The sequence below is a fragment of the Arachis stenosperma genome, chromosome 8 (assembly GCF_014773155.1).
Source record: "Arachis stenosperma cultivar V10309 chromosome 8, arast.V10309.gnm1.PFL2, whole genome shotgun sequence".
Classification (NCBI taxonomy): Eukaryota; Viridiplantae; Streptophyta; class Magnoliopsida; order Fabales; family Fabaceae; genus Arachis; species Arachis stenosperma.
In genome coordinates this window covers 40,554,693-40,626,781 of record NC_080384.1, presented here as the reverse complement: position 1 = coordinate 40,626,781, position 72,089 = coordinate 40,554,693, and the positions used below count along the sequence as shown (strand labels likewise).

The 72,089-nt window shown below is 33.4% G+C and overlaps 4 protein-coding genes across 7 annotated transcripts; 1 reads left to right on the top strand and 3 right to left on the bottom strand.

Annotated features, from left to right (window-relative positions):
- Nucleotides 1-9,491: 9,491 nt before the first annotated feature.
- LOC130946583 (putative nuclear RNA export factor SDE5) lies at nt 9,492-15,328 on the bottom strand. Of its 3 annotated transcripts, XM_057875376.1 has the most exons (13): nt 15,255-15,328; nt 14,944-15,026; nt 13,934-14,485; nt 13,373-13,398; nt 12,737-12,814; nt 12,371-12,408; nt 12,047-12,261; nt 11,517-11,602; nt 11,248-11,304; nt 10,809-10,876; nt 10,602-10,705; nt 10,448-10,515; nt 9,492-9,771 (listed from the first exon to the last, which is right to left on the bottom strand). In XM_057875376.1, the coding sequence occupies exons 3-13, from the start codon at nt 14,457-14,459 to the stop codon at nt 9,652-9,654; spliced, it is 1,386 nt and encodes a 461-aa protein (XP_057731359.1). In that variant the 5' UTR covers nt 14,460-14,485; nt 14,944-15,026; nt 15,255-15,328; the 3' UTR covers nt 9,492-9,651. The 3 variants fall into 3 exon arrangements, with proteins under 3 accessions (XP_057731359.1, XP_057731360.1, XP_057731358.1); XM_057875377.1 differs by lacking the exons at nt 14,944-15,026; nt 15,255-15,328 and adding an exon at nt 14,848-14,886; XM_057875375.1 differs by lacking the exons at nt 14,944-15,026; nt 15,255-15,328 and having other exon boundaries at nt 13,934-14,734.
- Nucleotides 15,329-17,257: 1,929 nt separating this feature from the next.
- On the bottom strand, nt 17,258-24,468 carry LOC130943298 (MLO-like protein 11). 2 transcript variants are annotated; one of them, XM_057871109.1, is made up of 16 exons: nt 24,276-24,468; nt 23,170-24,110; nt 22,680-22,737; nt 22,330-22,565; nt 22,114-22,230; nt 21,861-21,921; nt 21,670-21,764; nt 21,106-21,180; nt 20,823-20,908; nt 20,451-20,500; nt 20,125-20,165; nt 19,855-20,025; nt 19,707-19,742; nt 19,349-19,416; nt 19,195-19,255; nt 17,258-18,282 (listed from the first exon to the last, which is right to left on the bottom strand). In XM_057871109.1, the coding sequence occupies exons 2-16, from the start codon at nt 23,293-23,295 to the stop codon at nt 17,884-17,886; spliced, it is 1,680 nt and encodes a 559-aa protein (XP_057727092.1). In that variant the 5' UTR covers nt 23,296-24,110; nt 24,276-24,468; the 3' UTR covers nt 17,258-17,883. The 2 variants fall into 2 exon arrangements, with proteins under 2 accessions (XP_057727092.1, XP_057727093.1); XM_057871110.1 differs by having other exon boundaries at nt 24,370-24,432.
- Nucleotides 24,469-29,539: 5,071 nt separating this feature from the next.
- LOC130944929 (nuclear/nucleolar GTPase 2) lies at nt 29,540-33,765 on the bottom strand. The gene is made up of 11 exons (XM_057873529.1): nt 33,424-33,765; nt 33,183-33,316; nt 32,897-33,026; nt 32,534-32,694; nt 32,053-32,154; nt 31,843-31,947; nt 31,553-31,681; nt 31,216-31,356; nt 30,971-31,071; nt 30,806-30,863; nt 29,540-30,463 (listed from the first exon to the last, which is right to left on the bottom strand). The coding sequence occupies exons 1-11, from the start codon at nt 33,659-33,661 to the stop codon at nt 30,077-30,079; spliced, it is 1,686 nt and encodes a 561-aa protein (XP_057729512.1). The 5' UTR covers nt 33,662-33,765; the 3' UTR covers nt 29,540-30,076.
- A 22,540-nt stretch (nt 33,766-56,305) lies between these two features.
- On the top strand, nt 56,306-61,818 carry LOC130944807 (sodium/calcium exchanger NCL1-like). The gene is made up of 9 exons (XM_057873341.1): nt 56,306-56,828; nt 57,511-57,702; nt 58,043-58,218; nt 58,502-58,647; nt 58,748-59,009; nt 59,249-59,397; nt 59,609-59,861; nt 60,287-60,568; nt 61,466-61,818. Exons 1-9 carry the CDS (start codon nt 56,378-56,380, stop codon nt 61,712-61,714), a joined length of 2,160 nt encoding a protein of 719 aa, XP_057729324.1. The 5' UTR covers nt 56,306-56,377; the 3' UTR covers nt 61,715-61,818.
- The last annotated feature ends 10,271 nt before the right edge of the window (nt 61,819-72,089 follow it).

Sequence of the window (72,089 nt, the reverse complement as noted above, 5' to 3'; positions counted from 1 at the left end):
CCTGAATTCCTCAAAAGTAGTGGCTCGTGCACAGTCCCACAACAAGCCTCTTAGCTCCAGATCTTTCCATTGCTTATTGAAATTTCTCCACAAATGCCATACACAAAAATGGTGATGCACATTGGGCATCACCTCCTATACAGCATTAATCAGGCCCTGCATCACAGAGTCAATGGAAATAATAATGAATTCAGCTACGATAGAGACAACAATTTAGAATACACTAAACTAGCATTATGACCCATAATTGCCCCTTGCTTTGTGTTTTCCTCCCCATAACAGCCCCTGCCTTTGTCTTTCCAGCACCATAAAAGTCCCTAACTTTTGTTATCGTGCAACTAAACTAGTCCTTGTCACGCCTCAATAGCATGTTACAGTAGCAAATTATATAATACAGTGCACCCAATGAAAAAAGGAAATGAAATCAAGAGGGATTAACAGTCACATACCTTTTGCATATTAGAAATAAAACACCAACCATGTGTCTTGTATTCTCCCAAGTCTGTGTGCAAGAGTTCAAGGAACCATCTCCAGTTGGCAGTGTTTTCAACTTCCACAATTGCCCATGCAATGACGTATATGTGATGGTTTGCATCCTGCGCAACAGTTGATAGAATCTGGCCTCCAAATACAGTTTTCAAGAAAGCACCATCAAGTCCAATGAGTGGATGACATCCTGCCCCGAATCCATTCTTACAGCCACTTAAACACACATACATCTTCTCAAATATCACCTCACCGTTTGACTGTGGAATGGTGCAAATTTGAACAGTCGAATCCGGGTTGGTCTTCAACAGTGTCTCCCCATAGTCCCTCACCATTGCATACTGCGCCTTTTCATCACCATATACAAGGTTTCTAGCATCAGATAGTGCCTTTGGGATCAAATTCCTATTCAATGACAGATCATACTTGGTCTTGAAGAAGGTGCTTGCATCACAGTGTCTGAAGTTGGTATACTTTCTCTCTTTCTTGACCAGCTTACTAGCAACCCAGTTCCAATTGGCTGCTCTATTCTTATCCTCCTTTGCACATGTATGGTCATCTCTGAAAGTCCTCACTTGCCAGCAAGTATCGTCTCGATATTTGGAAGCAAAAATAATCTAGCTGCATTCCTACACCTTGCAAACTGCCCTTAGCCTCTTCCTATCATTCTTATTGAATCGAATACGCCTTCCCTCCTGGATGGTGAACTCCCTAACAACCTCTTTAAAATTTCACTTCGTATTAAACTTCATTCCAACCTCTAAGTGAAGCTCCCCGAACCTAGCCCCCTCCCTAAAATCGGGAAACACCTCATCAGATTCAGTCTCCTCTTCTAATTCGTCTTCAGAATTGGTGGGGTCTTCATCTCCAATGAATTCCACGAGTTGGCACCATCAGAATCGGTCCCGGGATCGTATGCATCATAATCATCATTCCTGCTAGCTCCTACAAATCCAAGATCCACTTCAACATCAGAAACATCCTCCACAAAAGCGTCGTCATCAACACAAATCTTCTCTTTGCCCTTATTCTTGCCCTTACCCTTATCTTGTGAATCACTCTTATTTGTTGTTCTCTTCTTACCTTTCACCTTATGTGAAGGAACAGGATTCGCAGCACACGAATCCGGTGAGCTGTCTTCCCTTACTGGTTTATAGGGCTCATCTTCTGAACTCTCATGAGAATTAGAGGAGTCCTCATCAGAGGACAACAACATTACTGGCATCTTACTACTCTGCCCCCTTTTCTGACCCTTTGTGCCTCCTATCCAGTAGCAGACCTCAGGCAATACCTCCTGTTCACTTTTGTTTGATTTGGTTTTGGGGTGTTCTTGGCCTTTTTTTTTAGTTTTGGTTCAATGGGCACCTTAACTGAGGCTTTAACCCCCTACTCCCTAAGTCGAGTAACATTAATAGTAGGATTCTTTTCATCATTTGAGCTGGCACCATCATGTGGGACAGCTGCAGCATTTTCCTTTGCTTGCGTTCCAAGATCCCTTACTTGATCATCAACGTATACTATAACCTCATTCCCTTGTATCAGTTCAGGTGACGAAACCTCATGTTCAATGTAGATATCAACAAGCCCCTAATTCTGTGAACCCATCTGACACATCTCCCTTAGGTCTGCATCACTGTTTAACTTTCTCAATCCCTCCCCTATGCTCTTTTCAGGTACAAGCCACCAAACTTCCTTTATTGTGTCATAACCTAGCACCTTATAATAGTTTCTCAGGTAAAATATATCCAGCATGTCCACCTCAACATCACCCAAGAATTTTCTATTGTCAGGATAGTACCCAATCTTTCCATCAACACCCTTTTTGAAAGTTCCTCCATGATGAAACACAATGTCTATTACTTCATCCATCTGCAAGATACATAAACAAACAAATTAAACACATGCAACACTAACTTCTGACCATAACTAAACAACTGTATCATTAGAGGTAACATCCCCTGTTTGATACATAAAAAAACAGAGCAACCTAAACCCCATGCTAACATCGTAACCACAAAAAACCTAACAACATAGAAATCTCAACAAGACACCAAACAAAGATGAAATCACCTCAATCAACAACTTAAGTGAAGAGCTATCAATGAAAACCCAAACAAAAAAATTTAAACTTCAACTCCTCACTGTATTGCTAACCTTGTTGATGCTCACGATGATGATACCCTCTGGTTCACCAACTTCCTACGGTTGGCGTCCTTCTTTCTGCTGCCAATGAACTCAGAAAATCGCTAACGACGACATGCGCTACTGTGACCGCATTCTCCAGACGAAAGGGAGAAGAAACATTTGAAGAGAAGTAGAAGAAAGACTAACGAATGATCAACCCTTCCCCAAGAAACCTTTCACTTCCCCTCCATTACAATACGACACAGTTCCGATTCATTCACTCCATAGAAGCAAAACGACTTCGTTTGGGCATCCTACATGGAGGTGGCACCGCCAGCTCAGCACTCCGGCTGCTAAGTCATGCCAGAATTGGATAGAAGGGCCAGGATTTTGCACGGAACTCAAACTGAATGATACATTTAGAGCAATTGGAAACTGAGGGGCTACATTGGTGCACAGGCCCAATCTGGGGGACCATTTTGGGAATTTACTCGACACGATATTCTCCCATGGAGGAGATTGGTGATTGAAGATGAGTTTAGGATTCAAGGACGGCGAGAGAGAGACACCTGGGCCCCGCCCCCATTGACATCTCTACCCTACAGGGTGACAAAGAATCTTCATGGCACATATTGACTTATTTTGTTCAGCTAAAGAATTTAAAACCCTATTGGATCGTAGTCTCTGTTTAGTTGAATAGACTTGTTGACTAATTAAATCTGTACAAAATTACGGATATGTCTAAAACAATTATAATTATTATGATAAGAACAAACACATACATGCTCATTTATGACTTGGGGGTTAATTGAAGGAATCACCTTTTCTTACCTGTATAAATAGATCGTCAGACACAACAATAACAAAACATTCTTCTCTCTCTATACATTACAATAGATTCTCTCTTTCTCTATCTCTTAGTGTGTTTTAAGTATATATAATATTAGTAAATAAATTAATAATTTCTATTATATTGAGATAGTAATTGTGGTGAATATTACTACTAGAGTTATTTAATTATACTTCTTTATTTTATATTTACTAATTACTACCTCTTCCTTATTTATTTTACAACACGTTATCAGCACGAGAATCTGATCAAATTTTAGGAAGACTTAGGTAACAAATTTTCATTATGTCGAAACTCTCGTATCTTAAATTTAATGTTCTTGATGTTCTTGATATATCTAGAAACAACTACTTATCATGGATATTAGATGCTGAAATCCATCTTGATTCATTGGATCTTGGAGATACCATTAAAGCTGAAAATAATGCATCTCAGAAGGATAAAGCCAAAGCCATTATTTTTCTTCGTCGTCATCTTGACAAAGGATTGAAAAATGAATATCTCACATTAAAAGATCCTGCAGATCTTTGGAAAGACCTTGAAGAAAGGTACAATCATAAAAAAATGGTGATACTTTCTCAAGCTCGATATGAATGGACACACTTGCGTCTACAGGAGTTTAAATTAATAAATGAATATAATTCGACAATGTTTCGAATCACCTCACGAATAAAATTATGTGGGGAAAAGATATCCGATAATGATGTTAGAGAAAATTTTCTCAACCTTCCATGCCTCGAATGTGCTCCTACAGCAGCAGTATCGAGATAAAGGATTTAAAAAATATTCTGAGCTAATTTCTTGCCTTCTTGTTGCTAAATGCAACAATGAGTTGCTGTTAAAGAATCACGAAGCACGCCTAGCTGGCGCCGCCCCATTTCCTGAAGTAAATGCAGCAAATTACCCCAGAAGAGGTAAATGACAAGGTTTTAATAACAAGAAAAATTATGGAAAGAAACGAAATTATATTCAAAAGAGAGGATCTCATCAGAAGTGAGATAAAGAAAGAAATATTGGGCAAAATAAATCAATAGAGGATAAGTGTTTCCGTTATGGTGGAAATGGTCATTGATCGCGTACTTGTCGTACCCCAAGGCATCTAGTCGATCTTTATCAAGCATCTTTGAAAAAATACGACAAAGGGAAGGAAACGAATTTCGTTTCAAATGATGTTGCTGAAAACTCCACCACTCATTATGATGTATCTGATTTCTTTGAGGACCCTGAAGAAAATATTAGTCATTTGATCAATGATGGAATAGTTTAATATGTAGGATTGTTAAGTATCCATGTAAATAAATAATGTAAAGAACTTATTGTTAATTTTTATTTTCTATGTATTTAAGTTTCAAATATAATGTATATAAATAATGAAATATTAATGTTTATGAATTTGGAAATCATTAAATATGTCAAGTTTTAAAATAAAATTTTAGTATATGACATTATTTTTATGTACAGTGTTTTTTAGAAAAATAATTCCGATCAAGTATTCAATTTAACTGTGCATACTACTCATTTTATTATTATTATTTGTCTTTGAAAAAAATGACAAGGATATATAATGAAGATGTATGCTTTGTGGATAGTGCAAGTTCGCACACCATTCTCAAAAGTGATATATATTTTACCCATATTATACCAAAAGAAGAATATGTTAATACTATTATTGGCTTAAGCAATGTGATTGAAGGCTCCAGAAGAGCTATAATTTTGTTTCGCGGAGGAACAAAATTCATAATAAATAATGCACTATTGTCTACCAAATCTCTAAGAAAGTTGTTGATCTTTAAAGATATTCGGCGAAATGAATATCATATTGAGACCATTAATGAGGGAAATCATGAGTACTTATGTATCACAACCCATGATTCAAATAAAAAAATTATATTAGAAAAGTTGCCCTCACTTTCATCTGGGTTATATTATACTAAGATTAGTACAATTGAATCACATGCCACTATAAACCAAAAGTTTACTAGCCCAAATGAATTCATAACTTGACACGACCGATTGAGTCATCCGGGAACAACTATGATACAGAGAATTATTGAAAACTCCCATGGACATTCACTAAAGAACCAGAAGATTCTTAAATCTAGTTAATTTTGTTGTGTTGTATGTTTTCAAGTGAAGTTAATTTTAAGGCCATCACCAGCAAAGATTGGATTTGAATCCCCTGAATTCCTAGAAAGGATTCAAGGTGATATATGTGGACCTATTCATCTACCATGTGGATCTTTTGGATATTTTATGCTTCTAATAGACGCATCTTCGAGATGGTCACATGTGTACTTATTGTCTTCTTGCAACCTGGCGTTTGCAAGATTACTGGCTCAAATTATTCGATTAAAAACACAATTTCCAAAAAATCCAATCAAAGATATTCGTCTTGATAATGCTAGTGAATTTACTTCCCAAGCCTTTGATGCTTATTGTATGGCTAATGGAATAAGTGTTGAACATCCAATAGCTCATGTTCACATACAAAATGGGTTAGCAGAATCACTTATTAAATGCCTCCAATTAATTGCTAGACCCTTACTTATGAGAACAAATCTCCCAACCTCAACTTGGGGACATGCTATTTTACATGCCGCAATACTTATTCGATTGAGGCCAACGAGTTACTATCAGTTTTCTCCTATGCAATTAGCTTTTGGCCGGCAGCCAAATGCTTCTCATTTAAGAATATTTGGGTGTGCGATATATGTTCCCATTGCACCACCTAATCGCTCTAAAATGAGACTCCAAAGAAAATTGGGGATATATGTTGGATATGATTTTCCCTCTATGGTGAGGTATCTTGAGATACAAACGGGAGATGTATTTAAAGTCCGATTTGCGAATTGTCATTTTGATAAATCAAAATTTTCAACATGAAAGTGAGAGAATAAGCTTCCTGAAAAGGAACTTAATTGGAATGCATCATCCTTGATACATTTAGATCCTTGATCAGGGCAATGTGAACTAGAAGTTCAAAAGATTATACATTTACAAAGAATAGCAAATGAATTTCCTAATGTATTTTCCGATACAAAGAGGATAACCAAATCTTATATACTAGCGGAAAATGCCCAAATTCAAATTGATGTCCCAATTGGACAAATTGCCACCGAAGCAAATACACGCCAAAAGCGTGGCAAGCCTGTCGGTTCCAAAGACAAAAATCCTAAAAAAAAAGAGGTAAATACTATTCTTGTTGAAAAAGACATAGTAAAGACACCTGCAGTTGTCCAAAATTTTGATATAATTTTAACGCCAGAAGACGTTCAGGTACCTAAAAATTCTGAAAATGACGAGATCTCGATAAATTGTGTCTTTACAGGAGAGAAATGGGACCGGAATAAGACAATTGTCAATGAAATATTTGTGTATAATGTGGCATTAAATATCATGCATGAAAATAAGGATCTTGAGCCAAGATCAGTCGAAGAATGTCGACAAAGAAATGATTGGCCAAAATGGGAAGAAGCCATGAAGGCTGAGTTAGACTCACTTGCAAAACGTGAAGTCTTTGGACCTGTAGTCCGTACACCAGAAGATGTAAAACCTGTTGAATACCGATGGGTATTTGTGAAAAAACGAAATGAGAAAAATGAAGTTGTATGCTACAAAGCTCGACTTGTAGCACAAGATTTTTTACAGAGACCCAGTATAGATTATGAAAAAATGTATTCCCCTGTAGTGGATGCGATAACATTGCGTTATTTGGTCAGTTTATCTGCATATCATAAACTGCATATGCATTTAATGGATGTGGTAACAGCCTATTTATACGGCTCATTAGATCGGAATATCTATATGAAAATTCCTGAAGAACTAAAGATATCTAAACCATCCAATAAATATTCGCAAGGGTTATACTCAGTCAAATTGCAAAGATCTTTATACGGTCTAAAGCAATCTGGACGAATGTATTATAATCGTTTTAGTGAGTATCTAGCCAAAAATAGATTTAAGAATGATGATATCTGTCCATGTGTTTTCATAAAGAAATCTACATTTGGGTTCATTATAATTGCTGTATACGTTGATGATTTAAATATCATTGGAACTCCTGAAGAGATTCCAACAATTATAAAAACTCTAAAAGAAGAGTTTGAGATGAAAGATCTTGGAAAGACTAAATTTTGTCTCGACCTACAGATCGAGCATACAAAAAATAGGATCTTTATTCATCAAACAACATACACAGAAAAGATCTTGAAGAGATTTTATATGAATAAGTCACATCCATTAAGTACCCAAATAATCGTAAGGTCTTTGGATGTGGAAAAGGATCAATTCCATCCTAAAGAAGAAAATGAAGATATCCTTGGTCCTGAAGTACCATATCTTAGTGTCATTGGAGCGCTAATGTATGTTGCTAATAATACACGACCTGATATATCATTCGCTGTGAATTTACTAGCAAGATATAGTTCAACTCCAACCAAAAGACATTGGAGTGGAGTCAAACAAATCTTTCGATATCTTCATGGAATGGTTGATATAAGATTGTTTTATCCCTATGGATCCAAGTCACAATTAGTTGGCTATGTAGATGCTGGATACTTGTTTGATCCACATAAAAGGAGATCTCAAACAAGATACCTATTCATATATGGTGGTACATCTATATCATGGAGGTCCACAAAACAGACGATTGCAACAACATCCTCTAATCATGCTGAAATACTAGCGATACATGAAGCTAGTCGCGAGTGTTTTTGGCTGATGAGTTTGATCCAATATATTCTGTCATCATGTGGATTGATTGTTCAGAAGATAGCTCCAACTGTCCTGTTTGAAGATAATACAGCATGTATTGCTCAACTTAAAGATTGATACATCAAAGGTGATAGAACAAAGCATATTTCTCCCAAATTCTTCTTCACTCATAATCTTCAAAATCAAGGGACAATTGATGTCGAACAGATCCGCTCAAGTGACAATCTGGCAGATTTATTTACAAAGTCACTCTCAAAATCCTCATTTGAAAGATTGGTGCATGAGATTGGGATGCGCCGATTTCGAGACATCAACTGATGTCGACAAGAGGGGAAGATTGTACTCTTTTTTCTTTGGTCATGTTTTTTCCCATTAGATTTTTCTTGACAAGGTTTTTAATGAGGCAGTTCCGATCACAAAGGATTTTATACTCTTTTTTCTTCACTAAAGTTTTTCCCATTGGGTTTTTCTTTAGTAAGATTTTAACGAGGCATAATCCTAAATAGTCATCCAATGGGGAGTGTTGTGATAAGCACAAAGGATATGGATGCCCATTAATATCATGGGTGACTCAGTATTCATGTTACCAAGAAAGAATTTACATTTAATGAAGGTTGAAAATATGAACCCTATACATGTATAAATAAGAAGTATGATTCGAGACAATATACACAGCAATAATAAAACAAATATTCTCTCTCTTTCTTTCTTACTACAAAGCACTTTCTCTCTTCGTATACTACTAATATAATATTAATATATTATCTTTATAGTAGTATAATAGTATTGGTAAATACTAATAGTATTATTTTTCTATTTATACTTTATTTTATTACTTTTTCCTTAGTTATTTTACAACATAGAGTTGTTTTTGTTTTTTTATAACAAACCTATTTTTCAACTAGTTGACTCTAATTATCTACACTCCTAATCGATTTCCAAATAAAACTGTAAAGTTATTGGTTCTTTTTTCAAAAAGTTGGTAACATGCATAGAGAATTAATTTTTAATTAATTAATATTAGTTAATTTTTTATTTTTAATTTTTTTAATTTTTTTTAAGATTTAGTATTTAGAATTGAGTTTAGGATTTATAACTTCTATTATGTGTGAATTTCACAACTTTGATTCAAGAGTAATTAGACTTTCACTTTCTTAATTTACTATTTTTTTTTACTTTAGAAGATATTAATTTTAAGATTTAAGGTAAAATTTATAATAAAAAAATAATTTTAAAAAAGTTAGTTGATATTAGTTGAAAAATAATTAGTTATCAAGTTGAACTCTCTTATTTTTTGCATAGAATCTGGGTTCTCACATGTTCAAAAAAGTACATTACCTTGTCATGTTCATTGATTTGATTGTGCAAACACTTGCTGAATGTTTTAACAATAATCTGATATCATCGGTTACGAAAGACTACAATTTGATATCAATATACTTTTCAAGTTTTAAAGGACTAAGCTAAATTCACAAATATCAATTCTTTTGGGCAAAATTCAAGGTCTTACGATCAATCTCGTCCACTTTGAGGCGTAGGATCCTACCGTTGTCTTCCTCGGTCCATTGAATGGAATTCTTGCTCAGCTGCTTAATAATCTACAACATAAATTACGAATATCTTTAATTTTTAATCGATTGAGCAAAATGCTCCACAAAGCATTTTCGTCAAAAATGAAACAATTTTCAATATCTACCTCGTAAAAGAATTATTTAACTTGGTTTAGGAGGTTTAAAAATTCCTAAGATATACACGTATCATGCATGTATATGAGTTTATCATATGCATTTTAGGTTCCCTTACGGCATGATAGCACTATTATCGAACAGTTTAAAACTTATCAATATTAAAATGATGCTGCTTTATAAATTTATCAATGCCAATCAAATAATAGGCAAAAATTGATATATTAGTCCTCACATCACTTTAGAGACACTAAATTATAAATTATACTTAACTTTTTCAAAATTTTATGAAATTCACCTCAAGCAAATTATTTTTTTCCAAATTTATTTTTAGGAGAGTTTAATACTTAATTGTCAAACATTTTGTCTTACGCCTTTCAAAATATAAGAATATCAAATATAATGTTACTTGAACCTCAGGATGACAATGTATATTTTATAAGTTGAGTAATTTGAGATTAATTTCACCAAAATGTGTAGGAAGCTAAGAGTGATAAGTTCTTTCATTAAGCACAAATATTTTTTGAACTCCAAAAGTTCATGTCTACTTAGACACTTCTCAAATTGAGAAAATTTATCAAGTTCTTACCAGTTTTTTCCTTGTTCCTTTCTTATCTTCATCTCCTGTCCCAACTATGACTTTAAGGTACTTGATTGCTGGAAATGCCAAACAAGTACCAAGTCATGAAACCCCTTTGAAAATCAAATAACTTGGAAGGAAAGAGTTAGTTGCCTAAGCTTACAATGAATGCCAGAGAGAGTAGTCAAATGAAACTTGACAAGACGAAGGGCTTCCTTTGGTTCATGTTCGCTCAAGTCAAGAGGTATAGCATCATCATTGGATTCACTGCCATCAAAATTCAACAAATGCTTTTTTCTTTTTCAATGAGACACCAAAGTACGCATGATTTAAGACATCGCTTTTTTATTTACTTATTTTGGCTACTTACCTAGACTGAAGAAGCTTTTGTGCAGATTTTTCATCTGCTTCTCGAGCCATTCTGTTATAAAAGTGTCCCTGTACGTTAAAGAAGTTTGTAAACAATCGGAAATCAACAACAAATGCATGGATGATGAGTAAATATCATCTATGATACTGACATATAGCTCCAATGGCATATGAAAATAAAACCCAATTGCCTTGAGATAGCCACTAATAAAGTACCCATAGAACACAAACTAGACACCTTGAAAAAGAACAAGACAGTTTGAACATACATTCTGTATATAATTGCATCCTATAAACCTCTAAAGCGTGCTCTCAAACACACACAGTGACACAAGAAAGAATTGAATTATTAACAGGAGATATCCGAAAATACCATATTCAAAATAAAATGCAAGAAAAGGACAAAATAAAAACGAACAAATCACAAGATTCATATATACCTGTTCCATGAGTCTGTCTGCCCGTGCATAATCACCCTTAGCAAATGCATCAACAGCCTACAAAACAGCCGAGATAATTAACACTACTTACCAACCACATTTAGCATTTTCTGAAGAAAAGAAGGCCATGACATCTTCCTGTATGAAAACAGTGGCAACTGCTATCGCAACTATTGATCCTGGCAAGTCCACAAGTTCCATTACATACAAACATTTTTTACTTTTGTGTGTCCAGAAATATCAAGGAAAAGCAAAGGAAAGAATCTTACAGCACTGTAGTATTCTTTCATGGTAGCCCAATTTTCCCTCACTGCTCTACGCAGCACATTATAGCTATTCTCATCTTCGTCGCTCTCTGCATTTGAAGAAATGTGGCAAAGAGAATTAACAACAGAATAAATACATTTAAACAGAGTTCAGAAACAAGATTCAATGAATCAATACAGAAGAAAAGGATTTTGCATAGAAAGAGTCGTTCCTGTATTGCAGCAATGTTACAAAACCACAATGCTAACATGAGAAAGAGTAAGTTGACCTAAGATCTTGGTACAAAGCTTAACGTATATGTTGTGAGTGATATGGTGTGGCATGTGACTTGAAGGATACGTTATTATTTTACGAAACTAATTTTCCATCTGCAAAAGCATCTCAGTTAATCATATGAAACTCTTATAGAGATATTTATCTTGTCTGGGTCCTAGTCTTGGAAACACCAAAGAATAATCATCGAACTAATACCAGATTTTTATTATATTCTCATCATTTCTTAATTTTGGTAAAGCATATATCGTCAACACACCTTCCTTTACAACTTGTGGCACTACAGTAGTACTTTGCTGAACTTTTGGGGTATCTTCTGGAATTCTTACAACTCGTCTACCATAACGATATGGGGTTGATCTCACTGGAAGCCTATGCTTTGGCTGTTCTTCAGACCTTTGTGGAAAAGAAAATAATGATCCTAAGATTTCTTTCTGAAGCCCTACTTTATCAATTGAATTGCATTCTTTCTCGCTGCAAAGAATGTCCACATGAAGTAAAGCACGTTGGAACACGAAAAATATAAAAAGCAGAAAGCAATTACTTAAGATGAAACACTAAGCAAGCATTGACAATGATGCACCTGGATTCAGAGCTTACATCTGGATGCTGATCTTTTAACTGTCAGAAGAGACAAATAAATAAAAAAGAAAACCAAATAAGAAAACTAGAATGAATGTTCATATTAAAACCTAAAAGGCACATCAAATTTCAATTGGATTGTCAATAAGCATAATGTGTTTTAACTTCTTACCGGATGAATTTTGCTCCAAATAAGCGGGTAGATTGATTTTAAAGATTAGAAGCATTACAACAGAATACACGAGAATAGCTGAAATTAGCCCATGCCGGTGCAGGGTCATCAATAATCCCAATCACAATTGACAATCAAATAATGCAAACCATACAAGTATAACTTAACACTTTAGGTTTTCAGCCGAATCCTTACATTTTCACCAGCCAGACTGTGATCGTCATCACCTTTCTCCAATGTAGAAGCTGACATGTCAAGCAGCTCCTCCATTGTCTGCATAACGACTCCAAATCAATTCTTGTATCATAGAGAAATTTTTTCACTTAACTAAAATAATGGAGAGGATTTTGGAAGAAAATGACCTAAATGATCATAAGAAAATGATATTTGATCGTAGAATTTGGACTTATTCTACAACTCAGTTATTGACCAAAACAATACATATCATAGACATACGTTGCCACTCATTCTCTCAAAAATCACTTCCTTTGCACGTCCTATTTTAATCAGTGTCATCACAAGGTTCACTGCTTAATAGAAAATATTTCAGCAAATTTGAACTTTAAAGAGAGACATTATCAAATATGGAAGAAAATAAAAGCTAAAACCTATTCTATGTTGTTCTGTACTTATTTAGTTACCAACAGAACAAACTACATATAGTACTATTTTCTAAGCTTGTTAAAAACAACTTTTTCTGTCAAAGATTATGCTCTTTGCAATGCGATAGGTAGTGGCAACTTCAATGAAAATATAGTATGTGTTCATGTAACTAAGCCCAAAAGAGATTACCAAATTGTCCAAAATGCAAATAGGTAAAATCACGTGTACCTTCTTCACATCATATCCACAGAGGCCTGCAAATACCATAGATCAATTTGTCATCTATCAACCACATAGTCAAACAAAAATATTAACAAAGAGCAGTTATTAATATAGTGAAATTGTAAAAATGTGACTGTTGCACAAGAAATAAATTTGCAAAATATAGTATGGTCAAGTCTAGACTAAAATCAGAGAGCTATCGTACCAAAAGCAGGGCATAGGTAGAATGAACATGAAAGGTCATAGTAAAAAAGCAACTGGACACTGAAAATATGACAAAAGCTCTGTTGATGTTACCCCAAAATTGATGCATCGAGTAAAAGACAATCATGACAACTTGTAACCCACTGTTCTAATAGAGAAATGGTGGTTGTACTCATTTTGCATGGAACTCCATACCGCTCATCCGTCATCAATTACCTAAGTTCACCCATAGCCATCCATTGATGGAATCAATATGGTTTCCCATGCAAAATGAGTATACATAGTTAAAATACAATCATTACTACTAGTCTTCATGCAATAAGCATCAAACTCATTCTCCATTTATGATGAGTGAAGATTTACCAAGAACATCATGTATCTTATCCTTGTCAAGCTCAAAGCCATCTCCAAGCATCTGAAAGAGGAAGTTTACAACATCATCCCTCATGCTGCCCTTTGCTGCTTCAATTTTCAGTGAATCCCTTTCACTCCATATCTCTGATTCTGGCAGCTCCTTTGCATCTATCTTCGAAGGTTTGCTCTTCACGCCTTGAGTCGGCATTTTCTTCGGGTGAATGTACTCCTTTCCAACAACACCAGAGACAGTGCCAAGTGATACACGATGAGGCTTTGATTTCACTGCACCTGAGTTCCTTTCCCCATGAATGGAATTTGGAAATTCACTTGCAGAAGACACTTTAGCAGGTTCAGAAATTGTACCCTTGAGCTCATCACTATTAGAGGAGGCACAGAGGATCTCAGCAGCCATATTAACATTGCGTTTCGCCTCACAATATGCACTTGCTATATCCTCCAGAGAAAATAAAGAACCAAAAGATTCAAGCAGAACACTGAGGTCCCTTTCTTCAGCATCAGAGTAGGGAGGCATTTTCAAAATGTTCTTCTCTCCAGCCACTGTAATAGAAAATCTCAGCAAGCAAAAAGAAATGGAAAATCATGCACTTAGCATGTCTGTCAAGAACAGCTTGAACAGAAGCAACAATGATCACAGTGGAGCTACTTTTTCTAAGAAAACTTAATTTCTTAAAAAAAGAAAGAGAGTGATTACAATGATTATTCTCTTAAGTAACTCATGAAAATGCAGTAGACTAGAGTGTTTGTTAGCAGCTAAGGTCTCTCGATTTTCATCATATGTCTCTTCACTTTTCCTTTATTTTCTCTGCTACCAAGCAACCGAAGAATGCAAGTTCATACAAATTACAAAATATAAATTACGTATTACAATTTGACTTTATCAATTACGTAAGGCTTCGAACCTTCGTCAAATGTTCATTACAATTTTCTTTTAATTTCCGAGCAATCTAACAAGCAAAAGCGAAGAATGAAAGCACATGGAAAATGATAATAATCACCTTAAAAAAAAAAGATTCCAGAGATTACGCTGCAAACTACGATACAGGAGCCTTATTCTTCACGCAACTCAAATTTGGAAATGCTGGCGTCAGTGATAGAAAATATTAGTATCATTAAGTCCTTGATTTTTCATGAAACATTTCTTACTTAAATTTTCCTTAGTTTTCTCGGCGGCCAAACAAACAGAACAAGTGAAACGCAAAAATGCGAGTTGATATTTAAAATTTCAAGTTTCAATTAAAAAAGAAATAGAAAGAGGGAAGAAAACGTAAGAGAATGAAACGGCAGCGTTTAAAAGAGAACCTATAACCTATTGACTATTTTAGGTAGCGGAAGCTTGTGAGTTGTGATGGTTCCGGTGGAAGAATACGAAGCGACCAAAACACTCAAATCGTTAAGTGGAAAGTGGTTGATATGCAGGTATGTAACTGCAAGTATATGAGTATGTAAGGCATATATATGCACGAGCATACGTACAAGTATACGGAGAAAATTACCAATAATAAAAGGAAGTTCCATGGAATATTTTTGCTTCCTGCATGTTATTGATTGTGTGTTGGGCTAGCATTGGATTGTCCAATCCATCTGGGTACCTAAAATTAGAGATTGTCCAATCCACTTAACAAAAAAAAGATTTTTAGAAAATTGTTTTCAATAAAATTTTATTACATTGAGGTTCTTTAACTATATAAAAATAGACTTGCTACACATACAATATGTCTTTTTGCCTTACAAGTTATACAAGTTGGCCCAGCCAAAAAAAAAAACCACGCATACTCACTCTTTAGAATGGAGCATCAAACGCACGCGTCTCACACAACGATTGCGTTTTCCAAAACACATTCATTATGACACACTCTTCCTTTTTTTTCCTCAAACAAAACGCAAACCGTCAAGTTTCAAGCCACATTCGAAACAAATTACGATTTTGAAGAAACGTTCTAACTCCTCGCGAAGAGTAGAAGAATTCAAGAACAAAAGATACAAATATCCATAAAAAATCAGCAGAAAAAACGAAGAAACATTATTCAAGGTAACGTACTGTTTTACTGTTCTTCAAGGTTTTTCACATTTTTGTTTCTGATTTCGAAATCGAAGCACTATATCGTCAGTATTTCTCGCTCTGTTTCTTCTAGGTTCTTCTAGGTTTTACTGTTCTTCTTTTAGATCTCATATTACTGTTCTGATAAAACTGTTCTTCGTTTACGCTATTTTACATACTTCTATTGAATGCTTTATCGTGTGTTTTGATCTGTTTGGTACATATTTTGTGCATGTTTACATGTTTTTTAAGTAGGTTTGTGCATATTTACATGAAAGACTCTTCCTCTTCTAACTGATTTTTGGGTGTATATAGCAAATTTTTTTGTGTATTATGGCCGATTGTCGGGTGTATATCTCGGACTTGGCATGCGATTGTTGCTTCTAGTGGTTTTTGAACTTAAATATATTTCTGAACTCATATAATCTCATATAATCCAAAAAATGTAGAAGTGTATGGGACTGATATATATATTAGGAGTTTTGAAGTCTAATAGTTACTATTTTAATTGTGCTTGACCTTGTAGTGTCATTTTATGGATGTTTGGATGAATTGAATATGATCTTGAACTGATTTAATTTCGTTTAATTAAAAAAAATAAAATAGATATGGGACTGGGTTTGGGTGTATGTGGCTGATATTGGGGTGTATCTGACTGATCTATGGGGTATGTTTCTGATTTTTGGGTGTATTTTTTATCTATTGGCAGTATCTCATTTTCATTGCAGTATGGGGTGTATCTAACTAATCTATGGGTGTATGTCTCTAATTTTTGGGTGTATTTATTATCTATTGACAGCATCTTTTTTTCATTGCAGTAAAAATGACAAGCAAAAACCAAGGTGAAAAAAATACAATGTAAGCACAAATATATGTCTTAGAGTAAGTCAATTTTTTCTAATACAAATATATCTAATTCTAATGACTCTAATTTTGCTTTGTTTACATCAAACCAAAGACTTAAAATGTGCAGCCCATTTGTTGAGTGAAAATTTGAACATATGAGCGAGGAAAAGAGAGCAATTATTCGGGATTTAGGTTTCGGTAGACTGATGCACATCCCGCCAATAAGGGTGCATCACAAACTATTAAAGAAGTTGGCTAACTCCTTTAAATTGGGAAAAAACACACTCAAAACTAGCTACGGTTCGTTTAGAGTTAAACCCAGCACAATAGGCCTGCGCTTGGCCACAACGCATCAGGTAACTCATTACAGAAAACCTCTATACTTCCATTCTTCGTAATATATTATTCTGCTATCATATATAATCAAGAAACAACCATAGGTGTATATGAGTGATATTGGGTAACATACAAGATTGCTTACTCCCAAGTTACAAAAACTAAGTTACAAACACTAATCTCAAGATTGCTTACTCCCATTTTGTAGTTCTATTAAACCTTAATATACATTCTTTCAAAACATAATAAAAAGGGTTAAATATACAAATATACTTGGTCCATATACTCCACAAAGTCGCAACATGGCATCATCAACAGCACAAATCTTTCCCCATTCTACATTTGTCCCACACAAAATTAGTAAATGGTAAAAGGTTTTGGAAAGAATTGCTCTAAGGGCAGACTAAAAAATAAAGGGTAAGTTTTCTTAAAATTTCTAAGGCAATTAACACATTTGAAACTTCTAGGAAATTTATTTTTCCTTCAAAAGTATTATACTCTAGATTCTTTAGCCTATGCCCTTAGCACAATGATTAGCAAAACCAAACACTGAGATAAAGAGACCTGATACCTAACCCTCTAAATTGCATTTTTTTGTAACCAAAAGTAATCACCTTATAATTTAGCTTCTGAATTATACAACAAAGCCATTTTTATTAATGTACCCGTTTACTATTCTTTGCTGCTGCTATTTTTTCCTTTTATTCATTGCTCATTACCTTCCACTTGGCATTGGCATAGAAGAACATCTTGGAATAGATTCTGCTCTCAAACTGAATGGTCCCGACGAAGATATTGAAGCCGATGGTCGAAGGAGTGGTGTAGCAGCCCTACTTGAAGCTTCATTTGCAGCTGGCGGCGAAGGAGTAGCCGTAGCAGCTGCTACGGGCTGTAATTCTACTTCAGTTCCAGTGACATGGTCAGTACCAGTTTCAGGGATATCGACCATTCTATCGTCTTCTTCGAGAGATAGTACAGTGCTCGTGTCCGTGTGAATGGTGGAATCATCGGCGAACATACCATGCCTTCTCTTTCTCCTAGCTGCCTTGCCCCATCCATGGATTGTCTCCCTTATCCTCTGTGGAATCAATGCAGCCTTATAGTTTGTTCCCATCTGAAAATAAACATAGAAAGATCTTATTGCATGAGAAATAAAAGTGGCAAGAATCCAGTGATTCAAATTTAACTTTATGCAGTTTAAAATGTTACACATATTTAAGGGGATTTCTATGGTGAATAATGAAATTTGGCGAAGAGTGAATATTGTAACAAAATTTTTTAAAGGAGTGTGCATTGCATATGATGTCTTTATTTTTTAAATATATTTTTTTTCCTATTGTAAAAAGAACAATCTCCACTCTTCATTGAAAAACACCATTCACCATAGTGTAAAAGTAATTCCTTTTACACTCGTTACGACTAACGCGAATTGTGATCCAAAAGAAAAAGTTTATTGGATAATAGTATAAAATTCTTTTAACTTAGTACATCGAAATTGAACTTGAATGATTCACTAAACCAACTCCATGCCTTAAAAGCATCACATACACATGGTTCATAATGAAGCCTTGGAATTAGGTGTGCCATCATTGACTTTTTGAGACACACACAACTGAAAACATGTCATATAGTCGGATATATCATAATGATTTTGTTTGGTTTGATCAGGAACTAATTTCTCACTCACTGTTTACATGCCCACTAACAAAATTGGATAAAAATGCCAACTTAGTATAATGTGGAACTTTCTATGATGTCGATGCACAAAAACTAATTTGAATGAAAACAATCTGATATTTTGCCAATGAATATTGAAGAATGAAAGTAGAAAATATCTTCTTGAATTAAACAGATCTATAGGGTCAGCATGACTTATGTTATCTTGTTTTTTGAATTTTGTGAAGTAAATAATGGAGGTTAAAAAATTTGGAAAACAAATTTTCTTGTTTTCCACTATTTTCCACCAACAAAATCCTGAAAGCAGAAAACATACAACAGAAACCGACCGATTTAGGTCGTGGATTACCTGTGTAACGAGCGCATAGAGTGGCAAGGTACTGTAACTGCAGAGAAACTGTCCTGCAAACCTACAAAGTTTATATAGAAAAGGTATAAAATGGCACATGGCTTTTTTAACATCTTAAATAAATGGAATTAAGGATCTCATGGTTTCAGCATACCCTAAGATTAGCCTTAAGTACACAAGCATGTGATTCCTGATAAAGCAGGAATTATAACCAAACTGCCACTGCAATAACAAAAAGGACATTTTAGTACATACAGAACTTCATGCCATTCTTCAGTATCTTATTCTATGGAGTGATTCATCATATCTAAAGTAATTCTGATAACCCTGAAAAAAGGTGGCAATAACTTGCCAAAAAGAAGCTTTTAAGCAATACTAAAATCAACGTGTCTATCATCGAAAATTTGAATAAGGCTATAACATTTGCTTATCGAAAATATATAGCTAGTTATTGTCTTATTTGTTGAAGGAAATAATTATGACTTAAGATGGATAAGGAAGTAGAGAAGTACCCAGAACCAAAAGAATGAAGCCAATTCAAACGCATTCTGCGAAAACAAAACCAGGAAATGAACACGCATCTAGAGTTGGGAGGGGAAAAAACAAACAAATTTCATTTAGAAATAACACAAAAGTAGCAGATAAACTATTGTTGCTTACTTGGAAGAGAATGAAGTGGATCAAGGATAGCAATAGTTCAGGCTTATTGAACCAGAAAAGTTCGTCGCGAGGCCTCAACTTTGATCCCGAGAAGTAACCAGTTATTCCGGCATTCTCCAATGCCAACGTTGCAATAACATGCTGGAGCTTTGTTCCCACCAAAAGAACAAGCTGTTCATAAACACGAAATAAAAAGACACGGTAATCAGAAAGTGTTCAACAAAGTCAAATAACTTAAAACAAAGAAAGAAAATAACAAAGATAACTTGCCGAGACAGGAATGATAGCTATCCAGAAATAGAGATTTGATCCTGCGGTAAAACGAGAAAAAGGATAAATGAATTAGCAATTGTAAGATTCTAAGACAACACAAAGACATAATGAAACCACAATATAATAGCAGCAAGTTATTCTTCTTAGTTGGGTTGACTACTTCAATAACTGACCACAATTATGTTTGAGGTAATCTCACAGAGAAATGGAAGTAAAGTGAAAGCTTTGGCCAAAAGAAAGATACAAATCAGTTTTAGTAATGGAGGGAATGTGCATATTATTTGAAAATTAAGATTATGAAAAAAAAAAAAAAGACACACTACCTTTGATGTTGAAAAGCATGAAAGCAACAACAAATCCCCAGAGTAAGCCACTGCAAGAGATTTTACAACTGTTAGCTCTCAACTTCATGAAAATAAATTTGTGGAAAAGAAAAACAAATAACCATAACTTAATGCTACACATGCTTAATACAAATAATGTACATTCTTTTCTCTTTACATTGATTATTTGCAATGAATCAGAATAGAAAAGTTGAACTACTGCTTAAATTTGCAAAACTGAAGACTCTTTTCCAGAAATTTCTTAGCGAACTGTAACATTGAAATAAAATCACAGTATGTAAAGGTCACAACAGATCATGTACTATTGACTTCCTCAATAATGACGACAAAAATTGCTCAACCATTACTAACCTCACACCAACTATCCTTTGGAATTCCTCTTCCATAGATCGAACCATATAGCTGTGAAAATCATATTTTAGTGTGAGGTTGTGATTCTGCCATAAATAAGGAAAAGAGACTGAGTAAAGGAGTACAAAAAAAAAAAATTAGCGATGCATGAATACTAGAAAATTCAGAGACCCAAGCACTGCATAACAGAGATAAAGTAAGAATTTAATCTACACAGTAAAATAAAACTCAGGTTGCTTTAAATCAAAACCATTTAGACCAAGATAATCTATTGCATACATACCAAGATAAATCCTTTACGAAGTGTAAGGTAGTCAGCACGAACCACCGAACGGCCGAATTGTCGGAAAAAACATGTCTACAATTTGATTAAACTTAGAATTAGTTAGTATTACCAAATAAGTTGTCAAAATGAAACCTCAATTTATCAAGTCAATATACAACTATATGCAATTGACATAAGTAGATTGACAAAATAACATATGAATGTAGCAATTGGGAGTATCAGGTAAAATATCAAAGATTCAACCAGAGAGAGTTTGATGTTACAATTTGCTGAAAGTGATGAGAAATTATGCAATTAGGTGACGTGAATTATCAATATTTTACTACTTCATTTGCCATAGCAACTGCAAAATATATTAAGCAAAGCAAATTGATCAAATTATGGCCCAGCTAACCATCTGATTATCAAACTCTTTCTGTTTCAGAATATTTTGATTTAATGTATTTTCAGACATGCCATTTTTCATCACACGAATTCGAGAACTTAAAGGTAGACATTCGACAAAATAACTTAAATGAAATCAAATGTTAATGGGGAAACAAAATAGAGTTATGTAATTACCACCCAAACGAGGAAACTATTTCTGGCCATTGGATTTGATGTGTGAACCTTGACAAAGGATGATTGTCTTCGCATTGTCAACTCTCTTGTGATTACTACAGCAATACATGAAATAGTCAATATACTCTCGACAGAACACACAGAAAATCACTTACAAACAACAAATGCATATTAAGAAGTTTTGTGCTTACCTGCCAAAGATCCATGCTGATCCATATGAGCCTCATCCTCCCACACTCTCCAACTATGAATCTGCTTTAAACTATTGGTGTTATTAATTTCTCATGCCAATCAGAAATCTATAGTTATAACACTTAGATGTTTTGCTGCATACATTAATACATAGTTACCAAAATAAGTAAACATCTAAGTGATAGTGTTCTGTAATATCAAATTTCAGTTCAATGCCATTTAAATTCAAATTAATGTTGAAACATTTCTCACCTTCACAATTGCTAACAACATCGTCAGGCAACTGTAAGATATATGTGTTATTGCCATGACAAAAATAAAACGGTGCAATTGCTCTAGACCTTCATATGACACAAATGGTTCATAACCCTGAGAAACATAACAAATGAAAATTTGACACACGTTGGAGCAATAATTAATGAATAATCATAATAGTCAAAGTTAAACATTGGGGTCTGCTGTTCATGCCTCTTTGCAGGAGCTTCTATTCATGCCCTTCAGCATCCTCCGAGTTAAGCTTGGATAAGCAAAAGCCATCAATAACTTACGTCCTTCAGAGCCATTATCTTCCATTTCTTCATCGATCTCAGATCTTGTGCATGGAGCAAAAGCACTGTTGTAGAACTTTGATGGTAGGCAAATATTGGCTATAATTCTTGAGGTAGCTGTTAGTAGGAGTGATATGAATCCAAGCAACATCAACTCTGAAGATAGCAAAATACAAAACACAAAAGGAAAGAAAAAAGCGAGTTGATTAGTGAAAAAGAGACATGTAACAAGAATATTAACACAGTGAAGAAAAATTCAGTGCATTGTACCTTCTTTCATCTTCTCCAAAGCAGCAAGCAATGGTTTTCGATTAGTTTTCCGCAGCCACTGCAGCCCCCGAGGCCCAGAAGAACAAAAAAACAGACATCAGAATTCATGTCAAAACTGAACACAAAATTTGGCTTATTCATTCCAATTCATAAAACGAGTCCTACAATAGCTCTTCCATTGCTACTCCACAGCTTGCGTTTGTTTAATGTCTTGAACAGGCTTCCAATTTCGCTATGCAAATCTTTGTTAAACTAAAGAACAAGGTTATCAAACTCTCAAGTTAACTCGTAAACTTGTAAGTTTAGGTCCCTGATCAAGTTTACAACTTTACAAGCAAACTCTTACAAGTTTACTTGTTGATTACACAATTCAAGTTAGTCTAAACTCCCCTGAGTTTAGGTAAACTCTCAAGTTTGATAACCTTGTTATACAGAGGTTAACATCAAAACCAATCCTAAACCGAATAAAACTTCTAAGAAGAAAACTTACATTGCTTAATCGGTGAATGGAGCGCTCCACAAGCAAAGAGACAGCAACAAAGATGGTCAACACAGTGGCAACAGACCATGTAGGAGTCAAGGCAAGCGACCGCGCTTCTTGCACACTATCCGACATATCGAAGTAACCAAATTTACAGACCAAACCTCAAATATGACTATGCCTTAAAAAACCTCAGGCCAACCTATTCAGACTTTACTGACTTAAATTTAAAGGTCTCATTGAAGATCAACTATGCAAATTGTACAAACATTCAGTGCTTAATCAAACTATAACTTAAGTGGGATAATACTGAATCCCACAAATAGAAATCCTAATTGGTTCTGTCTTTGATCAGCAGCTAGTTAGCTTGATCCCTAATTTAGATATAACAAAGAAGGAAGATCCTGTTATTTCTAATGTCTCCAACACAGATTATATAAGATACCCTTAACTACCAGTCTACCACGTTTGACCAAGGGCAATGGCCAACAAAGAGAATCAAGGCAAAGCACCCCCAAAGGAACTTTAGTGGTTCTTCACTCCACATAAATTCAAAAGTCTAAAAAAACAAATTTAGAACCCCACACACAAGGGGAAATAAGGAAACCCTTTTGGCCTGTTTTAGTTTTCCACCAATCCAATCACTTCAAAAGAAGAAAAACAACAAAAGGGAGATTCTTTTCTTCTTCTTTCTTCAAGCAAACTCCTTTAAGACTATTAGAGCAAACCCAATGTCCAAATCAAGCTCACATTTCATCAAACACATGGAATACTATTTCTATATCTCAGAAAAAAGATGCTACCCTTTTTGTCATGGTTCAGCAACAGTGGCAAGAGGAGTCAGGGAACATCCTCAAATCATAGTGAAAAGGTCACAGCTTTATTCCAACATCAAACACCCCACCACCTTAAAACACTGTCAGGAACCTAGGAAACTCACACAATGGAACCTGTCTCACCATTACAAGAGAAAATCAGCTAAAGAAAAAACAATGAAAACTTCACAGATCTCCCTCTCTTTCTCTCTCTCTTCTATGAGTGACAGTCACAATTCAAAGGCTGAAAGAGAGAGAGAGAGTAGAGCTATGAAAATGTAGCAAAACCAAACAACTTACCTAATAACAACTAAAGTACAATGAATGAGTTCAACGGAAAAAACAACATTTAAGATTCCAAAATGAAAGGGGGAAGGCAAAGCGCGTGTATTACAGCTGCAATGGCAATGCGGAATGCAATGTCAGTAACATGAATCTTCCTTTCTCTCTGCTTCTTCACTGGGCCACAGTTGTCTCTCTCCCTGCCAACTCAATTGCAAACTATGTAATGTACCTAACATGCAATGCAAAATACAATCCACATCATTACATTTTCCGAAAGTTTTCAAATACATCGATATACAGTAATTTTTAATTGTTGATTTTAATTATAACGATTAAAAATTTTTAAAATATCGATATATGATACACTTAAAAATTTTCTTATATTATATTCAAGTAAAACTGTTACAAAAAAACTGACCTGGTTTCATGGGTTAATACTTAATAGTTTTCTTTGCCAGTTTTTTTATTCTTTGAAGATTTGTTATCCACTAAATTTTTATTTGAATTGAACTTATTTGATAATTGATTTTCAATTAATGTGATTGAACCGATCAAATCGGTATGACTCTTAGAGCCATAAATAAAAATAAAAGAAAGAGATTTTTTATTTGGATCAAGTTACTAAATAAATTACTACAATTTTTTTTGTTAAATTGTTTACATTGGAATTACTAAATCAATTACTACAACTTTTTTTTGTTAAATTGTTTACAATGGAAGAAGTTTTTTTAAAAGTAAAAATTTACATATAGTTATTTTTATGTAAAATTAATATTTAAAATTATTAGATAATTTGATCATTTTAATTATATTATTATTTAATAATTTTTAATTATTAATTTTAAATAAAGATAACTGCACGTGAGTTTTTTTAAACTTTACATAAGAATTTAATTTAGATTAATAGTCAAATTAATCTTTAAAAAATTAGTCGACTTTTAATTAATTATTTTTGACATTTTATCGCTCGCTCTTTTCCATCAAGATGATATAGAATATTAACTAACGTCATATATAATACCTAATATGTCCAATTAGACGTTAAACAAATATGTTTAAGAAAATCTATCAATTTAGTCACTAAATTATATTGAAATTAGAATTTATGTAATTGAAAAAATAGAATAAAGTGATAAAATTTTATAAATATATTTGGTTAATGTTCAGTTGAATATGTCAAAAATTATATATGTTATCAATTAACATTTTACATGACTAATCATTGATAGAAATTGTTAACAGCGTAACGAAATGACAAAAATGGTTAATTTATCATCTTTAAAAGATTAATTTGATTGATAAATTTTTTTAGAGATAAATTTAAAAAATAAATTTTTTTAAAAATGAATTTAACTATTAACTCAATTTAATTTTGATATACTTTTAATGTAAAATAGTTCTATACATATATCAAATCAAGTAAACTCATATCATAAAAAATAATTACATTTTATTTAATAATCATTTAAAACATCAAATATGATTAAAAACTGAATAAAATATTTATTCTCATAGTACAACTGCAAAATATTTGTACATCTTTTTATTGAATATTATTCAAGTAATTAACTTTTTTGTACAATAAAAAATAAATATTTAATCACAATAAAATAATAAAATTAAACTTTCATGTTAATGATAATTAATCTCTTATTTAATTTTATTAGTCTGTTCACTTTAGAAAATTTTTAAAAACTAAGAAAATATCCAAAAATTATATATATTTCACAATATGAAATTTTCGTTTGTATGCTATTTTTTACGTTTTAATCAAGATGAATAACTTCATCTTCTGTATTTCATTATTTCTATATTTTTATCTTTATATAATACAGAAAATTGAGAGTTTACACAAACCAAAATATGACATGAAACATGCATATGATGTAGTCATAATTAAAGCTAGCACTATTATTTTGGTACTTCCATTGTAGTTTTTTTAATAGAATAACGTACGTATTAAATTATGTAATGAATAAAATATAAGACTACAAAATTTTCATGTCTACAAGGATATAATATAATATAAGATATAACTATATAATATAAGGTATCCTCAAAATATACATCAACTGAATCTTCATGACGCATGCACGTGTTTCCTCATTATCTTTCTTTCTTTTGTATAATCCAACTTGTCCTTGTTGCCACCAATATCAACGAATCTATATAGACTATAGTACCCTTTTAATCTATATAATATAAATATTACAAAAGTATAGTAAATAAATGCCTCATAAATTTGATCTTTTTCATGAATCACACATGAAATAAACTACCCAGATGATCCCAATTGGTCAAAGATATCAAATTCAAAATCATAAAAAAAGAAAGCAAAAGAAAATAATGTCAATTCGGTGATGATAAGGATCTTACTATTACTAGTCGATTTTGATTCCAACGTTTCCATCATATAAACATTCAAATATGTCGGTGTCACATATATCGCTATCATGTATCATGTGAAATGATAAAGTTAGAATATGATTATTTTTTAGTTTAATTATTTTTCTAACCTTTATAATTTTATCAAAATTTTAATTAAATTTTTATATATTTTTTAATTAAATTTTTAAATTATTTTATTTGTATAATTAATTTTTTTAAAAAAAATATATGATCAATAATTTTATTAAATTTTTAATTATAAATATTTTTAATTTATAAAAAATTATTCAATTATTTTTATATTTTTTAGTCTAAAAATAATTTAATTATAAAATTAAAAATAATATAAAAATTTAATTAAAAATATAAAAATTTAATTATAAATTTAATAAAATTATAAAACGAATGGAATAATTAAACTTTATTTTTTCTCACAGAACGTGTCTTTTATTTTATTATTTTTATACAAAAGGATTAATTTTATACGGATGGTGTTGTTTATGATAACATGAATTTTAATACTGGTATCTAAACCCAGATTTCTAATTGAAATTCACTTAAAACCATTGTGAGATTGGATTTAACAAAGTTCAATTTCTTTATTATTTTAATAGATAAAATATAGGTTTAATTATTTTGTTGATTTTTATAATTTTATTGAATTTTTAATAGATATTTATATTTTTTTATTGAGTTTTTATATTATAATAAATTTTGTAATTAAGTGTTTGTTGTGATAAAAATATTAGAATTAACAAAATATTTTATTAAACAAAATGAATATGTTTAACATTTAACAGAATATTCTATTAATTCTAATATTTTTGTTATAATGAGGATTTAATTACAAAATCTGATATAATATAAAGATTCAATTAAAAAAATAATATAAAAATTTAATTAAAATTTAATAAAATTATAAAAACTGATCGAATAATAATTAAACTTAAAATATAAGACTAACTTCATTCTCATGATTTGTTTATTATATAATTCTGATGGTAACACCATTATTGAATGATTTGTTTATTTATATAATTCTGGTGTACACCATTATTTTATCACATAGAGCTAGAATCATATTATTTTATGTGTACGAAGTTGAGGTACTAGAATAAACAAGATTAGTATTATCAAAAAAAAAAAAAAAGATTAAAGTCAAGTTTAGCAAAATGGAGCTTTATTCCGAACACTGATTGACAAAACTTAACGTTCGTGATTTTTTTTTTTTTTTTGTTCTTTTTTAGTAAATAATCATTGCAAATTTTAATACCAATATAAAAGGCAAAAACACATTATACACAAAATCTTTTAGGTAAAGATCAAATTATGAGTTATGACTTTATAGCAAGGCTAAAAAGTCTAAAAAGAGTAGGGGGAACACAAAATTAAAATAAGAAAGAAGTGAATCATTCTTTTTTTCTTCTTAAAGTATGTAGCAACAACATAAAGTAGTTTTTTTTTAAACGCAAAAGAAAAAGAATAGTTTGTTTTTTCTTTATTTTATTTTGGAATTTTTTGGTTAGATGTCCATGTCATTTGAGATGTCGCTTGAATAGAAAAGCCACTGATCCAACACAACTGGTGACTAATTGCATAGCAAATCCAACACATCCAAATTTGTCGCAATTTGGCGATGGTAGCTTTGAATTAGCCCACAGTACCAATGTTCAACAAAGCTTTTTTTCTTTCTAATAGTTTGGTCTTAAGAGTAATTTTATAAGGGAGGTCTTAAGAGTAATTTTATAAAGGAGAAATTCACGTACAGTTCTTTTTGTATAAAATTAATAGTTGATAATCATTAAATAATAATTTAGTCAAATTTATTAAATTATCTAATTATTTTTTATTATCAATTTTATATAAAGATTAAAGACAACTGTATATGAATTTTTACCATTTATAATATAATTTATCCATATTAATTAGTATTTTACAATTTTTTTGTTTCAAGTATATAAAATCTTATTCCCTAAAACAACGTCTTAAAATTTAGAAAAAACTTATTTTCATGATTGGGGAATATATGCCTATTCGTTTGCAATATTTATTCTCATCTGAGTTTGGGATACACTTGCAAAAAAGAAAAATCATTTATAAGCTTTCGCAGTATTCTCTCAAAAAATTTGATAAAATTACAGAGACCAATAAAATAATTAAAAAAATGGTAGCTAGCATGTGATACTTCTAAGAGACTTCCTTTATTTTGAGGATCAACATCCAATGTAGAATCTACTGCTTCCAAGATGCACTTATTAATGGTTTGAGATTAATCAAACAATAGATCCTAAATAATCTCTGTTTTGCGTTTATTTTTTATTTTTTTATCTTTTTTAATTTTTCCTTAGCTTTTTTTTTTTATAAATTTTAGAAACAAAAAAGATCAACAATAAAATTGCAAACCAAATAAATCCTATACACTGTCCTACTATGACTATGGTCAGCTCCAGGCTGTTTCCGTAGCTTTGGCCTACTTTTTCCAACTGATTTTCTCAATTATTGGCTTATTGCACAAATCTTTTTAAAGTCTTAGCTTAGCCGCAGCTGCATTGTCTTCCTAGTAATCTATATCTACTGAATTATTATTAGTAGACATTCAATGTTAGACGAAATTTTACATCAAGCCAGCTTTTGGCTCAAACAAGGAACGTGCAATTTATCCACCACCCTTGAGTGCATCACTTAGCATGCAGGGACACACTATTTATTTGGGACAAAGACATCAACTTTTGTGGCTCAAGGATTTTTCATAATAGGAGTCATATGACAACATAATTGGATTTGGTGAATGAATCAAGAACATGGGGCAAGGAAAATCAATCGCCAAAGCTTATACTCTAGAATAGAATTCCAAGAATATGTGACTGCTGTGAGAAATTCACTTCACATGGTTTCAACATTTAAAAGTCGATATGATTGCAAATCAGTTGAAACTTGTCCCCGTGGATGGCAATATGATAGTATTAAATTGAATAAAAATAAATAAATGTTCCCTAGTTCACAAATCACAATTAGGATAGTAAATGTGCAACAAGATTAAACAAAATTTCCATACAAATTACAATACTATACCACTAAAACTCCTGCTCAATGAAACAAAATCCAGCAATTTCCTATTTTCTATATAATAGAATATTCACTATATGATATATGAACCAAAATCATCGTTGACTTTCACTCAAGCTTTGATTTACATGACCAAACAGAACAGCTGAGAACAAAACTGATGCATTTGACATGTGTATATGTGATGCAGAAGATGATGTCCCAGCTCCCAACATAAGTACCAGCCTATGCAAGGAAACAGAATCAAAATGAAGGGAAAGGGGCATGCTCTTTCCAGATTTTCAAGCAACTTGTGATTTGATACATAATTCCACAAAGGCTACGACTGCAACTGGAACTTTGGCTCGTTTGAAGGGAACCTGCTATGCAGAAGGAAGCTTCTCAGGTGGGGCATCAGTAGCTGGATCCTGCTCAGATGTGTCACTGTCAGACGTTGAGTTCTCTTCGTCTGAATTATCCTCCATATTTTGAAGTTGGTCGGCTGTTTCTCCTTGCAACTCAGTCTCATTGTATAAGTCCTTTTGAACAGGCACATTTCTTTGTTGTTGGGATGATAGAACATTTGCAATAGCTTTCATAGCTGCAGATGCCTGGTTGGCATCAACTGCTTCATCTATGTCTACACCATTGACATTGGTTTCCTCAGGTAAGTCATCTAGTCGTGGAGGAGGAACAAAAAATGGTATCTTGCCCCTCTGCCAATCATGAAGAATCATCTTTGCTGCGGTCATCAGGTCAGGCTCCCCACCCTGGAAAGTGGAAACAGCCATTAGAAACAGTTTAAGTGTACTATGTATCACTGTCTTCCAAAGGCGAACAGCTTCAGGAATTGCAGGGATACCCAAAATCCCAAATGGAACATTAAACACTACGTAATCATGGAAGGGGAGAGAAATCATTGAATCAAAACACATTCTCCTTGAGTTGAAACAAGTGTTGCTTGGTTCAAATATTTGAATATTCAACTCTTAAGCATATTGAAAACGAATGGAATATATTAATAGGGCAGATCATCATGCCTCCATAACAAGTTGATGACAAAATAACTTTCTACTATAAAATCAAGAATCTAGATCCACTCAAGATGTTACCTTAAGAAGTTTTCCCGTTGATTTACAAAGCTGAAGTAGGAAGTCATTTTCATCCACCCTGATAACAAGGGATATTTTTGAGAACCAAGAGTTATGTGCATAAACAACAATAGCACAAACCAATCTTATATTTAAGAGTAGTAAGTTCAGTAGATAGATCCATACCACTCATTTATTCTATACGCTCTTTTCAGGTGCTCCTTCTTCACACGTTTCAAGACCTCGCCTATATGGTCTGCAGCATCTTGCAAGTTTGTAACACGTACCTGAAAACAAATTAAATGTTGAGAATGGTTGTCTAACGTATCCACTAACTAGTATGCAAAACTGAATGCCAATTAAGCTCTACTACCATAACAAGCAGGAGTGAAATATTGTTGTGCTAGGAAGAGAAATCATGAAAACCATACCACGCCCTTAAGGACAACATCTGTTTCAGAGTCCTTGTTTTGGTAAACAACTCCTGGACAATCAATCAAAAAGATCCTCTTTGTAAGTGTTATATACTGCCAGACTTTTGTTTCCCCTGGAATTGGAGCAACCTTGCAGACCTTTGACACAGCAAAAGAACAACGTCAATTAAAATACTAAAATGCTCACTCCACATAGCACAAACTCTAATTTGTTCCCCGAGAATCAATATGGGAAAATAACGATTCTAAATTCAATGCTCTCATTATTTATGACTGCGTAATTAACAAAAAAGAACAAGCATTTCAGATGCAGTAACGGAGAAAGAACAATTACATTTTTTGTACGCAATGTATTGATCACTGAAGATTTTCCAACATTTGGATATCCAACAAATCCAACAGATATAGCTTGCTTGTCACTTTTCAATCGAGAGAATTGTCTTAGAACTGATAGAAGTGAACCCTACAGACAATGATAATCAATAAGCAAACAATAAAGAAACTGCAAATGCAGAATAGTTGAAGGAGTGTAGGGGAATGCATATAATGCAACCTCGTTTATTTCTTATTCATATAGCAGATAAACAGAACAAACAAAATAAAGATTCAGTATAGTGGAATTACCTTTCCAAAGGACTTATTAATGCTTGCATGGAATGCTAGAGTTGGATATTCTTTTGACAAAACTCTAAGCCATCCTTTTGTAGCCCAAGCAGGAAGTAGATCACACTGAAAATAAATAAAATGGATAATGTATTGTTTTGCATATAACAGCAATTTGTATTCAGCAACAATGCAACTCATAGAAAAATGTTACAGACATATGGAACTAACCTTGTTCAATAAAAGAATCATATGTTTGTGCTTGCAATGTTCCTTCAAATGCCTCTCTAAATGGTAACATCTTGTGCCTTGTGGATCCCTAGCATCTAGAACCTGAATAGGACACAATTTTTTCAACAAAAGAATTAGGTTACATGAATGCTTTCATAAACCAAAGAAAAGCATAGTAGGAATGCAACAGCAAGGAATCTTGAAGTCAAAAGAAATCCAACCTACCATGGACTTTAGCTTTAAACAAACACTAAAAACCTACTAAAATTCAATATATTACATTGATACAGAAGGTCCATGCAAATTTGCAGCAGAAATGCCCATCATAATTCATAAAACACATTCTTTCAAACATATGATACAAACCCATACTATTTCAAGTAAAGAAATGCATGCAAGTCACATCAAAATGGATCAGGCATAAACATACTATAATGCAAAATGTTTTACAGAGAAATCTAGGCAAAGACTGAATCTCTACCTGGACAACAACATCAGAAGAATCAATGACCTTGTAGAGTTCACCCCAAATACGTTTACTTTGACCTTTTTCAAACATATTATGCCGCACTAAGTCCCTAAATCCATCTTCTTCATTAGCATCTGAAGATCCACTAGCACCAAACTTCTGTTCAAAAGCCTCTGTAAAACAGATATGCATTTGATTGGGGATAAAAAAATGATCAATCAAACACACCAACCATTCCAAAAATGGAAACAAAAAGTCAATATTCTTCACTTTCACTAAAGAATACTCAATTATAAGCACAAAACAACACAAAAAAACCTCCATTAAGCAGCCAATACAATCAAGTTACAAAGAAAAATCATCATCTCTCAATACCTTGAGAACCGTCAGCTTTCTTAACCAAAGACTCGTAATCAGCAGCCAAGAGGGTTGGGCGCTTTCTCGTAGTCTTTGGCCCAAATGCATTCGCGAAAGGCTCTCTATCAAGAAGGTGAACCTTTGCTTGCTACATTCACACGTAAAATCCCAATATAAACGATGAATATTTTTCATCCAAAAAATAAATAAATTTCTACCAAAGCTTGAAAAATGACCGCAGTTTTAACAAAAAGAAAAATCGCTAATTTAAGTAATTTTTGAACGATTAAGCAGCTGAAGAAACCTTCTGGTGATCGCTGAGGAGCGACAAGGGAAGCTTCTTCTCCCTCAGAATAACATTGTAGTTACTTGACATTCGGCTTTGCAGCTCTTCCCTGAAGACCTCAAGCTCTTTCTGATTCACCACGCGAGTGTTCCCTGAACATCACAAAATTCACAAACACGAAAACATGTCAAAAACCCTAAATACCCTCGACGAGAGATAGGTTCGAGTAGCCGATGAATTGTGGAAGTTGGGGACTGACCGAACCAGCGGCGGTCAGGCTGGATGCGAGTAGCAGGCAGGTCCTTGGACTGGAGATCGTGGCTGAGGATCTTGCCCTTGCGGTCTCGGACGGGCCTCGTGTTGTACATCTTGAGGCGGCGGACGGTGGAGGCGGAGCGGGTGTTTTCCTTGGTGGCGGCGCCATTGTTGCGGTTCACGTCCAGGGAGTGTTTCGGCTTCCCGGACACGTTCACTTTCTTCTCCTTCTTCTTCGCCATTGATGCTCTCTTTCGGACCGATGTAGAGAGAGTTCGTTGGTTGTTACCTGTTAATAACAGAAAGCGAACTGTGCCGCGAAATGCAGCTGAGTGTTAGGGTTTTGACTGTGGAAAATGGTGGTGGGAATTGGGGACAATTTTGCTTTGTTTAACATTCTTTTGGGCCTAAATCCAAATGCAGGATTTAAATGCGGCCCAAGGTAAAATATGTAGAAAAAAGAAAAACAATATATGTCCTTACCAAAAAAAAAAAAGGAAAACATATATATATATATATATATATATATATATATATATAAATTCCAACCAGGGCCAAGCAAGACCAAAAATTTTAATCTAATTTAGGTGAAATGTTTAACCGTCGAAATATGAATATTGAATACACAGGCTAAAAAGAGATACTAAATTAATATATTTTATAAAAAAATATATATTGACACTAATTTATTTTATTTTTTATTATTATATTTTTATTATTATATTTTTTTTTAATTTTTTGTATAAAAAAATAGTAAAAATTAAATTTTCATGATTTGATTTTTTTATGTTTAATTTATTATTAAATAAAATATAAAATACTAATTTTTGTGTTTTTATTCTTTATATCTTATTTTTAATGTTTTGTTTTGTTTTATCTTTAGAACTAAACATGACCTAAAAAATTTTCTTGAAGCATTTTGATTCCAACAAAATTTTTATTTTCTATAACTTTTAAAGAATTATTTTCAATGGATAGATTGGTTTTTGTTGCTTTCAATTAAATTTTTAATGTATATATTCGAATAATAAATTTCTAATAACAAATTTTATTATAAAACAATTAAATCCAAAAAATATTATTATAAGACAAGTTAATTCCTTTGAAACGATAGAAGATTAATTTATTCAATAAAAATAATGATAAAAAACTTCTAATAAATAAAAATTTATTAGGTATTAAAATGTTCAATTTGAAAACATTAAAAAGCAATCTAACGACAGTGATGATCACAAAATAAGAGCACGTTTGTTTTGTAATTTTATAGTTTTTTTTTATATTTTTAGTTTTTAGTGACTCTAGAGTCACTCTTTTCTCCACAATGAATTTAGGTGTAAGACGCACACGTGCTTATGAATCTGAGTTCTTTTCTTCATGCTCTTATTTCATCAGTTAGGCTGCATTTGATTTCAAAAATAGAATAAGACAAGATATTAAGAATAGGATGGATTTGGGCGTGAATATGAGGTCCGAACTCTTTTTGAAGTAGCGTCTGACGCTTTTTGGTGTTGAGGTGCCACCATCTGAACACTTCGTGAAGAGGTAGAGGATGGTACCTACTACCTACAAGGGACTCTGATGATTAAGTTAGTAAGAATTTTAAGCAGATTTTTAATAAATTGGAGTTCGAAGAATACCTAAGGGTGTCGGAGTATTTAAAAGTGTAAATGTAGAGTTAATAACCACTTCTTATAGTAGTTCCACCTTTGATGGTGGATACTCATTTTCTTTTGTTATAGAGGTTGTTGAGATCTCCCTTTTAAATTAATAGGAGATATTGAAAGAGTTAGTTACTTATTTAGATAAGTAGGGCTAGGCCCATGTCGCCGTGTCCGACCTCTTATAAGATTGGGTAAGTAGTAATGAAGATCTGAATAGTAGAGTGTTGTTTAGGCTTTATCCATTTTGGACCTGGTTAAGTTGTGGGTCAGGGTAAGAACAGTGTCCCTATTTGAGACCGAGCTTCTTTAGATTGGGCTTAAGCATCTCTAAGTTGATCTTGATCTCTTGTAGCTTATAGTTCATCGCGTCGGGTATACCGACTTTCTTGGGGATAAGTCGGGTACTCGACGTGTTTTTTGAATCTGAACGTCACGTCTTTTCATAACTGTTCGCGCGTCTTTTTTATTATTTTGATAATCGTGTCTGCCATTAAATGAGGGTAAATGTACCATTTTACCCCTAGTGGCTATATATAAACATAATTACTTTCTCTTTCTTCTTTTTCGCTTCAACTTTTGAAAACTTGCGTCAATTCTCTCGAAACCTCTCTTGCTCTTTGCTTTCATTGATCTTTTTTTAGAATTTCTCTATTTTGGAGTTGAGTTCTAGTTTGATTTTCTGTTTCATGCTGTCTAAAATATTTGGGAATTGCTCACTTGTGCTACCGTCATAGTTACTTTCTCCTATTCTTCAGTAAAGTTAGTTTTTTCTTTCTTTTATTTTTTGTAATTGCCGGTTGATGTTCCTTGTTTGTTGTTTTGATGTTTCTTGCAAAAGGCTGCTTTCCTAAAAATATGACTTCTTGATACCTGTTCATAGAAATGAAAACATTTTTTTCATTTATGCTCATCATCTTGATTATCGTGAACCTTAGTTATTGTTTGTGAAAACTTGCAAGAATTTGTAGAATCTAGATTTGTTGTTGAATTCTAAGAATTTTTCCTTGCCTCTGGAATGATGCTGATTTTGAATGGCTTCATTTGTGTTTTTGCTTAGGGTGGTTTGAATGTCCCATCGTTGGGAATAGTCCGACTTCTCTAAGTGTCTAATTGTTGGTGTTGTTTTTTCCGATTTGTAACTCATAAATTTTTGTGGTGACGACTTTTTTTTTTATTTTGTAGATATAACCTTTTATGTTTTGCTCAGTGCATGTCTACTAAAGTTCTTTCTGATTTAGATTGGGTAGACATTATTGTTCTTTTCGTTGTTCTCGTAGTTAATAACGAGTATATAAGGAGATTTTGTAGACAATATAGACTTTGTGGAGAAAGGGAAGATGAAAAGAAGTATGAAATAGAGGCCCCCGATCCTGAGGATAGAATTTGCTTTTCCTAACTTAATAAATCGGAGCGTCATTTCATTTTCATGTATGAGTGCTATTTTACTAGGTTGGGGGTAAGTCTTTCCTTTTCCTACTTTGATTTGGAAATCCTTCATATTTGTAGAGTTGTCCTTCTCAACTTCAACTTAACTCCTGGAGTTTCGTGAAAGTCTATCAGCTAATTAGTTAGGAGTTTCATCTTCTGTTGTCTTCCAAATTTTTTTTTTTACCTTTTTCAAACTACCAAACCATTTAGTTTTAAAAAATAGTATTGGATTTCTCTATTTTTAACTATTCATTCTATGATTTTAAGAACTATTTTTTTAAGGTTCGACCTGTAGAGGGTGCCTAACCTTTTTTCTTAAATAAAAGAGATGAGCATGTGTTTAGCCTATACTAGGAGGAGATCCCCAACATTATCAAATACAATCTTAAGGACTTAGACAAAGTAGAGGAGTGTATAATAGCCCTGTTTCATGAGTGTTGGAGCTGAACTCCTAATATTGACACCAAAATTTTTTTTTATAGAAAAGCAAAGCTATGTTCGTACTGAATTAGGTAGTTAGCTTTTTATTGACGAAAACTTCTACTATTTGTGTCCGAGTTATGAAACCTAAGTTTCTTTTATTGTTTTTGTCCTTTGTAGTGAAGATGGCCAACGATTCAGATGTGTTGCACAAAGTTCAGCAGGCCAAAAATAATGCCGCTGCTCGGGCCATCCAACTGAAGGAAGCTAGTAAGTTGGGTGACACTTCTTCGTCTTTAAAGTTGGATTCATCTTCTTTCCAATCTTCAAGAATTGTGCTCCCTTCTCTTCCACCTTTGAACATGGAACCCCTGCCTTGAACTATTCTTCCTGTGCCACCCTTCTCTAACCAGGGTTCTCGAGAACGAAAAACTCCTTCCTTTAATTTGGGCAGCGTCCACGACAAAGATTTCAATGCCACTGCCTTTTGTGAGGAGCTTATCCTTCCTTATAGCCATATAAATATGGATGATGTTTCTCTTAAAAGATATTTGAAAGTACTTGTCTGGGGAGGTATCCGGACTGCTGGGGTGTGCTCAGTCTTTTTGAAATAATTAGAGGCAACTCCACTTGATTCTATCCAGAGGGAGGTGGCTGACCTTCAGGCTAAAATCGCTTCTCTTCGGGAGATCATGTCAGAATTGAAGGTCGATAAAGGAAATTTTTTTTGGCCTGTCAAAGCTTCGTGAGAGGGTAAAGCAGTCCGAGCCGGCTTGTGATATGGCCGAGGGGTTGCAGAAGAAGGTCGAAGAGAGTTATACCTGTATTTTTTGGGAGAAGCTAAATTTGAAAGAGGATTTGGCAAGGATGAAGGAGTAGTATGCTAGCCTGGAGGAGTCGGTAATTGAGGGAATGGACGAGCTAATGGAGAATCTGAAAGCTCAATTCTAAGTTCTAACGACCGAGATCAACCTTTCTCTCATTGACCTTGATAAGATTTTATTGACAATTTTTTTTTTTGTAGAAGTCTCGTTGTCTTTTGGGAATAATTATCAAGGGTTATTTAAGTTTTTTATTTTGTTATGTTTTTCATATATATTAACTAAATTTATTATGTAAGAATTGAGAAATGTTAGTGATTTTTAAATTTTTTATTTATAAAAATTAAATAGAGGATGTATTTTTTTTAATCTTTTCATTATCATTTAAAAAAAGTTATTAAGATATTATATTAATGGAATTTGGGTTATGTTAAGTTTTAGATATACCCAATTTAAATTAATCACTATAATTCATATAAATTCATTATTATTAGAAAAAGTGTATATTTTATTTTATAACAAATAATAAAAAATTGATATAATATTTTATCTAAAATAAATACAATAAATAAAAATATATAAGTCAATTAATCATGTAGATATAACATTAAAGATTCAAATTTTAAAATTTTAGAATAATTAATAATAAATGGATAAGACTAATAAAAATAACAAGAAAAAAGTTTAATAATAAAAAAATTAGTCAAAATTAGTGACAACTTGTCTTATTTAACATCAATTAGTAATGTCATTCTTATTAATACGTAAATACATACTATATTCAATTCTTATAAGTAAAAAAATTTAAAATTGATGAGTTTGGAAAACTGCAAATTAATTTTTGTGATGAACAAACATTATTAAAAATTATTTATTGCAAAATTATTAGTTCAATCTTCATAAATTATATGCTAACTAATAATTTTGTAATGCAGGTTATTAATTGGGCCGAAAATAAAAACATGCAGCAAGCCCAGTTTGATTAAAGATTATTCAGCATTAATACAAATGGTTTTATTAAAGCTGATTTGGTTTGGGCCAGAATGAATGTTATTGATGCAAGCCCAAGTGAATGCTTTCTTATGTGATCAATGCTTGATCCAAACTTACCAGGAAAGCAAATGCTTTTAGTGGGCCAAATTTCAATAGCCCAATGTGTTCTATGCATGCTATGATCCAAAAGGAAAATGATTTTGGGCCAAATTGAAACCTATAGCTACCAAGCCCAATGTTGATGAGTGTTTCCATGCCTTATTCGAATCCATGAAGCAAATGAAATAACTAAATGCTTCCAACGGATTCCACTTATTATTTTGAAGGATTTCAAATTTAATTAATGCATTGGAAACATAAGAAAGAGAGAGAAGATTGATTTGATGGCTGTTATGATGATACACGCCACTCTAAGCTAGGGAAGTGGGACTTAATTTCATTTTGCTATTACCATTGTTGAGTTCAAATTTCTCTCTCTCTCTCACATTTGCTTTTCTTCGGTTAATACACAGGAAGCCATGGAAGCTACTTGGAGCTACCAAAAAGAAAGAAAAGCAAAGCTAAAGACCATCGAGTTGATGGCACGAAAAAGAAAAAGAAAGTATGCTGTGGCTGAGATTATCACCAAATATGGCAAGATTTGGTGAGGCAATCTCGGATCCTCCCATACCCAAAAAGAAAGAAGAAGATTCGGCCAGTTGGGAAGATCCTTGGAGGCATGGCTTGTCTTTGATTTTGCTCAACCACCACAGGAGTAGTAGCTAGAGTGGCGAAGTGATGGTTGAAGGCAGAGATTGAAGCAGATGAAGTCATCATCATCATGAAGCATCAAGGGCCAGAAATCCATCTTGGAGAGGAAGCCAAGGATGGAGCGCTCGGATGATGAAGAGTGGTGACCAAGGAAGGACTAGAGGTATTTGCATGTTGGTTTTTGCATGAGCTACCTTTCTCTGTATGGCCGAACCGGTTTTGTTGAAGGAAAAGAAGCTGAGCTCGGGTTGGTGTTTCAACTGTGAAGGCTTCACTTCTCTATAAAAGAGGTGAACAGTCATGGTTTGATTCAAGGAGTAAGATTTGAGAGTGCAAGGCACAGTTCTCAGAGCTACCTAAGCTAGCAGTTCTTCTTCTCCTTCAATGTTTTCTGTTTAGTATTTTTCTGTTTAATTTTGTCAGTCTTGAGTCTCATGGAAAAAGGCAAACAGTGAGGTTTGTAAGAAAAAGCCATAGAGCGGAAAAAAAGGCAGAGAGTGCAAAATTAAAAGAAAAAGTCATAGATGTCTTAGAGTTCCTTTGTACATCTGTGTTGTGTTTCATGATTCTGTGGGAATCCCCTTGTAAGTTGGGTTAGCACTTTACAAGTTGTAATCTTGAGGATTATAGTGAAATTCCATCATTGTTGTGATGGAGACTGGATGTAGGCTGCACTGCACTTAGCAGCTGAACAGGATATATCCTCATGGAAAAAGGCAAACAGTGAGGTTTGTAAGAAAAAGCCATAGAGCGGAAAAAGGCAGAGAGTGCAAAATTAAAAGAAAAAGTCATAGATGTCTTAGAGTTCCTTTGTACATCTGTGTTGTGTTTCATGATTCTGTGGGAATCCCCTTGTAAGTTGGGTTAGCACTTTACAAGTTGTAATCTTGAGGATTATAGTGAAATTCCATCATTGTTGTGATGGAGACTGGATGTAGGCTGCACTGCACTTAGCAGCTGAACCAGGATATATCTGGGTGTTATCTTCTCTATCTCTCTCCTACTTCACCTCTGTTCTTATTGTTCAAGATGCAACGTCAAAAATGTCTCATGCCAAGTGATGAGACAAAATGAAAATGTCTCGTGACTAGGGACGAGATAAAACAGAAAAGTCTCATCTAAAGACCAGCAAGTGTCAGCAAGCAAAAAGGGGCTAAGATTCAACCCCCCCTTCTCTTAGCCACTGAAACCATCAATTGGTATCAGAGCTTGGTCTCAAAGAGATCAAGCTTTGCAGCTTGGAGTAAAGATCCTAATGACGGAAAACAGTGGCGCAAATGTGGTGTTATAATCTGACCGAAGGAGTAACCTCTCTTAAATTTCCTACTAAGCAAGCTGGACCACAGGGAAGATAGGAAGGAAGGTTAAAAATGGACCGAGGAAGATAGGAAGAAGGTGGAGTTAAATGCCAAGGCAACCAATCTGCTCAATTGTGCTATCAGCTTTGAGGAGTAACGACGAGTATCACGATGCACAACGGCAAAGGAAATTTGGGACAAGTTGCAAATCACTCATGAAGGAACTACCATTGTAAAAAAGACTCGGACAGACATGTTAAACAGAGAATATGAAATGTTTACAATGAAGGAAGGAGAGTCCATCGATGAACTGTTCGAACGGTTCAATGCCATCACTATTGGCTTAGATGCTCTTGGAATCACACATTCAGAATCTGTGCTAGTGAGAAGAGTGTTGAGGGTCTCAAAAAGAGAAACAAAAGCCTTAATTATTTCTGATAGTAGTAACTTATTCCATTTGATGATTTGAGAGGAAACTTACTTGCTTTTGAAAACTCCTATTTGAAAAAAGATTCAAAAAAGAAAGGAATTGCATTTTCTTCTGTGACTAACCCTCTGGATGATGAATCCAGTGATAACTCTTCTGAAAATGAGTTTGTGTTGTTTGCAAAAAAATTCAGGAAAATGGCAAAGCTCAAAGGCAAAGGCGGCAGCTCCAGGAGGACAAAGAAAGATCTTAGCAAGGTAACCTGTTTCAATTGCAAGGAAATGGGGCATTTCAAATCTGACTGTCCCAAGTTGAAGAAGGAAGAAAGGCCGAAAAAAGGAAAGAAGAAATGACTAATGGCTTCATGGGAAGAGTTGAAAAATGACTCAGATGATGATGATGATGAAAAATCAGAAACCAAGTCCCAACAGTGCCTTATGGCAGATCATGTACATCAGGTAGTCTTTCATAACCCTGACACTGAAGATCTTCATCTTATGATAGACCACCTTTCTGAAAAAATAAGATGCTTTCTGCTGGAAAATCAAGAACTTGAACAACAAGTCACCATTCTTCCAGCTGAAAACAATTTTCTAAAAGAAAAAGTGAGAGAAGCCGAAACTGCTTGTGATCTTGTTGAAGAGAATAAGCAGTTAAGAGCCCAAATTAAAAGTTGTGAAAGTGACCATTCAGTCCTTGCATATGTGAATTGTTTTAAGCAAAATGAAGAATTGCTTAAAGAGGTTAACAGACTTAAAGAAGACTTAGCCAAGTTCACCCAAAGTTCTGAAAATTTGAATCAAATCTTGGCTAGTCAAAAACCCCTTTATGATAAAGCTGGGTTGGGCTTTTATAAATCTGAAAAATCACATTTTGAAAACATTGCTTCATCTTCAAATGATGCAAAGTATCAAGACCCAACTTGCTTTAACAAAACAGCAACTCCAAGATTTTGTAGACTATGCAATCGAAATGGACACTTTCCTATCCAATGTTTCTTTGGTGAAAGAATGATTGGTGACAAAGTTTGTAAAGTTGTTTTTTATTACAATGGCTTAGGACATAGAAGATGGTTTAACGTTAAAGGATCCAAAAAGATTTGGATACCTAAGGTCTCTTAAGCATTGTTTTGCAGGTGTGCCTAGCATCCAAAAGAAAAGAGAACACTTGGTACATGGATAGCGGATGCTCTAGGCATATGACCAGAAAGACAGCCTTCTTCATAAAGCTTGATGAATATGATGGAGGATTTGTCACATTCGGTGATGATGCAAAAGGAAAAATAGTAGCTATTGGGAAAGTGGGTAAAAATCTCTCATCTTGTATAAATGATGTCCTTCTTGTACATGGATTGAAACATAACTTGCTTAGTGTTAGTCAATTGTGTGATTTAGGTTTTGAAGTTATTTTTAAGAAACTTGTTTGCTTAGTGGTTTGTGAGAAAACTGGGGATGTTCTTTTTGAAGCTAAAAGATGTAATAATGTGTATGGATTAACTCTTGAGGATTTAAAGGAACAAAATGTAACATGCTTTACCTCTCTTGAATCTGAAAAATGGCTTTGGCATAGAAAGTTGGGTCATGCTAGCATGTACCAAATTTCTAAGCTAGTTAAAAAGAATTTGGTTAGAGGAATTCCAAACATCAAGTTTGATAAGGATCTTACTTGTGATGCTTGCCAATTGGGCAAACAAGTAAAATCCTCTTTTAAATCAAAAGATGGAATATCAACCAAAAGGCCATTGGAAATGTTACATATTGATCTTTTTGGTCCTACTAAAACTCAAAGTTTAGGAGGTAAACACTATGGTCTTGTGGTGGTTGATGATTACTCTAGATTTGGTTGGGTACTTTTCCTTGCTCATAAGAATGATGCATTTTATGCCTTCTCCACCCTTTGTAAGAAAATTCAAAATGAAAAGGATTTGAAAATTGCCCATTTGAGAAGCGATCACGGAAGAGAATTTGAAAATCAAGATTTTGAAAAATTCTGTGATGACTTAGGGATTTCTCATAATTTTTCATGCCCTAGAACCCCCCAACAAAATGGGGTGGTTGAAAGAAGGAATCGAAGCCTTCAAGAAATGACTAGGGCCATGCTATGTGATAATGAAATTCCCAAATTTTTATGGGCTGAAGCTGTGAACACAGCATGTTATATTTTGAATAGAACAATCATTAGAAAAGGGTTAAAGAAAACTCCTTATGAGCTATGGAAAGGAACCCCTCCAAATCTTAAGTACTTTCATGTTTTTGGATGTAAATGCTTTGTACTTAACAATAAGGAAAACCTTGGAAAATTTGATCCAAAATCCTATGAAGGAATGTTTGTTGGATATTCCACCACAAGCAAGGCCTATAGAGTTTATCTCAAAGAACATAGGACCATAGAGGAATCCATACATGTTACCTTTTGTGATTCTAACTTAATTCCCAGTACTGTAAAGGATAATGAATCAGATTGTGAAGAAGATGGAACAAATAAAGAAAATCCCAAATCTGTGCAAAATGAAGAATCTGTCAGCCCAGTTTTATCTCGTCAGATTGAAGGAGAAACTTCTATTTTGTCTCCTGAGCAGACACGAGAAACTGAAATAGTGAGACCACCAGAAGATCATCAAAGCTCAACACCTGTCTGAAAGCCTAGAGAATGGAAGTCCATGAGGGGTTATCCTCATGATTTCATCATTGGTGATCCCTCTCAAGGTGTAACCACAAGATCCTCCACCAAAAGGCAAACCGAACCTAGCAACTTTGCTCTCTTGTCACAAATGGAGCCCAACAATGTCAAACAAGCTCTTGAAGACCCATCATGGGTCAAGGCCATGCAAGAGGAGCTTGCTCAATTTGACAAGAATAAGGTTTGGACTTTAGTACCTCATCCGGATGGTAAGAAGGTAACGGGTACTAAGTGGGTATTCAAAAATAAACTTGGTGAGGATGGACAAGTTGTTCGTAACAAGGCTAGATTAGTGGCCCAAGGTTACGATCAAGAAGAGGGAATAGATTTTGATGAGTCTTTTGCTCCGGTAGCTAGAATGGAAGCAATTAGGTTGCTTCTTGCCTATGCTGCCCATAAAGGTTTTAAAATGTTTCAAATGGATGTTAAATGTGCTTTCCTTAATGGCTTTATTGATAGAGAAGTGTATGTGGCTCAACCCCCCGGTTTTGAACATAAAGATTTTTCTAATCATGTGTTTAAACTATCAAAGGCTCTTTATGGCCTTAGACAAGCTCCAAGAGCTTGGTATGAACGGCTTAGTGCCTTCTTGTTAGAAAATCATTTTCAAAGGGGAACCACCGACACTACTTTGTTCATTAAAGTTTCTAATGATGACATCCTTCTTGTTCAAGTTTATGTGGATGATATTGTGTTTGGATCAGCCAATGAGACCTTGTGTGAAGAGTTTGGAAAGCTCATGACTAGTGAGTTTGAAATGAGTTTAATGGGAGAGCTAACTTTCTTTCTTGGCCTCCAAATTAAACAAACTCCTAGTGGTACTTTTATTCACCAAGGCAAGTATGCAAAAGAATTGATAAAGAAATTTGGCTTAGAAAATTCCAAATCAATGGGAACACCAATGCATCCTAATACTAAACTTGATAAAGACGATGATGGCCTAGATGTGGATGAGACACGGTATAGAGGAATGATTGGTTCACTAATGTATCTTACATCCTCTAGACCGGATATTGTTCAAAGTGTAGGTGTATGTTCAAGATTTCAATCTCACCCAAAAGAATCCCATTTAACGGCTGTTAAACGCATCATTAGGTATATTAAGGGAACATGTGATTATGGTTTATGGTATCCAAAATCTGATGATTTTTGTGCAGTAGGTTTTTGTGATGCAGATTATGCGGGAGATCGAGTGGATAGAAGGAGTACTTCGGGCATGTGTTGCTTCCTTGGAAGCTCACTCAACATGTGGTCAAGCAAGAAACAAGCCACAGTGGCTCTATCCACAGCTGAAGCTGAATATATATCCGCATCCGCTTGTTGTTCGCAATTAATTTGGTTAAAAACTCAATTGGAGGATTACAAATTAAAGATCAATAGCATACCCTTATTTTGTGATAACATGAGTGCAATAAATATTTCAAAAAATCCTGTTTTGCACTCAAGAACAAAGCACATTGAAATTAAATATCATTTCATTAGAGAACATGTGCAAAAGGGTACTATTGATATTCAATTTGTGAAATCTGAAGAACAACTTGCTGATATTTTTACAAAACCCCTCTGTGAAGATAGATTCTGTTTGTTAAGGAAAAGTTTGGGAATGACTGATTTAAATTATGTTGAAAATTTGTGAATTTCTGATTCTGTCCAGTTTTATCTCGTAGGAATGGACAAGATAAAAACAAGGCGTGATGGAGGAGCTATGATTAAGGGGGAGGCTGCGCAGACTTAGCTTCTAATGGGCCCCACATAATCAAGTTTGACCCCTCATTGAATTTTTAATGGTTCCTCACTTTATGATGATCAAATCTTTTGAGTGTCATTTCAAATCTCATTGGAAGTAGTTAATGTCAAATCAAATCTTTCTCTCTCCAACTAATCCCTTGATTCAAGGAATCTTCTTTTCAAATTCTTGGGAAACCGCCTTGGTTAATAACCGCACATAATGACCATTAACCACTCCCATCATCTCTCTCCAATCAACATTTAATGCTTCCTTAACCTCCCTCCAATTTTCACCTTCGGCCAACCCTTCTTCTTCCACCCCCATTATCTCTCTCCATAATGAAAAAGAAAACTGCTTCAAGAAAGAGTGGAAGAATCAATCTCTCTCAAAAACCGTTCACTCCACAAACACATACTCATATTCACATTCACCCTACATCTTCTTCCTCTCCCTCTCAATCTGTCAAGCAAACACCCACCATGAGAAAGAAGATTGCTCACAAGAGTTTTGGCCGTGGCAAAAACAAGGAGCCCAGTGTTGATGAAGAGTCGTCTCAGACCTCACCCGTTCCTTCTCCACCGCCGCGATCACCAAAGAAGGCAACACCACACACATCAGGAAAAAGTTCTCAGAAGCCCAAAGGTTTCGTGTTGCATGAAACCAGGGAACCAGCAAACCTCGAGTCACTGGAGTTCAAGAACAGGTTTCACAAGCCTCATTCTCACTTTGATCCATCCAGATTTCTGACATGTGCATTTTATGAATTCCATCAAGAAATTCTGGAAAAGAGGCATATCTGTCTTTCCTACCTGGTGAACCTTGATCATCTGTCAACTAAAGGAATTATTTTGCAACCCCTGTTCGATAACCTCAAGTGGACTCCACTGCTACACATTCACAAAATGGTATACCCAAAATTGGTTAGGCAATTTTATGCGAACCTCAGAATGATTGATGGTGCTCTCCACTCTTATGTGAAACGTGTGCATATGGTTCTGAACACGGAAACCATCAGTGGTGCTCTTGGGTACACGGACGAGGGACCGAGGGTATACATGAATGACAAATGGGATGATCATGTTGGGATTACTTACAAACAGGTTCTCTCCCATATTTGTGCAAACATGTCTGGATTAGATGGCACGGTCCCTACTCATAAAGCTCTTGGACCAACAAATTCATTGCTGCATCGCATCATTACCCATATTTTAACTCCACAGAGTGGTTCTCACAATAGGGTAACTGTATCTGATTCCTTAATAATTTTTGCCCTTGTTACTTCTACTCCTGTTTCATTTGCTTATCTTATGATCAGACATATGTGGGACTGTGTAAGAAGTACCAAAAAAGATAATTTGCCTTATGGAATGTTTCTCACGTGTATTTTTGAGTACTATAAGGTAGATTTAACAAATGAGTCTGTGGAGAACAAAATTTCCATGATCAAAGGTGGAGGTGCGGTAAAAGGAACAAAGGGCAAGAAACCAATGCCAATGGACAGTGACCTTGAAAGCCAGTTTGAATCTTCTAAAGCCACTGAGTCAACAAGGGAAATCCTCACCGAATTCTCTAATATGTCCACTCTCATGATTCAATTCCATAGAGCTGCTCGAAAGCTAGCCTATGAAAATGAACGTGCCTGGGGCAGATGTAAAGAGCGAGTGGGTATGATGCTGGAAAATTTGGAAAAGGATCTGGGCGCTGGCAGTGAAGAAGATGCTGCAGATTCTGATTACAATTTGTCTGATGATTAATGACTCTTTTATTTTACTTGATATTGGCTCAATTAGGCTCAATCTTTTTTTGTATGAGCATAACTTAAAACTCCCTGCTCTGTGATACTTTGAAACACTCATGTTATTTTTTGTTGTCTTGTTATTGTGGTTATCTTGTGGTAGTCTTCATATTTTGTGCAGGTGCCCCCATGATGACAAAAGGGGGAGAAAAATAAGCTTCCAAAATTGAAAATGGAAACAAAGAAAAACAGGGGATAAAAAACAGGGGATAAGAAGGATAGGAACAGGGATGAAATTTTCAAAATTTAAAATTCATGATCTCCCTTGTTCGAAAGATGCATATTAGTTGATGATAGTATTTGCATTGTTCAAACTGCATTTAGGATATCATGTTTAGTTAAATTCTGATTTGGCATCTGGTTTATAATTATGCTTGATTTTCTATGCCTGAATGTTGATTAATCATTGATAGACTTATTGGTTTGAAAATGTATTTTTGGCAGTTCCTGTAAATTGTATAAAGTATCAAAAACTGCCTTATTTTACTCTACAAATATTTTCCTTCATGTTATTTTGCTCTGATATGTTGAATAGGAAAATATTTGGATTTTTTGAAGTTTGTAACTTTTAGTTTGAGCAGAAAATCAATTATGATAACAAATGAGTTTTGATTATCACCAAACTCTGCTCATAAATCAAGCATTCAACATTCTCAAATAAATATGTTGAATAACATTGTTATTTTTGGAGCTTGATTAAAATGTTACAGGTTTATGCTTCCCTTGGTAATAGTAGCACATATTAAGGGGGAGCCATGTGACATTTTGAAAGGGAAGAAATTCAATTCTCAAAGGGAGTACTTGTACTCTATTCTTTAATTTCTTTCTATTTCAATTTTAATAATGTTTGTCATCAAGGGGGAGATTGATGAGTTTGGAAAACTCCAAATTAATTTTTGTGATGAACAAACATTATTAAAAATTATTTATTGCAAAATTATTAGTTCAATCTTCATAAATTATATGCTAACTAATAATTTTGTAATGCAGGTTATTAATTGGGCCGAAAATAAAAACATGCAGCAAGCCCAGTTTGATTAAAGATTATTCAGCATTAATACAAATGGTTTTATTAAAGCTGATTTGGTTTGGGCCAGAATGAATGTTATTGATGCAAGCCCAAGTGAATGCTTTCTTATGTGATCAATGCTTGATCCAAACTTACCAGGAAAGCAAATGCTTTTAGTGGGCCAAAATTTCAATAGCCCAATGTGTTCTATGCATGCTATGATCCAAAAGGAAAATGATTTTGGGCCAAATTGAAACCTATAGCTACCAAGCCCAATGTTGATGAGTGTTTCCATGCCTTATTCGAATCCATGAAGCAAATGAAATAACTAAATGCTTCCAACGGATTCCACTTTATTATTTTGAAGGATTTCAAATTTAATTAATGCATTGGAAACATAAGAAAGAGAGAGAAGATTGATTTGATGGCTGTTATGATGATACACGCCACTCTAAGCTAGGGAAGTGGGACTTTAATTTCATTTTGCTATTACCCATTTGTTTGAGTTCAAATTTCTCTCTCCTCTCTCTCTCACATTTGCTTCTTTCTTCGGTTAATACACAGGAAGCCATGGAAGCTACTTGGAGCTACCAAAAAGAAAGAAAAGCAAAGCTAAAGACCATCGAGTTGATGGCACGAAAAAGAAAAAGAAAAGTATGCTGTGGCTGAGATTATCACCAAATATGGCAAGATTTGGTGAGGCAATCTCGGATCCTCCATACCCAAAAAGAAAGAAGAAGATTCGGCCAGTTGGGAAGATCCTTGGAGGCATGGCTTGTATTTGATTCTGCTCAACCACCACAGGGAGTAGCTAGAGTGGCGAAGTGATGGTTGAAGGCAGAGATTGAAGCAGATGAAGTCATCATCATCATGAAGCATCAAGGGCCAGAAATCCATCTTGGAGAGGAAGCCAAGGATGGAGCGCTCGGATTGATGAAGAGTGGTGACCAAGGAAGGACTAGAGGTATTTGCATGTTGGTTTTTGCATGAGCTACCTCTTCTCTCTGTATGGCCGAACCGGTTTTTGTTGAAGGAAAAGAAGCTGAGCTCGGGTTGGTGTTTCAACTGTGAAGGCTTCACTTCTCTATAAAAGAGGTGAACAGTCATGGTTTGATTCAAGGAGTAAGATTTGAGAGTGCAAGGCACAGAGTTCTCAGAGCTACCTAAGCTAGCAGTTCTTCTTCTCCTTCAATGTTTTCTGTTTAGTATTTTTCTGTTTAATTTTGTCATGTCTTGAGTCTCATGGAAAAAGGCAAACAGTGAGGTTTGTAAGAAAAAGCCATAGAGCGGAAAAAGGCAGAGAGTGCAAAATTAAAAGAAAAAGCCATAGATGTCTTAGAGTTCCTTTGTACATCTGTGTTGTGTTTCATGATTCTGTGGGAATCCCCTTGTAAGTTGGGTTAGCACTTTACAAGTTGTAATCTTGAGGATTATAGTGAAATTCCATCATTGTTGTGATGGAGACTGGATGTAGGCTGCACTGCACTTAGCAGCTGAACCAGGATATATCTGGGTGTTATCTTCTCTATCTCTCTCCTACTTCACCTCTGTTCTTATTGTTCAAGATGCAACGTCAAAAATGTCTCATGCCAAGTGACGAGACAAAATGAAAATGTCTCGTGACTAGGGACGAGATAAAACAGAAAAGTCTCATCTAAAGTCCAGCAAGTGTCAGCAAGCAAAAAGGGGCTAAGATTCAACCCCCCTTCTCTTAGCCACTGAAACCATCAAAAATTACTAATAATTCTTAGTTTTTATAAAAAATTTATTTAATGTATATAAAAAATAACAAAAAATAGAAAAAAATTCTAAACAACCCATAACAGTTATCCCAAAAGAAAAGTAGCCTTCTGACAAAAAAAATTTGTCAATCCTAATTAGTACTTAAAAAACATATCAATCAATTAACGTACCACATAAACACGTTCTAATAAATTAAAAAAAAATATTAACAAAAGGATTAACCAATTTCACACTATTAAAGATAAAAAAATATATATTTTTTCTAAACTCTCATGATCTTTTTAAAAAAATTATCAAAAATCGAAATAAATATTCTCTCTAATTTATATCATTGTTACTTTAGCTTAATAGCAAAGCTGATTGCTTCCTTAAAATCATTTTTACTCCATATAATCATACCAGTAAGAATTATGAAAGACATGTAATTTAATAGACTTCGGTAATTAAACATCACATTGCAAAAGGAATACTGTATTTAAAGATTTGACCCATAATATTTTTATTAAAAATATAATTTGTACATTAAAATTAATTATTAAAACTAGTTATTGTATATTTTTATATAAATATATATAATTTAACTTATTTTTAATTTATATTTTATATTCTAATATATATTTTATAATCTATATTAATAGATAATTTTAATAATATACATCTAGAATGATTATATTTTTATTTTATTGGTTTTTAAAGTTACACTCGAGTCTTAATTTAGTTTTTAAAATTTTAATTGTTTCAATAGTTTTTAAATTTTTTAATTAATTATGTGATCGAAACTACTACAGGAACTAATATGATTAAAATTTAAAAAGTTTAGGAACTAAATTAAAATAATTAACATTTCAAAGATTAAATTAAAACTCGAATCTAATTTTTGAGACCAAATTGAATATTTTCTCGTGACGACTTCTATATATTTTATTTTGCCCATTTTACTCTATAAAGTCACACCAATAAAGACTATAAGAAAAAAATATAATTTAATATATAGAGTTTGGTAATAAATAACACGTTGCAAGCAAAAGCTAACATTGCAAATGAAGGAACGACTATACAAGTGTCCAACTGTCCATTACAAATTACATAACCTATTAACAAATTGAACTATTTAATAGAAATCATTCTAAGCTAAACATAATCTCTATATAAATATCTCATATTATTTTCTAAAGTAACATTTGGTATATCATTATTCAAAGAAAATCATACTCATTATGATCCTAGTTGAAACTAAAGAAAAAACACTATAGTAAACTTTAGCTTAGATACCAACAACATCCGTATATTAAAAACTTAAATTCATGCAATTTTAAATTGAAAAACTATGTTAGAAGATAGAATTGCTTTGAAGGGAGTGAGGAAGAGAGACCGAAGAGTTGAGAGAAAGGAATGAATTAGTTATTCTGATCCAAATTCTACTTGTATGTATATATACAAGTACAAAGAAAAAGTGAGACTTTGAGAAAAAAAAAAACTAACCGACAGTAACTGAATTTTAATTAAATATAACTACTCTAACTAACTTCATTAAATAATGCAACTATAATAATATCTCCCCTCAAAGTAGAGTATATATGTCATATATGCCATCAAAAATTTGAATAAGGGGGAGAAAATACCTTCGTTCAAATATCTATCAATTGGTGCTTGCTAGAAATGTGTACTAATTTTATTGTATCATTTGTCACTTTTTTTACAAATAAGGACTTTTGATTGGAAATAGAGTGCTCTTGCTACATTGAGGATGTGTTGGTGCTTCTTTTCTATCACCGCATTATGTTGAGGCCTGTATGGACAAGAGAACTGGTGGAGGACTCTCTTTTTTTGCAAGAAATCAATAATGGCCAACTCTTTTGTATTGTCTGATCTGATGCACTTATTCTTGATGTTAAATTGTCTCTCAATTAGTGTACAGAACTATGTGAGATAACCTGTAGCTTCACTTTTGTATGCAAAAAATAAATATAGTAAACCTGGTGCAGTCATCAACGATCCTCAAAAAACATTTGTAACCATTATATGTTGGCACATGATAAGATCCCCAAATATCACAATAAATTAAATCAAATGCATTTGGATACATGTTGCTATTGACTCAAAAGAAAGCTTTTTAAATTTTGCCAAAGGACAAATTGAACAATTTATTGGGTAGCGATAAGCTTTGTAAGATCTTATTTGATGCATGGCCTAATCTAAAATGTCAAAGGTCAAGTTGATAGAAATTGACTTTAACAATGTCATTAATTGGAGCTGAAACTGGTGTAGTGGTCTTGGGAGGTGGCTCAAGCTTCAGGATGTGAAGTCCATTGTTTAAGTCACCCTTCTCAATATGGAGCCCTGAATATCAAAGAAATTGTGGCCAAATGTGATTGTGATTTGTATTTTTCTTAGAAAAGAAGAAACTGACAATAGATTAACAGAAAATTCAGGTACATAAAGAACATCTTTTAATGTGATTTCAGGGCTGATGATCATTATACCTATATAGTTTGCTGTGAAAACGAAATTATTTGGGAGGATTGCGAATTTATGACAAGAGAAAAGAAAGAAAGAAGGAAGAAGAATGTTCTAAAAAGAAATGGAGGTTGCGAAAGTTCTGAAAATGTCTCTGATACTATGTTAGAAGATGGAATTGCTTGAAATGAGTGAGGAAGAGAGAGACCGAAGAGTTAAGAGAAAGGAATGAATTAATTGTTCTAATCTAGATTCTAGTTGTATGTATATATATAAGTACAGAAAAAAAGTGAAATTTGGAGGGAAAAATTAACTAACAGTAACTGAATTCTAATTAAATACAATTGCTCTAATTAACTTCAGTAAATAATCTAGTTATACTAATAAAATAATAATGACATTAAGCTTAAAAAAAAAATCAGTACTATATTATCTATTTTTTTTTTGTTTTGAGCAATATATTAGATGTTATTAAAATACTATAAAATAACTATTCAATGAATGGAGATAATGATGAATTAATAAACATATTATATTATCTATTACTTTATAATTTTCTAGTATTATAACAAATTTACAACAAAGTTTATAACTCTATAATGTATAATAACTATTTTATATTAACATGTTATTTTGAGTTGTGTTACACTACTTAAAATGGGCATGAAAGTAGGTTAGGCAGTTTGGTAATACATAATAATGTTGGGTTTGAAGTTATGTTTTTTTTTCACAAAAAATTCTAAATTTATTAATAAACGAAGGTTTTAGAAGGTTTAGAGAAGGAGGGATTGAATCTATGACTTTCTTTAACTTTAATGAAATAACCCTTTAAAACAAACTTTTTGTCTGATTTTGTTTAAATTCAGCAGTAGAAAATTTATGAGACAATTTTATTTTGTCTCATAAATATCAGAAAATAGAACAGAGAAGGGAAGAGAGAAGCTGTCATCATCATGTATCCTGGTTCAGTTGCCTTGTGCAATGCAACTTACGTCCAATCTCCACCACAACAACAGTGGTAAAATTTTCACTATAGTTAAAATATTACATACACCAATTCCACAGGGTTGACACAATCCTTTCACTCTCAAGTTCTAACCTAACTTGACTTGGTTATGCTAATACCTAACTCTTTACTCTTAGTGCTCACCCAACTAAGAAAGGGGTACATCACTGGTACAGGATACAAGACACAGAATCAACCTAAAAAAATCTGAAATCACTCTAGACTTTTCACTCAAGTGTATCACTCTGCCTTTTTCAACTCTTAGGCTTTTACTTGAATTCTCTCATTCTGCCTTTTACCTCAAAAATTACAGAAAGATAAACATTAAAAAGAAAATTACAATCTGTAAAACATGAAGAAGATTAATGCTTCAATAGCCTCTTTGTTATGTGATAAACCAGATTTGCTTGCATCTGATTTAGTTCCTCGTTATGGCAGAATGCTCCTTTAACTAGGAAGCACTATCCAAATTGATGAACTTTTTCAAAGAACTCTTCTCAGAACATTAACCTCAAAAACACTGGTTATCTCTCCTTGGTTTCTGAAGGATGAAAAATCTTTTTTTGTATCTCCTTGCATGATGTTGAGTTGCTCTCTAGGTCAACTCCTCGAGCTGTGAGCTTCACCAACTTACTTTTTCACTTTCTTCCATTAATCCTCAAATTAGGAACTTTGGTTCTAACCTCCTTTCTTGACCAAAAGTCTCAGGACAATAAAGAAAAATATTTTCAATGGTAAACCCAGATCTGAACTATTGAAATGTTACTTGATCCCCAAGACACAAATTTGACCATAGATTTGCAGCAGAGCTTAACAAAGATTATTTTCTTCATTTATCCCAATTTGGAGTAGCAGATAGTTAGGAAAGAGGAGAAGAAAGCAATATGCATGCAAGAGGAAATAAGTTACCTTTGACCTCTGCCTTAACCTAAGATGGGTTGATTTTGGTGATTAGACCTCAACCTTTTACTTAACATTTCTCTTTCTTTTCTTCTTTGATGAAAGACTTAGAAACGAAGCTCTCTCTCACTTCTCTGAATTCTGACCGAAGAAGAAAAAGGTAAACGTTGCTTTATTGAGAGCAAATTGGAAGGATTGGCTTGAGAGATGAATTCAGACTTGGGTTAGTTTGATTTCTTTGTTATTTGCAATTGGACTTTGTTTGAAATTGTTGCCCACAAAGATAGATTCAGCTTATTCCATGTTGGGCTGCTGTAACAATGAATTTTGGCCTGCAACATTTAATCAGAAATAATCAACGCTAATTGAATAATTAACCCAATAAAATAATGTTTGTCATCATCAATTAATTTAGTTAATTTCTTAACTCAACAATAAATTAGAATCAAACTGACAAATTAACTTAATTGACCTGTTAAGCCTATCTAAACCTATTAATATATAAATAAATATACATTTTCTTTTTCATAATTATAAAAATTATTAAATTTTTAATTATGTTATACTTTATTCTAAGTATATTTTTGCATATTTTAATTCCTTTAAAAATTTAGATATTATTTGTAAATATTGCATATAAGTAATTTTTTTGTAATAAAAAAGACATTTTTAAAAAATATCAAACTTTATGACAAGTTTTAAACCAAACCAAATTTAATAATACACTAAGTTTAGATTTAGTACTTGAAAATTTGTTTATAATTAATAAATTAAGTTTAGACTAATTAACTACATTACATATCAATCTTATTAAAAATAAAACTTGGGCTATATTTTCACCCCTAATATTTAATAGCCAAACTGATAATACCGCAAAGTCGCAAACAATCATTATATTATAGAAAGAGTTTCAGATATTATTTCAATAACACTAATATTTAGTAATTTTATCAGTTAATCTTAATTATATATAAATAATATATAATTTCATGATTAAGATCAATATAATTTCATGATTAAGATCAATAGCTAGAACTGGTATTTTTAGAAAATTTTAAAATTGAGAAAGTATAGGAAGCTAATGGAATATTTATATAATGTGTACAATGGAAGTTTAGGGGTATTAGAGATATAACCATTAGTATTACCTTTTTCTATCAGCTGAAGCTTTTGGGATGAATGGTATCATAACATGATATTAGAGTTCTAAATCCAAAAAGTCAAGAGTTTGATCCTTGGTGAACCCTAAAATCAATTTAAGTTTTTTGAATGAGTGGTTTCATGACCTGAGATGTTTATTATCTCTAGTACTCGGATCGTTATTCTGAATAGTATGAATGATGTTCATTTCGTAACTTAATAACCCATTGTGCACATTATACACTTAGACCATTGGCTCCCTAGCAGTACACTTTAAAATTTTCCCATATTATAATGCTATATGATGCTTCACATTAGTTGACAATGCAAATATTAATACTCCGTAGTAATATCTTATCGAAATTCAAAACTAGTGGTACAATTTCTTATAAAAGAAATGTCACAAGTGCACATTAATTATTCTGTATTTTATCAATATAATCATCTTTATGAAAATTGTATGTCCTCTCCTTTTTCCTCGCTTTTCCAACTCCAAGGTCTTGAGGGAATCCTCAGTTTTTTAATGTAAATAAATAAATGGAGATGCTCAACAACAACTGGCACACAATTAAAAAAGAAGACTCAATGAATTGAAGAACTGAACATAATAATAATATAGTGTAGCCATTCTTATCTTTAATTTGTCAATCCAACCACAATTTTAATTTTCTCTTAGTCCTCACTCTGCTCTACACTGAGAAAATGAGAAGCATTATTTCAAAAGTTGTTCTTATTATTTTTGTAACTGTAACACTTGATCATCATGTTGTTGAATGCCGCACTCTTAACACTAATAACAATAATCCCTCTGATGAGTTATTATTGGTCTCTGATGGAGTTCTTGATCATCATGTTCATCCTCAACAAGCAAACACTAATTACTTACACCTCAAACACCAAGAATTTGAGGTTTCTGTTGTTGAGCCTCCTCCTTCAGGGAAGTACTGCAAACAAATGTATGGGTTCTTGCCATGTTCCAACAACATTTTTGGTCACTTGTTCCTGATATTGGTGTATGAGTACTTGTTGTTCCATGGTGAATCATACTTGGCTGCTGGTGGTGAACAAATCTTCAAGATTCTTGGACCTGGTGTCTTTGGTGCTAGTGCCTTTGATATCCTTGGTGCACTTCCTGAGTCCTTGATTCTTCTTGGTATGATTTTCTTCCTTTTAATTCATGTATGTTTCTTTATTTGGAACAGTTAGATATAGAAATTTATGTGACTTCAAATTTTGTCATTTAATGACATAATATCAAAACTCTGGTACTAAAAGATTTTATAGTTCGATTTTTATTATCTGATGAATGTTAGAAGACCATCAAAATTTATTATTTTTACCCATCAGTTAGCTATCAATGTTTAAAATTATGCGATAAAATATACTAGAGGTGGTTGCGTGGCTTCTTTGCTGTTACCTGAACAATTTGGATAGATCGTAATGATAGACTTTTCAGAAATCAAGGCTCAAGTGTGGTGGAAATCATAAACAGGTCCTTCTTGCTAGCTGATGAGGGGAGTGGTGGTGAATCCTTTGATTGTTGATGGCTATGCCGAAGATAACTAGGGGTTGTTTTATGATTGAGTAGCCAGTTGTTATTAGATTACTAGACTAAAGAACTAAAATATAAGAATTGAGTTGATGGCTAAATAGTGACTAAAAACAATAAATTCTGATGACCTTCTAACATTTCTCTTACCTCCTAAAATATTTACAAAATCGGACTATAAATAATTATATACGAAGAAGCGTGTTAGATATATACTTATTGTATCTTTCAATGCAGTACTTAGCTAATGTTCATTTTTTGTGTGGATTATGTTTCTTTATATAAGTGACTGGGCTTTCAAGTGATAAGGAGAGTGCACAAGAGTCTGCTTCAACTGGAGTTGGTTTGTTGGCTGGTTCCTCCATTTTGCTTCTCACTCTTGTGTGGGGAACCTGTGTCATCATTGGAAAGCAAAAGTTGAAGAATGAATTTGATGGAACGATTTCAACAACGGAAAGGATAAAAAATTCATTGACTGGTATCATCTTGGTTATTTTCAGAGTTCTTTTTAGTTCATAATGTTTGTTATTTTGTCTTATAACAGAAAAAACAGAACAATTTCTTCAGCTTGGAGTTACATAAATTGACATAAAAGAATGCTCCTGAGACGTGTAATTTTTTTTTATGGTATTATATAAAAATAAATAAATAAATAAATAAAATTATGGTTTAATTGTTTTCTTGCTGTTTTTTTATTCAAAATTCTATAAACATTTTTTCAAACTAAGTTTCTATCCATTATTTAAATATGTTTTTATCCTAACATTTTTGTCTCTCCTATCCCTAATTTGTTTCCCTTTGATTGATGAATTACATAGGTTATGGAATCACTATGGACGTAGAGACTAGAAAGATGGCAAGAATCATGACGTTGTCAGTTATTCCACTCTTCATAATGCAGATTCCCAACTTGTTCCACACCTCACACTATGTGACCTTGATAGTTGCTCTTACCATAGCTATCATCTTTCTAATCTCATACTTCATTTACCAGGTTTCTCATCCAACATTTTCCTTAAAATCACTTTATCTAATTGTGAATTACCAGATATTTTTGTTGATAGTAACATAGACGAGATATTTTTTATATGATTTTAATTTTAATATAATGACAGTATATAATTATCTAATTAAATTTATGTATTTATATATTTTTTAAATAATAAATTTAAAAATGAATTATTTTTGCTGATGTAGCAATATACTGTTAAATGAATATGTAAAACTCTTTTACTTATACTGTCATGAAAATTAAATACTTTCTACATTTTCTGCAGATATTCAAACCTCACATAGAGAAAACAAGATTAGAGTACATAAAACATGATGATCTAATATTAAGGATTTTGGAACGCGTGGAGAAGCAAACTCTACAAAAGATTCTAGCCGAGGATGGCACTCCCAATGTAACTGCCATAAGTGGGTGAGTCAGATCTCAGGGAACATTTTCTTGAATCAATTTGATTAGCATCTATACATATCATAACAGAATTACTTTTGTAACCATCTTTTTGATTATGCAGACTATACCATGAAATTAGTCAGCATGGGGGCAAGGATTTATCAGCATCAGAAGTAAAAGACTTACTGCTCAAGAACAAATTAACAGACACAAACATCAAAGAAGAACAGATAGCAGACATGTTGAAGATTTTTGACAGAAATGGTGACCAAATTATAACCAAGGAAGAATTTGTGAGTGGCTTGACAGAATACATTAACCAAACAAAACATGCTTTGGATAGACAATACCTCCCAAAAGAATCACTCAACAAAATGTATCAGGTAATGCATAATGCACAATTTGTCAAACTCAGGTGCAGTCAATTTTATGTAAAGTTGATAACTGAGAGCCGTTAAATGAAAATTTAGTCAAATCAGTCAAATTATTTAACGATTCTCATCTATCAACTTCACATGAAGTTGAAAACGCAAAATTGTAGATATCATGTTTTTATTCATTTTCCTTTCCTTCCATTGGTGTATCCTGCTAACTATGCATATCCTTATAATATTTTGAATAGACATTTATCAAGCCATGGATTGAACATGTGAGAAAGGAAAGAGAATTAAAGGGACATCTTATATCAGAAGTCTTAAAGCAAGTTCAGAATGATGTGGTTGGCAGACTCCTAAATGATGAAGGCACAGCTGATAAAGCTGCTATCAGAAAGTCAGTTTCTGCAATTGTTTGGCATATACTTTTCGTCTAAGAATAATCCGTCGCATTGATAAAATTGGTACATAAAAAATACACCAATTTTATGAGCTTGATGGTTATTCTAGACGGAAGAGATTGTATACTCTAATTTGTTGTATTTTCACCTCATGTGTGCAACAAAAACTGAAAAATTAAAATTCCAAATTGATGCAAACTACAACAGGCTATTTGAGGAAGTTGATTGCAATGGGGATAACCATGTTTCGAGATCTGAGTTGGAAAGAATGGTGAAGAACATTCACTTTAGTCATGTGGTGGACGCGGAGGAGGCGGTTACAAAACTAGTCCAAGATCTTGATATTAATAGAGACAATGAAATCAGTAAGGACGAATTTGTTGATGGTTTTACAAAATGGATAAACTCCAATTCCAGCCAAACTGCTCACTCAAAATCTTCATCTCATGGAACCCATCAAGTATTTTCGCTCTTCCTTTACTAAACTAACTTAAAGCTTTCATTCTTCCTTTCATTATGTTAAAACCATTCTAATTTCTTTATTTGTACCATGAAAGATACAAACGCTAACAAATGTACCCATATAAGAATAAAAAGATAATTGTAACCACGGAAGATGGCTTCCGTGTGCTAAAAGTACCTAACAGACCAATTGCGTAACCAGGGATACTTTTGGCATACGAAGGCCATCTTCCGTAATTATAATTGTCGTTTTATTCTTATATAGGTACATTTATCAGTCCATGTATCTTTCATGGGTACAAATGATAATTTATTCTTTACCATCTTAACTAATCTCACATTTTGAGCAGTTTGAGAGTTTAGTTGTCCAGCAATTTTTGATTGGCAAAAACGTTTAACCATTCCGAAATGATTGTGGATTAGACTTGGGAAGATGTTGAGAAGGTTATGGAACAGAACCAAAGCAAAGGAATATCTGCATGGATGGAGGCAATAGGATATGTGGTGTTGGGAATTACCATGTTGTCCCTTCTTGCAGAGCCTCTAATAGCAAGTGTTCAGAACTTCTCCCAAGAAGCAGGGATTTCTTCTTTTTTCATCTCATTTATTTTAGTACCTTTGGCTACAAATTTTAGAGAAGCAACCTCAGCAATCAGAGAAGCTAGCCATAAGAAGAGTAGTAACACTTCGCAAACAATATATGAGGTTAGTAATATTCTTATACCATTTATACCAAGTTTTTTGGAAAGATAATAATTTAAAATTATTTTATTTGATTTAATATTCTTAATTTTATGCATGTAATATCCATAATCACACACTTATTACATTTAATATTATTCAATATTCCAAGAGTAATTAAAGAAATATAAAATAGATAAGCGATAATTAAAGAATGTAAGACAAAATAACTTTAAACTTTTGCACTTATTATTATTTTTTTGTCTCTCAAATATTTTTGCTTTTTTATCATTCACAATAAATGTGAACTAGTCAAAATGGTAAATACAAAATTATAACCAGATACTTAGGGTTAATACTTAATAGTCAAATTAGTCCCTAAAAAATAAAGCATTCTTTAAATTCGTCTCTGAAAGATTTTTTCCAATCAAATTGGTTTTTCAAAGATTATAAATTAATTACATCTGTTCTTTAGTTACTCAATTCATAATTTTCGTCAACTATTAATGATATTAAATGTTAACTGATAGCATACATGACACATAACATGTTCAATTAGACATTGATTAAATATGTTTACGAAAATCTATCAATTTAATCACTAGGTCATATTAGGAATAAGATTTTTGTAATCGAGAAAAATGACTAAATTAATAAATTTTTATAAACATATTTGGTAAATATTCCATTAGACATATCAAGTATTATATATTATCAATTAACGTTTTACAACATCAATCTTTAAAAAAAATTGTTAATGGAGTGCCTGGGAGACAGATATGATTAATTCGTAATTTTTGAAGGACTAATTTAATTAAAAAAAATTTCATGAACAAATTTAAAGAATGTCTTATTTTTTAGGGACTAATTTGACTATTATTTCCAGATACTTATATTAGAAATTTGGGTAAATGGATGCAGATATATGGAGCAGTGTTCATGAACAACATTCTTGGATTTGTGGTGATATCTATTCTGATATATGTGAGGGACATAACTTGGGAATTCTCAGCAGATGTTCTTGTTGTGGCCATTGTTTGTGCCGTCATGGGGATTGCTGCTAGTTTCCGCCACACTTTCCCTCTTTGGACATCAATCCCCGCATATCTTTTATACCTCATATCATTGCTCTTTGTTTTTGTTCTCAAAGATATCTTCAACTATGTTTAGTGAATGAACTATTAGAGTCTAGGGAGTGACACCAACTAAACTATCTGACTATGGTTTCTTGAGCAAGTATTATTAAGTGGAATGAATTGTCAAATGTATCACACAGTGCATGTTAGATTCGTTTATCTAATCTAATATATATATATATATATATTAAATTTGAGATTAAAGTAGCTTTATATTAAAAGACAATCACATAATATCATATTGTGCAGAACTAATAAATGTGGCTAAGAATTGGAAAATAGTATTAGATCATGCAAAAAAAATATGATTATAATCTTATACGGTACGATTTAATCTGATAAAAAGAAATGTAGATGATATGATTGAATTCCTTGCAAAACGAGATGCTTAAATAGATTCGAATGATAACGAATAATTGGCTTCAAATGCTCATCTTTCTCCAAGTCTTTATATGAAAAATTACTTAAATCAATCTCTAAAGATTTTTAAAAGTGGATATTTTAGTTTTCACAGAAAATTAATACATAACTCAGTTTTTAACATTTTATCTCGGCAGATAAATCAGTCTTCAGTTTATTTTCTGCCAGAGTAATTATTTAGATTAGTCCCTAAAAATTTTAAAATTGGACATTTTAGTCCCAGTAAAATTAATACACAGATCAATTCCAACGTTTTTCTTTGTCAAACATACAAATCCTTATCCATTTTACTTTTACTATATGTCAACATTTATTATTATTAACTTATTTTTGTGTATGTGGACGATAACGCTAGCATATTAATACACTCTTTTCGTTATAAACAATTAAGGTAAATAATGATGGTTTGAAATCCAAATTAAAATATTTTCTTTTAATAAAAACATGTTTTTAAAATATGACATCTTTTGATTATATTAAATACAAAAATATCAAATGATTTCAATCTTAAATTTTTTGTAGAATAATCTCTAATAATTTTATTAAATATTATTATTATTATTATTATTATTATTATTATTATTATTATTATTATTATTATTATTATTATTATTATTATTAATGAGTGACTATATATATATAAATACATACATAAGAATCTAATAAATTTATCATTATTTTTATCCAAAAAATACAAAAAGTTATGGTATAGTATTATTGTGTAATTAATGATGATGATAATAATAATAATTTATTTTACTTTTTTGGACGGAAAATTATTATATTTGACGGAAAAAAAATGTTGGAGATTAATCTATATATTAATTTTTTTGGAATTAAAATATCCATTTTTTAAATCTTTAAAAACTAATTTGAGTAATTATTCTACCAGAAAATAAATTGAAAACCGATCTATTGTTTGCTGAAATAAAACCTTGAGAATTGATTTATGTATTAATTTTTTTTAGATCTTTAGAGACTAATTTAAATAATTACTCTTATATTAATGTTATTTTATCAAAATAAATTAATGCTCCTTCTTATTAGATATTCAAAGAAAAAGGATTACCACATAATAATTTGTCATTGTTACATTAGTTTAATGGTATTTATTTCTAAAACATCTATCTTTCATTTAAAAATTATATTTGCATCAATTTTTAAAAAAGCATCATGCGTACTGAAAATTCTCTGAACGAATCTGAGAAGCGCTCACAAGAGGAGGAGGACCTAAAAGATAGGAGTACTAAGAAAGTGAAGAGGAGGGTGCTCCTATAGAAAGAGTAATCGAAGTGATCTTAGAGGAAGACTCAACTATGGAGAGTGTGCAAACAGAAACGGCAGAGAATTTAAAGGCCTTTAATAAATCAAATGATCAAAATAAGAATACTAAAGCTTCTCATAAGGATATGGTGATGGCTAACGGCCTGGGAACTGCTTGAATCCTGAAAAAATTGTTCAAATGGTTTCTAAAAATTATGAATATGACTTCGAGAAGGACAGATTTGCAGAGGAACCCTTAGCTCCCTTCAATCCCAAACCTGTTATCGAAGTGTCCCTAAATGAATACGATGAATGGTGCAGGCCATGAAAATTCTCTCTTATTATGAAACCGCTGGGCAAAAAAATCTGTCTCCCTTTCATGGAGAGATGGGTAATCAGAAGATGGGCGAAGCAAGGCACCATCAACGTAACGAATCTGGAAGAAAACTTTTTTTTTAATTCGTTTCTATGCTCATGAGGACTATGCTTACGCTCTCTTTGAAGGGCCTTTGATGATTGCTTATCACTATCTTTTAGTCCAAAGGTGGAGACTTCTGTTCTTTCCTCATGAGATGGGAATCCAAAAGGTAGTTGTCTGGGTTCGCATTCCAAACCTACTAGCAAAACTCTACAATAAATATTTTCTATGGAAAGTGGGTAACTCTCTAGGCATTATGCTGAAAATTGACGGCCATACGTCTATACACTCCAGAAAAAAATTCGCTCGAATTTGTGTTGAGGTGGACCTTAGGCAGTAGTTCCTTCTTTCTCTGCTCTAGGTAAGGACTTTGACCTGGAGTATGAAGGTCTTCACCTAATCTGCTTTAACTGCGGGAGATATGGCCACAAAAAGAATGATTGCCCAGAGTTGAGTATATCGGGCACAAACACGGTCTCTGTACCAGAAAGCCAACCCTCAGACCCACCAGAATACTCCACCAGCAATCGGCTAGAATAGCCACATGCCAAGGAGGATCAAAATCAAAGTCAGATAGGGAAGAGTTGGTAGAGAACGATAATCTCGCTGCAAATCAGGAAAGTAATGGCCAAGATATTAGCAAAGATACACCACAATTCACGGCAATTGAGGATCAGCAACAATGTTCTCCTTTTGGTTTCTGGACGGTGGTTAGGAAAAATGCTAGAAGAGGCAAGCAATTAAATCAGGAGCCAAAAAAGGAAGAATATGCAATAAATTAACCATCTCACTTTAATGTGTTATCTGATTTAAAGGAAGAAAATACCGACCAAATGAATCATAACAGAAATAATAGGGGTGAGCACGGGTCGGTTTGGTTTAGGTTCAAGGTGAAATTAAAACCGAATTGATCAAAATATAATTGGTTCGGTTTGGTTCGGATTTACGTTTTTTTGTACATGTATCCGAACCAAACCAAACCAATTAAGAATGGATTGGATCGGTTCGGGTAATTGGGTACCCGATAACTCTGAAATTCATAAAAAAAATCAAATTTTTATCTTAAAAATTCAACAAGTATAATAAAATGTAACATCAATATAAATAATCTAAACATGTTAAACACTAAATACATTAAAAAGTAAACTCATTAAAATCCAAACATATTAATAGTAAGGTGGAAACTCAGGTGCAGTCGACTTCACGTGAAGTTGATACCTGAGAGCTGTTATATGATTTGACTGATTTGACTAAATTTTCATCTAACGGCTCTTAGGTATAACTTCATCACGTGAAGTCAACTTCACCTGAGTTTTCACCTAATAGTAAATAATCTCACTAAAAGCCATATATATATTTATTTTTTATTTAATTAATATATAATCGGGTTCGGGTTGGTTCGGGTTCCACACTCTCAAAATCGATACTCGAACCAATCACTAACAAAAGTCATCGGTTTGGTTCGAGTTGGACCCAATTACCCGTTGATTCTATAACCAATTTAATTGGTTCGGTTCGAGTTCGGACGGGTAATCGAGTACCTGCTACCCGTGCTCACCCCTGAGAAACAACAATAATCCCTCCATGAAAGGAAAAAAATATCGAAGAATCAAGGTAAAAAATTTGGAACAAATCAGGACCGTATCTCCAACGTCCAAAAATAAAAAAAATTAGTAGCCTGTCACAAGTCAAAGTGGCAAGAAATTAGCAAATTAGTCTAAGAAGAATATACCAATTACTCCAAAAGGAAAAAATCAAGTTAACCACTCTAAGGCCAGCTCAAACATAGCCACAACCTCATATGAGATAGTTCAACAAAAAAAAATAGGTAAACAAGGTGATCATCAAGACTATTGGAGGAGTTTTAGCTACATGCTAAAAGAACAAGCAAAAGTCCACAAAGAGGGAGGGTATGTATCCATTGCCGGAGAAGTTCAAAGTATTATCTTCGAAGAAAGAATGACACTTCAAGCAGTTCCATCCTCTTCGAGAGTTGATCCTCAACCTATCACAAATCACTCTTTCGATCCAGGAGACCTTCCCTATCATAACAATTCAGGATCTGAACACATGGTGGAAGATCAACCAAGTAACTATATGGTGACAGGGTTTGTTGACCCTATGAGAACTACAGAAGGATCATCGAATTGCTAAGGCTTTATGCCTCCGTATCCTTTTTTATTTTTTCTTATCAAAATGATTAGTAGAAATATTTTACGGTGAAATAGTAGAGGAGCTTCAGCTAAAGGTTTCTCTACCATTATTAGAGATATGCGCTTTAGATATCATACTTTACTTATTTGCTTATTTAAGACCTACATTTCAGATTCTAAAATAGAAAGTTATTAAAATATTTGGTTTTGACATTTGGACCATCAGTGAGGCAGAATGATTCTCTAGAGGTATTTGGTACCTCTAGACAAAGATGTCTGAGATGTCCAAGTGCTGCGCATTCACAAGCAACTAATCTATTGCAAGGTCTCTTGGAATAAAGAGGGACCTTGGTTCCTCATGGCTATATATGGCAGCCCTAACCCAACTATTAGAAGGGATCTTTGGTCTATGTCAGAGGAACTTGCTAACCTTATAATTGGGCCTTGGTGTGTAGGTAGCGATTTTAATACTATTAAATTTGTCTAAGACTCGGGGAGAAGCTCTAATATCTCCTTAGATACCAACAAATTTATTGATGGTAAATTTTCGATTTACATCAAATATATCCCTAACGGCTAATTGTTCAAAAAATTTAAGACCGATTCAACAATAATTTTATAAAAATAACCCCTCAATACAAGCAAATCAAGCATAGTTTTCATGTATTATTGTTAGATTGATCTTAAATTTTTTGAAAATTTAGCCGTCAAAGATATATTTGATGCAAATTGAAAATTTTTGAAATAAAATTAAAATAAAATAAAACTTAGCAGGATATTTTTAAAACTTTGGCCAAAATATACTTTATCTTATTTTTATTGTACCGATACATATAATAAATTTATTAAAAACAAATACCAATAATAAATGAGACTCTATTTTAATTTACCATTGGACTCTTACCGCTTTTTAATTTGTATATTGGGATTGAAGTAGTGTTTTTCATCGTTATTGTGACTCTGTGTGTAATTCTCGGATATGGACGATGACAAAAGAGAAATTGGAGGCTCAGATTTACAACACCACAAATCGGAGGGTCAGTTTTCCTCAAATTGGACCCTCAGATTTGAATGCAACTGGAACACACTTCTAAGACAATCGGACAGCCAAAAACAAATCAATGAAAGATCGGACGGTGAATACAATGATGCCCAAAATCTAAGGCTTAGATTTCACTCTTCATCAATCCAACGGACAGGGTTATATCAACAATGATCAATGATAAAGGAGGACTCTACAATTCTAAGCCTCAGTATTGTGGATTTGTGGTCAGTAACCACGTGTGCCCCATGCACATGGGATGGGTGGGGCTTGATACCAATTGCACGAGAGTATCTCTTGCTTCTCTCTTCATTCATCCCTTTCAATTCCAATTGGTTCAGTTTCAACAACCTTTCTTCATCCTTTACCTTTCATGGCTCCAAACTCATACATTTACAATAAATAAAAACCACAATGCTTGAGAAAAAAAAAATTAAAGAAGTAGATCGTCCTAAACTTCATATTATTAACTATCTTAGCCAATCTCATTATGTAAGTATTTTTGTTAAATTTTTTTCAATATAAATAGAAAAATAATTATATTGTAGATTTGATGTAATTTATAGTAAATATATTGCAGTTAAACATATATTTTCTGTTGTAATGGTTAGTTTAGTCTTACAGACTATATATATATATATATATATATATATATATATATATATATATATATATATATATATATTATAATGTTAGTTTGTTTGTTTAAGTTATAATAATAATAATAATAATAATAATAATAATTTGTAGGTAAAAAAATTAGTAGAATATTAGTTATTATATGATTAGATTTGTTTTATAGGTTTATTAATTGTATTTGTTAGAGTAAAATGGTAATTAGAATTTAGTTTAGTGGGTAGTTTTATTGATGACAGTTGTTGCTGGAATTTTTGATAATTTTTATTTAGTGTTAGTGGCATAATAATTTAATTAAGCACTATTAATAGAGTTTAATTTCTGTATAATTATATTAATTATTTTAGATTGTAGGAGAATATAAATTAGAATTCTTAAATTTATTTTATAGATTTAGTAATTGTATTTGTTAGTAGAATGGCAATTAAAATTTAGTGGAATGATTAAAATTATTGATACCACCTGATTAGATTTATTTTATAAATTTAGAAATGTTGATTAATAAATATAAATAATTATATTAATAGAGTGTAGTTTGTGAATAATCTTATAAATTCATTTGAGTTATATGAGAATGTAAATTAGTACTTTTAATTTAATGTATAAACTATACTTGTAACAAAATAGATAGCAATTTGAACTAATTATTATCATAATTTAAATAATTAAGTTATTGGAGATAATTATTAATTAGTTTTTGTGTTAAAATATAAGTAATAATGGTCATTTTGTTGATAAGAAGCTTAGTGATAATGACAATTAAGTAGAGAAGTTAATTTATTTTTTCTTCGGGAGTATATTTAATGTTAGTTATAAGTCTTTATATTCATGTATGATTAACTACCAAAAGATAACTTGAGTTAATTATTCGTCTATATTTTGTAGGGCACAAAAATTTTGAGGTGTGTGCACATGAACCCACTGGAATTATACAATCCGATTGTTGAGTCTCTTGTACGGGCCACTGGATTTTATCATGTATCTCAAATTAGAGTGATCCAAGGTCAGTCAGCTTTGGTAACAGCTCTAGTAGAGAGATGACATCCAGATACTCATACCTTCCATCTTTCGACGGGTGAGTGCGCCGTTACGTTGGAGGATATGGCTCTAATCCTAGGTATTCTGATAAATGATTTTCCTGTGACAGGAACAACCATGACTAGTCAGGAAGCCATGAAAGCTGAATGCTTACATCAATTTGGAGTTGCATCGAGAACCAGTGATTGCAGAGGAAGTTACATCAAGATGACCTGGATTAGAAATGTGAAAGAAGGATTAATTTTGAATGATCGAGTTGCCGTGGAAAAATATGTTAAATGTCATATATTGTTGTTGTTTGGGTCAATCTTATTTGCTGATAAGTCTGAGTCAGCGGTGCACTGAAAATTTCTTCCATTGCTTCGTGACTTCTCACGGATACACGAAATTAGCTGGGGATCGGCATCCCTAGCACACTTGTACAGAGCATTGTGTAGAGCATCTCGATTTGATTGTAAAGAGATTGATGTTCCACTGACATTGTTGCATATCTGGGCTTGGATTCGTATGCCGTTTCTTGCTCCGATTTCTAGAACCCCGCGGTTCTTTCCACTGGCTAACCGGTAATATTAATTGTTAAATGAGATTGAATATTGTGTTACTTCCTATTGCAATATCTGGTTTGAAACTTTAGTAATAAAAAATGTTGACAGATGGCGTAACTGGGAGCATCATAATTGGCAATATAGATATCATACTGTTGCTTATTTCAGGAGATTGTTAGATGAAGTTCAGGAAGGCCAAGTGTGTTCTCATCCATTGATATAGAAACATCTAGATATACATGTTTCTGTTGGGAATAATACACCATTCCCCCTTGAGAAAATACCTTTGACAGAGAAATAAATGGACACAATCACAACACAAGAATTTAACGTGGAAACTCCAATTACCGGAGAAAAAACCACGGCCGTTGTCAAATGACAACCAGAGAATATCACTATGTGAAAATTGTTACAACACATAGACTTCTTTCTCTCACCGGCACCCCAGTACACCCACACTCTCTCAAAGCAAATATCTAACTACACCTCACAACACTCTCTAATCAAAGAGTACAGAGGAAAAGAAAAATCAGATACAAGCTTAAAGTGTTTCCGACTGGTGCAAAAACAAATGGAGAACTTAGCCTCATATTTATAGCCTAGGCCACCCACTCCATTTGCTATCCTAAGCAATGTGGGACTAATTCAACCAAATTCTAACAATCTCCACCTTGATTGAAATAGTCACACATCTTCAGCTTCCATTGTCAACACCGACAATTCTTTGCTGCCATTGTCTATACCGACAATCATAGTTCATAGAACTATCATACTCCACCATGAAAGTATACTCACTTGGAATTAGACCACTCCAAGCATTTCACCTTGGTACAGATCGAAACCTTGCTGAAAATTCATGGTGCAACTTCCAAATTGGCTTTTTCTGGAAGTTCTTCAGCCATCGACCTAACTCCGCCACACACCTTGCATCTCAACGCCAACCAATGCCCGTGTGCAATTGTGGACCCGATTGCCACAACTTATCCTTATCCATGGCAGTGCGGTAATACCATGAGGATTCTTCTTGTCTTCTAGAGAACATCATCTTCTCTCATAGAGAGAGCAACCAGAGATTTTCTCCTTCAACGCCTTGTGCAAACCTGATTGTATCAACACATCCTTGACTTGTATTTGCCACAAGCCAAAATTGATTCTTCTATCAAATTTCTCTATTTCAAGCTTCACAGCACTTGAATATCCTGACATTGTTGCAACCGTATACTGGAATAGTATAACTCAACTATAGACCATGCACTAGGAAGGGTCCCCAGGAAAGAGAGGTGGGTCACAATGGACACACTTAAATACCAGGTCTTTTCTTAGCCAGAACCTTTCCAAACTGCACTCTCACAGTGTCACACTGCCTTCCAGCAACAACAACAGCAACCAAAGATCAACCTCAAGCTACAGGACAAAATTCTTTTCTAATGTGGAAGGTCAGACTAGGCTGCAACCACAGAGCATACTAAGAATAAATCCCACCGAACCGAAGCTCTGATACCACTTGTTGGGAATAATACACCATTCCCCCTTGAGAAAATACCTTTGACAGAGAAATAAATGGACACAATCACAACACAAGAATTTAACGTGGAAACTCCAATTACCGGAGAAAAAACCACGGCCGTTGTCAAATGACAACCAGAGAATATCACTATGTGAAAATTGTTACAACACATAGACTTCTTTCTCTCACCGGCACCCCAGTACACCCACACTCTCTCAAAGCAAATATCTAACTACACCTCACAACACTCTCTAATCAAAGAGTACAGAGGAAAAGAAAAATCAGATACAAGCTTAAAGTGTTTCCGACTGGTGCAAAAACAAATGGAGAACTTAGCCTCATATTTATAGCCTAGGCCACCCACTCCATTTGCTATCCTAAACAATGTGGGACTAATTCAACCAAATTCTAACAGTTTCTTGATGCCTTCGTATTATGTAGTGCTTAATAATATTTTTTTATCCAATCCAGTTTGTTTGGGAAGCTTACGGTGTTGATCGGATAGAGGCAGATGTCATTCCAGAAGTCATCCGTAGTCAATAAGAAATTTGGAGTGCAACGGTACCATTGATATCGTTTGAGACTCTTGAGTGGCATGCAACCGATAGATGTAGGAGACAATTTGGGTTCGTACAAGGTGTCCCACATCAGGAGAGGTCTCTAGATGGCCAACATGGTGAGATTTTGACCGGACCCAAAAACTTGGATTGGTCTGTCACACACAGATTTTGGATAATGCAGTGGACCAACCGATATAGTCATGTCCAAATTCATGAGCCTGTGCCTTTGCATCATCCGTTAGAGCTTTACATGTATTGGTACCGAGAAAAATACGGGACTCATTTGTACTTGTCTGATTTGGTCTTACAAGAAGATCAAGAGGGTGTTGCTAACCCGAATCAGCCACACGAGTCCGAGCCGCAACCATCATTACAAAGGGAACAACCTCCACAGTCAACACCACTACAAGAGCAACCTTAGCTGTCTTCAAATCCGTATGTTCCTCAGACTTATTGCTCATCGCCTTTTACACCGTCATTCCAACCGTATTCAAATTCATATGTTCCATATGTATCGCCCTTTGAAACTAGGGACCAGGCATCATTTAGCCAGCTGCTTGGCTTCATGGCTACAGAAGCGGGTCAATCACAGTCGTGTAATGTGAGTGAAGTACCCCCACCCAAATCGACGCACCAGAATGTCCTGACCCAAGGTTAGAGGTCATTTGATACCCGAATTCGATTTCATTCACCTTCAAGAAATTCTGGAGGCAGATTGTTCCGTACTGTGTACATTTGGCATAGAATGTTTGGGGTTCTGATTCATACACCCGGTAATCTACGCCTCTTCGGATAGCATAATCTTTAACTGCCGCAATCACATATTC

Excerpts from the sequence above, each read along its gene's own strand:
- LOC130943298 (XM_057871109.1), bottom strand. The coding sequence starts at position 23,295 with ATGTCGGATAGTGTGCAAGAAGCGCGGTCGCTTGCCTTGACTCCTACA. Across the intron at positions 22,738-23,169 it reads CCATTCACCGATTAAGCAAT|TGGCTGCGGAAAACTAATCG; the intron begins GTAAGTTTTCTT and ends CGGGGGCTGCAG. Across the intron at positions 20,909-21,105 it reads TTCGTAAAGGATTTATCTTG|AATCACAACCTCACACTAAA; the intron begins GTATGTATGCAA and ends TATTTATGGCAG.
- LOC130944929 (XM_057873529.1), bottom strand. The coding sequence starts at position 33,661 with ATGGCGAAGAAGAAGGAGAAGAAAGTGAACGTGTCCGGGAAGCCGAAA. Across the intron at positions 31,357-31,552 it reads ATACATTGCGTACAAAAAAT|GTCTGCAAGGTTGCTCCAAT; the intron begins GTAATTGTTCTT and ends GCTGTGTCAAAG. Across the intron at positions 31,072-31,215 it reads ATGTTGTCCTTAAGGGCGTG|GTACGTGTTACAAACTTGCA; the intron begins GTATGGTTTTCA and ends ATTTGTTTTCAG.
- LOC130944807 (XM_057873341.1), top strand. The coding sequence starts at position 56,378 with ATGAGAAGCATTATTTCAAAAGTTGTTCTTATTATTTTTGTAACTGTA. Across the intron at positions 59,398-59,608 it reads GATAAAGCTGCTATCAGAAA|GCTATTTGAGGAAGTTGATT; the intron begins GTCAGTTTCTGC and ends AAACTACAACAG. Across the intron at positions 60,569-61,465 it reads CTTCGCAAACAATATATGAG|ATATATGGAGCAGTGTTCAT; the intron begins GTTAGTAATATT and ends AAATGGATGCAG.
- LOC130946583 (XM_057875376.1), bottom strand. The coding sequence starts at position 14,459 with ATGCCTCCCTACTCTGATGCTGAAGAAAGGGACCTCAGTGTTCTGCTT. Across the intron at positions 12,409-12,736 it reads ACAGTCTGGCTGGTGAAAAT|TTAAAAGATCAGCATCCAGA; the intron begins GTAAGGATTCGG and ends CTCTTCTGACAG. Across the intron at positions 12,262-12,370 it reads GATGTAAGCTCTGAATCCAG|CGAGAAAGAATGCAATTCAA; the intron begins GTGCATCATTGT and ends CATTCTTTGCAG.